Source organism: Henckelia pumila, chromosome 2 (assembly GCF_033568475.1).
Source record: "Henckelia pumila isolate YLH828 chromosome 2, ASM3356847v2, whole genome shotgun sequence".
Classification (NCBI taxonomy): Eukaryota; Viridiplantae; Streptophyta; class Magnoliopsida; order Lamiales; family Gesneriaceae; genus Henckelia; species Henckelia pumila.
In genome coordinates, this window is record NC_133121.1 from 29,723,010 (window position 1) to 29,795,098 (window position 72,089).

A 72,089-nucleotide genomic window follows, 5' to 3' on the forward strand; every position below is an offset into this window, starting at 1 on the left:
GCGTACAGTACGGTCCCTTCATCCATATATCCCGATCGAATCAACAACCATTGGTAAATCGAGAGTCGTTCGAGATTCGATAACTATGCAATACATCTTGAAGATCAAATAGTGACATCGCATGTGCTACTAAGAAACCATTTCTTAAAACACATCATGTACTCTGGCCAGAGATTCGTCACACTAATATCTCCTCAGATCGCATAGGATATCCACACTCGCAAGTATGTGGTGAATCCTTGACAACAAAGCATCGACTCCTATATGTGTTGTAACTGTACCCAATCCCGACACCTGATGACCCCAATAGAGTCGGTAAACGAGACAAAGCACAGTACTAGCATATAGAGTCTCAATGATGTTTCAAGTAGTAAGGACTAATGGTGTACAACCAAAACCGCGGACTTTATCCACTCGATAAGTGATAACCACTTGGAAAGTCCGGATAGGGTAGTTCGATCATTCATCATATGAATATCCGTTTGCATTCTTCGAACATCTCTATGTTCCTTACCAATGAAACGTGGTACTCTGCATCGCAAATGCTAGTCTCAAACTCGAGCGATCCTTATCCTTATTATCGGACGGCTCAATCGACTAGGAACAGTTTAGAATATACAGTGACTATAAGATGTGTTTCATGATAGACATCCCCATGTTCTACCACATCTTACATACACTATAGTATATTCAAGGTCTTTATCAAAACAACAATAGTATATCACAATATAACAATATGAAGAAAGATAAAGTCATTGCCATTAATAAAAGTGTAAATTATATTAAACAAAAGATTGTTTATACAAAGAGTGATCAAAGCCCTTAGCCACAAGTTGGCTCACCGGGCACCCACTCTTTTAATCTCCCACTTGCCCTATAGCCAACTAGTCATACTACGTAGACCCATTGCTTCGCGATGTTTGTCAAATAATGGTCCTGGCAAGGGCTTAGAAAGTGGATCAGCGATATTGTCTGCAGAGGCCACTCTTTCGACAGTGATGTCTCCTCTTTCCACAATCTCCTGGATGATGTGGTATTTCCTCAGTACGTGTTTGGATCTTTGATGAGACCTTTGTTCCTTTGCCTGAGCAACGGCACCCGTGTTGTCACAGTACACCGGGACTGGACCAACAACTTCAGGAATGACGCCCAACTCTTGGACGAAATTCCTCATCCAAACGGCCTCTTTAGCAGCAGCTGATGCTGCAATGTATTCTGCCTCAGTGGTGGAATCCGCTGTGGTGTCCTGCTTGGAACTCTTCCAAGAGACAGCACCTCCATTGAGCATGAACACAAATCCAGAGGTTGACTTCGAGTCATCCACGTCACTTTGGAAGCTAGAGTCGGTATAGCCTTCCAATTTTAGTTCTCTTCCTCCATATACCATGAACATATTCTTAGTCCTTCGTAAGTACTTAAGAATGTCCTTCATGGCTTTCCAATGCATTTGACCGGGATTAGCTTGATATCTGCTCGTGACACTCAGAGCAAATGCTACATCCGGTCTGGTAGATATCATCCCATACATGATACTACCTATGGCTGACGCATATGGTACATGTGTCATTTTCTCTATCTCTTCATCCGTCTTGGGACACATAGACTTGGATAGAGAAACTCCATGACACATGGGTAGATGTCCTCTCTTGGACCCATCCATTGAAAACCGTTTCAATATGGTGTCGATGTAGGTTGATTGAGTGAGTCCTATCATTCTCTTAGATCTATCTCTATAGATCTGTATCCCTAGAATATAGGATGCCTCACCCAAATCCTTTATCGAGAATCTACCTGATAACCATATCTTTGTTGACTGCAACATCCCTACGTCATTCCCAATGAGTAGGATGTCATCAACATAAAGTACTAAGAATGTCACAGCATCCTTAACTACTTTCTTATACATGCATGGTTCCTCCGGGTTCTTGATGAAACCAAAATCCTTTATTGTGTCATCAAATTTCTGGTTCCAACTTCTTGATGCTTGTTTTAGACCATAAATTGATCTCTGAAGCTTGCATACCTTATGCTCGCTTCCCATGGATGTGTACCCCTCAGGCTGCTTCATATAGATTTCTTCCTTAATGTCTCCATTAAGAAAAGCAGTCTTTACATCCATTTGCCATATCTCATAGTCATACCAAGCAGCTATGGCAATAAGGATCCTTATGGACTTGAACATTGCAACTGGTGAAAAGGTTTCATCATAGTCAACTCCTTGTCTTTGAGTATAACCTTTCGCCACCAATCGCGCCTTGTAGGTCAATACCTTACCATCAGGCCCAAGCTTTCTCTTGTAGATCCATTTACACCCTATTGGAACAATTCCATCGGGAGGATCTACTAAAGACCAAACTTGGTTTGTATGCATCGAATCTATTTTCGACTGCATAGCTTCAAGCCATATATTTGAATCCGCATCAGAAATTGCTTCCTTGAAGTTTCTTGGATCACATCCAACATCGGGTTCATCTTGATCCCCTTCAAGAAGAAGACCATATCGAATAGGAGGTCTAGAAGTCCTCTCGGATCTTCTAGGTATAGGCGTGTCTATCAATGGTTCCTGAGGTGTAGGATCGTTATTTTGTATTTCGGGTTCTTCTCGAATTTCTTCGAGTTCCATCATCTCGCCTTTCTTATCCAATAAGAACTCCTTCTCCAAGAAGGTGGCATTCCTTGAAACAAACACCTTTGTTTCAGCAGGATAATAGAAATAATATCCGATTGAATTTTTTGGATACCCTACAAAATAACATAAGGTGGATCGACTATCCAACTTATCTCCCACTGTCTGCTTCACGTAAGCAGGACATCCCCAAATCCTCAAGTACGAATACTTAGGAGCTTTTCCATTCCATAACTCGTATGGTGTTTTGTCCACTGCTTTAGTGTGGACGTTGTTCAACAACAATACCGCCGTTTCAAGCGCATAGCCTCAAAACGAAGGTGGAAGCTCAGTGAAGCTCATCATGGATCGAACCATGTCCAACAAAGTTCGATTACGACGCTCCGATACACCATTCAGCTGTGGTGTCATAGGAGGAGTCCACTGAGAGAAAATCTCATTCTCTTTCAGATAGTCCAAAAACTCGGTACTTAAGTATTCTCCACCTCGATCCGATCGAAGTGCTTTAATACTTTTACCTAGCTTGTTTTCTACTTCAGCCTTGAATTCTTTGAACTTTTCAAATGCTTCAGACTTATATTTCATTAAATATAAATACCCATACCTAGAATAATCATCAGTAAAGGTAATGAAGTAGGTGTGGCCATATTGAGTACCAACTCTAAATGGACCACAAGCATCTGTATGGATCAAATCCAACAGATTTTGACTACGCTCAGGTTTCCCCTTAAAAGGAGATTTAGTCATTTTTCCTTTCAGACAGGATTCACAAGTAGGTAGAGAGTTAATATCAGACATATCAAACATGCCCTCTCCCACTAGCTTGTTCATCCTCCTTGAGGAAATATGACCTAGCCTAGCATGCCAAAGGTTTTCCGGGTTTTGGCTATCGATTTTCCTTTTGTTTGTTGTTGCCGGTTTATCAACATAATTTATTGGAACTTCTTTTAGTTTTAAGTTATATAGATCATTTTCAAGTTGCCCATTTCCAATCAAACATTCATTCTTGTAAATATTGAAAATCCCATTCACAAAATTGCAAGAATAACCATCTCTATCAAGCATAGAAACAGAAATAATGTTTTTAATCAAATCCGGAACAAATAAAACATCTCTCAAAAGTAACTTAAAACCGTTCTGCAAAATTAAATAAATATCTCCCACAGCTTTAGCTTCAACTCTGGAACCATTTCCGAGCCTCAGCTGGGTCTCACCCATTCTAAGCCTGCGACTTCTTGTCATCACCTGCAAATCATTGCAAATGTGAGATCCACATCCGGTATCCAATACCCAAGAATTAGTATTAAGTGAAACATTTATTTCAATATAGAACATACCCTTTGCAGTTCGCAACTGCTCTAGATATTCCTTGCAGTTACGCTTCCAATGACCGGGCTTCTTGCAGTAATGGCAAACATCCTTGGACTTTTCCATGTTTGAAGCCTTTGTCTTGTACTTCTTCTCGGGTTCGATTTTCTTGGGTGGGGCAGAACGTTTCTTACCCTTTGTACTTGGCCCCTTCTTAGCAGAAGAAGAGGAGCCCACCAAGAAAGCCGGTTTATCCTTCTTTAATGTGGATTCATATGTCACAAGCATATTGACCATCTCTTCAAGGGAGGCCTCTATCTTGTTCATATTGAAATTCACCACAAATCCGTCAAACGAAGAAGGAAGAGATAGAAGTAGTAAGTCCACTTTGAGTTCATGCTCCAACACCAAATCAAGGGTTACCAACTTCTGTATGAGCCAAATCACTCGTACCCCATGATCACGGACCGAAGTCCCTTCACGCATGCGACACGTCATTAGCTCCTTTATAGTAGCGAACCTTTCAGCCCTCGATTGAGCCCCAAAAAGTTCCTTGAGTTGTACGTGAATGTCAGCAGCATTCACGGTGTCCTCAAATCGTCTCTGGAGTTCATCAGACATCGAGGCTTGCATATAGCATTTGGCCTTGATATCATGGTCCCACCATGTATCAAGTTTGGCTAACTCTTCCGGACTTATGTCAGCTGGTGCTTCCTTCGGAGGAGATTTTTCTAACACGTAGAGCATCTTCTCCGAAGTCAAGACAATCTTCAACTTACGGAACCATTCCGTATAGTTTGCGCCAGTCAATTTATTTTGTTCGAGGATCGAGAAAAGTGGATTACGCGAATTCATCTTTATGAAATACTGAAAAGAAACAGACAAATATCAGTGATTGTTTAAGTAATTTACTAAGACATAAAATAGGCGAAATTTATTTTATGAATCTCACTCCCACTATTTTAACGATTTCACTACCCTCTAGTGAAAACGGGAAACTGTTTTCCTTAGTGAGAACATGGTGTCCAATTGACAAACTATGGTCCCGAATAATATCAGCCAACCATAATTTTCAAAAGGTAGAGCCCAATTGCTTCCAAAGTAACCTCCACGTTTTTACCTCATGTCCAATAAGGGCCCAATAATATGACGTCGTTTATTGTGACATGTCAAGATGACCTATCAATATTAAGTTGTGATGGACGGTCGCCATGTGGATCCCCCAATAATATGAGCCGATCTCATGGGAGTTCCACCGAACTTACAACATGTGTCGATCCAATGTACAGCTTTCCGACGAACGGGCCCCCCCAATAATATGAGCCGGACCGTATCCGCGGGTAGCATCTCATACATTGATCGTTGATGGAAGGTAGGAACATTTAAACAAATTTAAATTTCCTTTATTTATCTTGATATCAATTTTAAATCATATTTAAAATGAGGGATTTTAATTTTGAAAATTTGTCTCATCATTTTTTAAAATTTTGTATGCTTGCCGGATTCACACAATTTTGTCTAAAACATGCATACAATAATAATATCACATATTATTTAGGATGATCGATTCCATTTCTAATCGACCCGTGGTTGCCAATCACGAGTCTTAGTCCAATCCTAGGTTATATGCAGTATGCAATGCAATCCTATTATATTGTGCTTCCAATTTATATTTTTTCTGTCTTTATTGTCTGCTGGGCCCACCTCCATCTTCAAATCTTCATCTCCCACTAAATCTAATGTATTTACAATAAATAACAATGACAAGTAGGGGATACATTTTTAAGGGGTGGGAACGGGCCATAAACCAAGCCCACTTTTATTACATATGACAATTCATATTGGGTCATAAACCAGACCCATTAATAAATCCAACAACAATAAAAACAAATGTAAATTCCTAACATACACCTACAAAATTGGTCATGGCAATCGATCATCCTTATCCAATAACATTTAATTCAAAATTAATTTATTGGATAACATGCAATGACAATTTAAATTTAAAAGGATAAAATCATATTTCATATATAAAATCTTATTTTACATACAAAATCATATTTTATCTTTTTATCAAATAAAATCATATTTTATCTATAAAATCCAATTTTATACATAAAATCATATTTTACTCAATATATCCATAAGATCATATCTTATCATCAATTGTACCAAAAATAATTAATTTCAAAATTCAATTTAACGGATAAAATATTTAAATTTTCCAAAAATTCAAATTTATCCAAAAATCAATTTTAAAATTTTCGGACTCGAACAATTCGATCCGACGCCTCGTGGACCAATCAAAAACAATTTTCGATCGGACAAAAAATAGAATTTTAACATATTAAAATTTAATTTTAAAATTAAAAAATTAATTTTTCCGCGGGCCGCCTGGGACATTCCCGGGCTGCCCCTAGGGCAGTGCCTAGCGCTGCGCTGGGCAGCGATCCAATCGCTGCCCGGGTTTTGCCCGAAAAAAAAAATTTTTAATTTTTAAAATATTTATTTTGTTTCAAAAACCGAGGCTTAAAAATATTTTGTACAATCGATTAATTTAATCGTTTGATCTGAGCAACCTGGCTCTGATACCACTGTTGGAGAACGGCGATCAGATCAATCAGAATTGATACCCGGTGCAGCGGAAGTTTAAAAATTTTATATGGAACGATTCCATAATGGGTATCAAAACTTTACGATTAAATTGTGTGTGTGTAAAAATTAAATAACAATTATAAATTTTTACCTCCAATCTCGAATCGAGATTATGGACACCAACAGATTACTCTGCTCTTGTTGTATCTCCCAGGAACTGATGGACGAACTGTTCTTCAATCAGGTCCACGAACAGAGATTTAATCCCTCTGATAGATTGCACTAGAAAATCTATCAGAAGTTTCTACGAAGAGAATTAACGAATTTGATCCGTTAAACCAGACTGTAATTCAAAATTCACAGGCTGGATTTTTCCTGAGCAGAGGGGAGGGGGGCGGCCACTGTTAGAGAGAAAACTAGGGTTTTTTCGAAAATTGTGACCTGTTGTGTGTAATTTCTGTACTGCAATAACTTATTTATAATGTAGGCCACTAACAGCTTAGGGCCCATTAGTCATAAGTTCAAGCTCGACAAGCAAAGCCCGCATGTTCAAAAATTAATATAAAATTCATCGTGACTCAGATTGATAAACCGATTTCACCAATGTGCACAGAAACCATTTCTGCACCTTTTAAAGTCAAGATAAATTTTTCTGAATCCGAATTCAGTGATTTCAAAAAATGTCCATCCCTATGTCATTTTAGGAAATCTTACTCCTCTACTCATAATTAAGAAGTCCAACTTCTTTGTTCATTAAATTTAACTCTTTAAATTTAACTATCTCAACGGGGATTAAAAATCCATTACTCTGTGTGACCCTCAATGGTTCAGGGATACAGCTAGCCGTGGGCTCAAAACTCCTTGTGACTCGGAACAACAATTTCCGACTTGCCCATCGAATCATGGTAAGAGCGTCTAGCAACATCGCCCCATGATTCCCTAGGTATCACTGATAGTGCCTACAAGAACCAATAGATTTTGGTTAGCGTACAGTACGGTCCCTTCATCCATATATCCCGATCGAATCAACAATCATTGGTAAATCGAGAGTCGTTCGAGATTCGATAACTATGCAATACATCTTGAAGATCAAATAGTGACATCGCATGTGCTACTAAGAAACCATTTCTTAAAACACATCTTGTACTCTGGCCAGAGATTCGTCACACTAATATCTCCTCAGATCGCATAGGATATCCACACTCGCAAGTATGTGGTGAATCCTTGACAACAAAGCATCGACTCCTATATGTGTTGTAACTGTACCCAATCCCGACACCTGATGACCCCAATAGAGTCGGTAAACGAGTCAAAGCAAAGTACTAGCATATAAAGTCTCAATGATGTTTCAAGTAGTAAGGACTAATGGTGTACAACCAAAATCGCGGACTTTATCCACTCGATAAGTGATAACCACTTGGAAAGTCCGGATAGGATAGTTCGATCATTCATAATATGAATATCCGTTTGCATGCTTCGAACATCTCTATGTTCCTTACCAATGAAACGTGGTACTCTGCATCGCAAATGCTAGTCTCAAACTCGAGCGATACTTATCCTTATTATCGGACGGCTCAATCGACTAGGAACAGTTTAGAATATAAAGTGACTATAAGATGTGTTTCATGATAGACATCCCCATGTTCTACCACATCTTACATACACTATTGTATATTCAAGGTCTTTATCAAAACAACAATAGTATATCACAATATAACAATATGAAGAAAGATAAAGTCATTGTCATTAATAAAAGTGTAAATTATATTAAACAAAAGATTGTTTATACAAAGAGTGATCAAAGCCCTTAGCCACAAGTTGGCTCATCGGGCACCCACTCTTTCAATAATTCCTCAGAAGGAATATACCGGAGATCTTTGCAGGAGATCGTGCGGAATAGTTTGGCCAGTATGCTTGTATTGATGCTTGGACATATTAGAAACTTCATTCTCAAGATCAAGATGTGTACCATGATTCAGACATGTTTAAATATTGTATTTAAGTTTCGTTGTAAACAATATTTCAGTTATAAGTATTGAATCATTGGTGTTAATGATTCCAGGTGATTGTTGTATCAGTAAAATTGTACCTATTTCGATGTGATTGGGTTTTTGTAATTACATGGGACTGTAATAAAGATTGTACGGAACTTGTATCAGTGATATTTGATCTTTGGGATTAGTCCAAGTGTGTAATGTGTAGTGTTCAACTATAGTGGCTGCTAGGAATTGCATGTTTGCAGTTGGTTGAATCTAGGTGTTTTCCTAGGATGACCTAGTTAGTCGTTTGACTATGGTTAGTGCCAGGGATGAGGTGATTCATCAGGGGCATGGGTATTGTTCTAGGTTGTTTTCCTTAGAACAGTTGGTTGTTTTACCTTCTAGGGTTATTTCCATATGTTGATGGGTTTTCATCAGGGTACCAGGTCAAGTAATACCAAGAGTTGTGAATTGTCACCGGGACTAGACGTGAAGAGGCGCGACCCTATGCCAGTGTTACTCTGAGAGTCTTTCGTGCTTCAGAGGTTGCCTGGAAGCATTCGTGCTTCAGAAGCGGCTGTATTGGGGAGGCTACTTCAGTCTAGGGGTTGACAACAGTCACAGCGAGGTATGACCTTGGATTGGACAGATACCAGATTTTGTATCATGTGGGATTAGTTCTCGTCTGACTTGTCAGAGATAACAGTTGGGATTCCATGGGATAGGGTGATCCAGAATTTCGGATCGGGAACCTTGTTTTGAGCTTAGTTTGCCTTGGTGTTCATCTTGGGTGAACAAGGCAGTTTTCTAGTAAGCCCAGAGTGGTGCGGGCTTGTGCCAATATCTACTCTTAGCTATCTTTCGGTTTCCTAGAGATAAGAATGTAGACCAGTGAGATTATTTTTATTCCAATTAGGAGACTTATGGTAACGAGATCAGAGTTGATTGATCAAGCCATGTCAGTTCCAGAGATTGGAAATTTGCAAGTGATTGCATAATTGGTTGATCTTGGCAGGCTAAGAGTGAGCTGCAGTGAATCAACTGGATCGCTAAGTATAGTCAAACATGACTAAGGGATTTCCCAACTGGTCTAAGGAGTTGAAAAATGGATCTAGAGAACTTTAAAATGGCCGGGAGAGTCCAAGATCTCGGAGAGATCGCAACGTCCGAACTATAGGATCGGACGGTCCGAAGAAGTGGAATTCGGAGGCCTTGATCCAGTGCGGAGAGGCAGGGTTCGGACGATCCGAACAGCGATCGAACGATCCGATCTCCATTGGATAAGATAAGATAAGAAACAAAATCTTATTGGCTAGTTGTGGGAATTCGGACGCTCCGAAGTAAGGGTTCGGACGACCCGAACTGGGTCAAGCCAGGTCTCTGTGTAGTGACCCGTGTCGTGATCACCTACTAATCAGAACTTAAGCATGCAATTAGTCAATAAATTAATCTTAATCAGAGTAACTGCGGAATACAACCGGTAAAATAAATTCCAATAATAAAACCCAATTGAAATAATTCAATAACCTAGCTACTACTCCTGTAGCTCTTGCTTGGTCACCACCGAATCCCAAATCCTAGAGGAACTACCTTAAACTGCCCCGTCGAATGGGGTGTCCAAAAAACAGAAAACACTGTACGTGATCTCTAAAGCTCAATACGCCAGTACGGGTAAACATAAACATAAGATGCATGCAATATGAATATGTTTAGGTATTCGTATCTGGCATATACTGTATCAACCTGCTCAGACTGGCGCCGAGGAAATGAGTTGTAGCCTCTGGGAATCAAACCGTTGGACCCAACCACTAACTCTTAACTGGACATGGATCTAGGATATCCCCGAAAACACAAGAGCCTTCATAACCCGTCGATCAGAGTGACTCTCAGTGCCCCAACCGTCCAACAGGGCTGAGCAACCCTACTCAACTGGCTCATCACAAAAGATGTACAGGCACAATATGATATGCAAATTCCGCATAATATATCCATGCAATAACATGCAAATCATGACACATAAATGCAACACATAAGCATGCATATCCACTGGTAATCTCAGTCAGTACGTACGTACCTTACTAAGGCAGTCCTAGAAGCATCCATCTAGGTTTCAAGACTACCATCCAGCACTACGATGCAAAATACTTATGCATCATCTATTATGTTTTAAAAGCCTTAACTAAGCTATTACATACTCCCTAATATTTTTAGGGATCTAAAGTTATACATGCGTCCGTCATCAGCTCGCTGATGGCGACAGCCCCCAAAACTTGGGTACAGCTTTGCTACTATCCCCGTAGCGCTCCGCCACTCCTAGATTTCCAGTAGGACTCTTAGAAACCCCTTAAATGCCTAAAGATGCTAGGAACGAGAGAGTGAGAGAGAAGAGGGAAGTGAGCGAGTGAAAAATGAGTCTCGGCACCCTTTTTTTAGTCATCTCCGATCGCACGATCGGAACCTCCAATCGCACGATCGGAGCTTCCGATCCATGTTTTTGATCTCTCTCAGCCAACCACGTGTCCTCCCTTTTTCAGACAGTCCAATCGGAGCTTCCGATACCATTGACGTCACTGCTTACGTAATATTTCGGACAACTGGCATTTGGTGATGATCGGAGCTTCCGAACTCCCCAGAGCTTCCGAACTGGAAATATAGCTCCGATCTGTTTGGAGCTTCCGATCTAATTTGAAGATCAAAGCTCTTACCGGGCCAATTTCAATCGTTCTGGATTCAATTCTCAATCCTTTAAACTCATTCGAAAATCCCTTAATCATGTTTTATCTCTTTTAAACATGATTGCTTGATTAATTACCAATTAATCGTTAATTCTGGATATTGGTCACTACAATCCAATTGAGTAAAAAGTATTCTATCTTCATACGCCGTTCTAGATGTTGGATCATAATTTTCCTTCAGATGAGCAAGAATTGCTGCAAGTTGCTTTATTCTTATCAAATCAAAGAAATATTGTCTCTGGTCCATAGCAATTGATATGTCAGCTGTTTTGACAACTTTCAAAACAGTCTCTTCCAAAAATATTAAGGTTCTCAGTTCACCTTTATTCTTTAACTTTCTGGAAAAAGTAGTTGTCCTGTATTTGCACCACTCATCAAATACAACATCCGTGGTATTTTCTTGCATATTCCAATACCTCATCCATGGTTAAGTCAATTTGAGTTTAAATGGCATTGGTTGGCTTGTTAGCATCTGAAGAAGAGGCCACTGTCGATTTTTATTTTCCAGCTATCAAATAAATATTAGAATGAGTATATTCAATGATTTGACTAGTAGAAAGACCTCCAATAGGTCTGGAAGGTGGCAAAATGGTAGGAGAAAAAACAGTCTGGAGAGGCGTTTGACTGCTTTTGATGCAATCTTCATCTTATTCAGAGCTTCCTTGTTGATCGGCTACAACTGATTGAATAGGTACAACCAATGGTATTCCTTTCCATTTAGGATCGGATATTTGAGCTTTGAATGCTTTTCATGGAATGCTTCATCAGATGAACTCGAACCAGTTTTATTCATGGTGACTATAGCTTGTGAAATTGGAAGTATGATCAGCTTTGCTGGTGAAGTGGTAGGTCTAGACTTGGAAGTTCTAGCCTTCTTGGTCAAAGGTTTGATAGCTATATCTTCTTGTTGGCTATCATCGTCATCACTTTGATGAACTATCGGCTTTCTCTTTGCCTTGGAGATCTTCTTGACTGCAGTCTTGGTCACTTAAGACAACTTAGAAGTAGTGAGGTCCTCAGCTGATAGCTAAGCAGTTTTAGGAGCAGAATGCTACTCGGAAATTTTTTTTGAACAAAGATCATTGATGTACTGAGCATTAAGAACTATGTACTTGTGAAGAGTAGTTGTCTGTTGCATATTGACGCCTAAGTGCTCTAGCAGCTTGCTGATTTGAATAGCATAGCCAGAAGATTGCTTGGATTCAATCATCATATTGTAGAAAACTTTAAAAAGAGCAGCTGCCCAATTTATTTTAATATCCTTCATAATTGTTGTCATGACTCAAAATTTTTTGACTAGAAAAAGATCCAGCTTTAGCGAGAATACTTTTGTCCACCACATCTGCTAAAAGTTAAAACTCCATTTTTACTTCTCTCTTGAAGAAGATAAACTCACTGCTTGGTCTGAGTTTGAAAACAACGTCTGCATATCTATTCGATCAGGAGCTGAAATGGTGTTGAAATCATGAATTCCTTCAGTTGGTAGGCTGAATGTCTGAGAAAAATAAGCTTCGTTGATTTGACCAGATGTCCTGCAATAGATAGTTGTAGGGCTGGATCCCGACCCTTCTCAAATCCCATCTCATTCTCGTCTCGAAAAAATCCCGACCCCATGTTTTCCCTACCCGAATTGTCGGGATTTTTCCCGTACTGATTAATATCGGGAGACGGATCGGGAATAAATCCTCTTCCCGACGGGATTCCTGACCCGACCCGAAATAATTTTTTAAATAAATTTTATTAGTAATTTTATTATTATATATTGGGGTATATGTTTATTGGGCTTCATCTCATACAAGATTAATTGTTGACTTATTTCACATAATTATGTATAGTTGAAATGATCGAATATTATAACCCCGAAATAATATTTTATTTTTTCTATATATTTTTAAAAAAATTATTAATAATTTGATTAACTCATATTTACAACTATTTAATTATAATAGAATAAGAGATGCAAATTTTCTTCATCTATTTAACACAACTTAATAGTTAACCCGTATTTTGAATGTGATTTGTACCCGAACATTTTATCAATAATAATTATCTAGGTGCACAGTTGATGTTCTTCTTTGACAAAAATGTGAAAATACAAGATTTTCATATTTTAATCACAAATTTTGATGTTAAATTGGGTTGTACATTAAAATATTCCGTGAAATTTTTTTTTGATTTTAGTTCTTGCGTATAATATTTTGAGTTTTATAATCATAAAATTTAATAATAAACATATAGAATGATCTTTGAATACACTAATATGTTTCTAGTTGAAAGTATGGTTCTGATAAGTTTTTAAATAGTTTTTTAAAAAAACATATTAAAAAAATTGTAACAATTTTTTTTAGTTTTCTTTAAAAATCTTGAACTATTATCTTTAATATTTCAATATTATATGTTTCTAATTGAAAATTTCTTTTTTCTTTAGATAATAAAATTCTAAATAGTATTTTTTTTAAAAACAACTAAAAACTTTTTGGACAAAATTTTGAACATGAAAAATTATCGGGATATTCTCTCCCTACCCGACGGGATCCTGAACATTCGGGTCCCGACAACTATCGTGCACGGGATCGGGAGAAAAAATAGTTTTTTGATTTTTATCGGGATGGGAATTGGGTAGAGGGGTTATGGGACGGGTCCCTACCCAATTTCACCCTTAGATAGTTGTACAGTTCCATCTTCAGTTGTAGTACACTTCCGATATAAAGAGATAAGATCCTTTTCAAAGACGTCCAGAGATTTTTCTGTGTGGAACCATAGTCTAGAGTTTTCAATTTTGTGGAAGACTGAGGAGATTCCCCCATCATTCATCTCATATAAGGACTCGAAATCTAGAGTCATTGCATTAATAATGTATGTTGTAGGTGAGCTAGCCATTGAAATGGTTGATTCTGCAAAATTAAGGAGATTTAGGGTTTTGCGATTTCTCTGAGAAAGAAAAGAGTGAACAATGAAAATCAAATAATGTGATAAAACTGAATATATCAAGTTAGCAGTACATATGTACGATGAACCGATTCAAATTCTCTGACATGACACGTGGCAGTCATTCATTGGAAAAAATATTTTTAAAAACGACAAAATAGTGTGAAGCGAGATTAAAACAAATAAAAATTTAAATTTGAAAATTTTCAATTGGTTCATCTTTTTTTATATGGAATAATAAAAATAAGTCGCTAAATGACCAACGTAAATGATAAGATCAGTTGGTCCAAAAACTCAGTTGACTAACTTCAGTTTACCAACTAGACTAAGTCAGTTGACCAATCTAGTTTCGAAACATTAATTGAGTCTCCTTAGTTTGAGGGCAATTGACTACTGGATTATCAGTTGATCTTTCAACAACTCAAAATTCCCCCTGAATGAATGCTTTAAGATAAATTAGCAAGCCCTAAAATATTTTTAAAGTTAAAAAACTTAGTCTCCGGGAGGGGTTTAGTGAAGATGTCAGCTGCTTGTTGTTCAGTTGATATGTATTCCGGTCGGATGTCTTTCTTCAATGCATGATCACGAATGAAGTGATTTCTGACATTAGTATGCTTCGTTCTTGATTGAAGAATGAGATTGTATGTAATCGCTATTGTGCTAGTGTTGTCATAGCAGATCGGTGACTCCTTAGCCTCGATCCCATAATCTCTATATTGTTGTTGCAACCAGAGCAGTTGGGCACATCAACTTCCTGCAGCTAGGTATTCTTATTCATTTGTGGAAGTGGCAATGGACATTTGTTTCTTGCTAAACCAAGAGATCAGTATGTCTCCAAGAAACTGACATGATCCACTTGTACTTTTTCTGTCCAGTTTACACCCTGCATAATATGCATCTGAATAGCCAAATAAATTGAAATAAATATCCTTAGCATACCATAACCCAACATTACTTCAAAATACGCTTGGCAGCTAAGTAATGAGACTGTTTGGGGTCAGACTGAAATCTAGCACATAGACAAACTGCAAATACAATATTGGGTCTACTAGCAGTTAAGTAAAGTAGTGAACCTTTTAGACTTCTATACATGGTTGTCTCAACTGGAATTCCCCCTTAATCTTTGTCAACATTAATTGATGAGCTCATAGGGGTAGTAGCAGTTAAGAAGTTTTCCATGCCAAACTTCTTGAGAAGTTCTTTGGTGTATTTGGTTTGAATAATAAATGTCTCATTCTCCAAATGTTTAACTTGCAATCCGAGAAAGAACATAAGTTCACCCATCATGTTCATCTCGAATTTTTCGTGCATTAACTTAGATTGCACAGTTTGGGGTTAGTTGACCCAAATATGATATCATCAACATAAATTTGAACAAGAAGCATGTGATCATCTTTCGTGAATTTAAATAGTGTTTTATCTATTGTGCCTATGGTGAAATCATGTTAAAGCATAAATTTGGTTAAAGTGTCATACCAAGCTCTCGGATCCTGTTTCAGTCCGTAAAGAGCTTTGTTTAAATGAAAGACATGGTTGGGAAACTGATAATTAACAAAACCAGGAGGCTACTCGACATAGACTTATTCTTGGAGATTTCCATTGAGATAGACACTCTTGACATCCATTTGATATACTTTAAAATTGTTGAAGGATGCATAGGAACATTCTAATAGCTTCCAGTCTGGGTACTGGAGCATAAGTCTCGTCATAATCAATTCTTTCTTCTTGCCCATATCCTTGAGCAACCAGTCTTTCTTTGTTTCTCACCACAGTTTCATATTCATTGAGCTTATTTCTGTATACCCATCAAGTACCTATGACAGATTGATGAGAGGGTCTTGGAACTAAGTTCCAGACTGAATTGCGAGTAAAATGGTTAAGCTCATCTTGTATAGCTTCAACCCAGATACTATCAGTTAGTGCTTCATCAATTTTATTGGGTTCCAGGTTAGAAACAAAAGTTGAGTTCAAAAATAAATTAAGAATTTGTCCTCTAGTTCATACTGGATCAGAGGTGTTACCTATCACCAAGTGTGGTGGATGATTTCTGTTCCATCTATAATCTCGTGTATCTAGATTTGCTTGTGGAACAGAATCAGGTGGAGTATCATTGATGTGAATGAGCTCAGCTGAATGTCTATCAATTGGATTATCTTTAGTTGCAGTTTCCTCAACTGCTTGATCACCTGAATGATCCTCGACTACATGGTCAACTGGATCATCACCCTCAACTAGTGGATCTACCAAATCCGATTCTGGAGATTGAAGTATTCTTCTGATCATAAAAGTGCCATCCTCACTATCATCCTCCAGAATTATTTCTTGAAAGCGATTTGTCATTTGAGTGACGTTATTTGGATTCTCAGAGGAAATCATACTGGCAATAGCCTTGAAATTAAGGTGATTCATTTGCTTGTGCCATAACCAGTTCCGGTTGAGATTAGAAGCTACGAGGCAAACTAGTTTGAATAGTTGAACATTACAATAAAATTTTTTAGTGTTTCCACACCTGTTTCTTGTCAAAATAATATTTCCAGAAAGATCTTTGACAAGACATGGGTGTTTCTTGAACTCAACTGAATGTTCATAGTCACAAAGTTGACTGATACTAATCAAATTAAATATTAGATTATCAACTAACAATAAATCATCAACAATAATGTTATTGTGGATAATCTTACCTTTACCCACGATTATTCCCTGTGAATTGTCACCAAAGGTGATCTTGGGTTTAGTGCATTGAATTAGTTCAGATAGTAGTTGAGCATCTCCTGTCATATGTCTTGAGCATTTACTGTCTAGATACCAAACTATCTTCTGCAAATCTTCAACTCATGTTACCTGCATTCACAGAGTTGAATGATTTTGGTACTCATATCTATTTGGGTCCACGAGGGATTAATCCTTTAGGCATCCAGATTTGGATCAGTTTTACCAACTTACCAGTCTTTGTGTTTCTAAAGGTTTGAGTAGATGCGGGTGTTCATGATCGTGGTTTGTGACAAGAAGTTGATACCAAATGTTGTTTACATTTTCCCACATCGTTTAATTGCATGTATCGTTTCTGAACAGGTTTTCTGTTATAGCTTTGTTTCTGATTTCCTTTCATAGAATTTCTCTGTGCCCCACTGAACCGATTAGGGATCCAGTTTGGCTTGGCTCTAGAATTCTCAGGAACAAAACCAATACCAAACTTCTTCCCATTCATCTTCTCAACTGGCATTTTAAATTGAAGGACTTGTTTTTCATGGATATATCCATGTTCATGTCCCATACTGGACTTTACGAAGTGTATATACTTACCTTTGCACATGTCCAGTTTTGGGAGAGTACTAGACTCACCGATGAAATCATTTTTGCCAAACCCTAGACCACTCTTGTCTCCTGCAGATTTTTTCAAATCTTGCAATTCGGTTAGCAAGCTTGAAGACTTGTTCCTTGATCTTACTAAATCATTTAACTTTTGATTTTCACCGATAAGCTTCAATAAATTTGTCTTCGCTTGCTCATTCTCAATTCTTATCTTGGCAATCTCTGCTTCAAGACTTATTCTCTCAACCGACTGTTCCCAATTGGGTTCATTTGAGGAGTCTTGCGGATCATTTTTCTTTGCCTTAATTTCCTCGAATGATATAGATAGTTTCTGGTACTCATTTTCCATTTCATGAAGAGAAAGTATTAAATTATCCCGTGTAAATTCTTCAGAATTGAAATCAAATGTCTGTTCACTAGTGGACTCCATTTATTGTTCATTCGCCATTAGACAGGTAATTTCTTCCTCATCACTTGAGTTAGAGGAGCAGTCTGACTCGTACGAGTCATTATCAGTTTCCGCTCATTTAGCCTTGCTCTCCTCAGCAACTAAGGCTTCATGTTTCTTCTTAGATGATCTTCTATAATCTATGGAACTCCTCCTCTTCTCGTATGGCTTCTTTCCCTTGTCAGTTGGCCTTCTATCATCTTTCTTGGGCTTTGGACTGTCTGTTATGAAGTGTCCATTCTTCCCACAATTAAAGCACGTCTTGGACTCATCAACTGAGTCCTTCTTCTGGTAGTTTCTCCTGTGGGACCCTCCTTGGTTATTTCTCAAGAACCTTCCAAACTTCCTCACAAACAGTGACATGGCATCACTGATCAACTACTCTGTTGTCCTTTCAACAAAAACTGATGGTTCCAATTTGATAATCGCCAGAGCTTTGGTCAACTACGGAGTAGATTGATCTTCCTCCCTTGCCTTTCTCAAACTCATATGCCTTCAAATCAGCAAAACAATCGTGAAGTTCAAGTTTGTTTAAATATTTTGATTCTCTCGTTTCCATAGTCTGGACGACCCACTCCTTGGGAAGTCCTCTAGTCACTTTCAAGATAACTTCTCGGTTTGAAAGTTTTACCGAGTGCGTCGAGCTCTATGATGATGCTGCTAACTCTTTCATAAAATTCTGACATTGATTCACCAGGCTTCATCCTGATATTTTCAAACTTCTGTGTTGCCACAGACAGTTTGTTCTCTTTAGTTTGCTCATTTCCTTCACATAGCTGAATAAGTTTTTCCCAAATTTCTTTTCCTGTTTTGCACATTTTGATTTTGCTGAATGTTTTCTTATCAAGGGTCTTGTACAAGATGTCTTTAGCCACATTGTCTAGATTGGCTTTCTTCTTGTCCTCCGTAGTCCATTCACTTATGGGTTTCTCAACTATTTGTGGAGCTCCTTCTGTCACAGCAACTGCAATATTGGCCTTCGTGATGATAATGGGACCATCAGTGATGACATACCACATGTCATCATCCAAGGTTGATAGAAGTGCCTGGATTCTTATTTTCCAATCATCGAAATCCTCTTTGGAGAACATAGAATCTTACTGAATGATGACATTTTTGATATAGTGTTTAGAGACAAGAATGATCCTGCTCTCTAATACCACTTTATAGGATCAGTTTGGGTGTAGAGGGGGTGAATACACCACAAAATTTCTTAACACTTAAAATTTAGAACTCAATCGGGTTGGCAATTAACTTCATTCCTTCTTGGTTGTCGATATAAGTTTACAAACAAATGAAATGTGCGGAAGATGCCAACAAACAGATTCTGAATACTAAGTAAGAAAAATGAATGTGAGACTGAAAATACTAAGTAAACTGAAATGAAGAACACGCTCGGATGTTTCTGGATGTTCGGAGAATTAAACACTCCTACGTCACCCTTTCTTCCCAGGAGGAAGGTTTATACTAGAAGACTTTGAATTTTAAAACTTTTGCAAAATCTCATTCCAAGACAAGGACTTACCACACAGCCTATCTTAGAACTCCTAGCGAAAACAACAACAAAGACAGTCCTAGACTGAATTTAATACAAAGTGATTACAACTCGATTACAAGTGCACAAATTGATCCTTCAATGATCAGATGATATCTGCGAATGTGTGCTTCGAGTTATTGATCAGTTTAGCTTGATGAACTTTGAAAGCTTTTTGGTAGACTGCTCAAAAATTGTGAGTTCGTGTGTAAGACTTGCTAGAGCTTCCAAAACCGATCGAGATGCCTATTTATAGGCTAGGGTGTCAGCAGTCCCAATTTTAAATATTATCCGATATCTTAAAATTCTTCTCGTTGCACTGTTTGTATTGCAATATCATCATTATCTGCCGCAATAGTACAATCTGAGTGCGCGGAGGTTGTTGTAGAGTGTCAGTGTATGGAAGGATTTATCCGCTGAGGTGGACTGACTTACAACTGAATATTTTTGGAATGTTTGTAAACTGTCTGCGCAAAATTCAGTTAACTAACGAGAGCAGTTTTGTGGCAAATAGGTAGACTGACTTCAAGTCAGAAATTAGTTCAGAAATATAAGCAGTTCAGCAACTTGAGCAGTTTAGTGCGGCCAACTGCTTAACTAATCAATCTGGGTAAGTAAACTGTTTCACTTCATAGAAGTTCGGGTGCGAGAGAAGTTTACTTAACCGATTCAGTTCAGTGATATAGTTTTGATATGCGTTTGACTTAATTTCGCAAAAACACCGAAACTTAAATTCCTCAACAAAATAAAATCTCATTAGATGACACTGAACGAAATAAAGACAGACTCGTTGCTAAAAAGTTCACTCAGGAAAAATAATTAAATGCATGAAAATATTTTCTTTTTGTATTTAAAAAAATTCTCTTCATATGGTCATTACATTAGTAGCCCATGTGATTCAGATTTGCATTAGATAGATGTGAAAACAATATTGTTCAGTGGTGATTTAGAGAAAGAAGGTTGTATGAAATAATTTTAAAGATTAGTCGTATTTAAGATTTCACAATTTTGTCTCTTCATTGACTTTTGTTGAGAACATGATGAACTATTATGCATACCAAAAAGTTAGTGAGAGCAAATGTTATTGGAAAACTATCGGAGAGATCTTAATTGTTGACCAATAGAAAGCTGCAAATATTTATGAGGTACTCTCATGGTATTAAAGATTACATGATTATGTATAGAGAAATTGACAAATTGGAAGTGATTTATTACTTTCACTATTGAGTCTGAGCTCGTTTATTATTTTAAAGCACATTTATATGGTGTATATTGAGGAGATTAATTTTAGGCTTAGAATTGTGGATTTTATGTCTAAGCTATTAAGATTATATTGTGACAATTCAATTATAGTCTTGTGATTGAAGCGGTGATAGAATTAAGTATATCAACATAAAGTATTTATAGCCTTTGGAGAACATGTTGAGCAAAATAAAGTGGCCATAGAACACTTTAATTAACACTGAATTGATTATCCTTTTAACCTAAAGGCATGAAAATTAAAATGTTCAAGGACCATGTGGTTATATTCTAACATACAAGTGACCAAGTTCATTCATTTTTTAAAACTTGTGCAATGTTGTCACGCCTTAACCAGGTGATCAGAAACCAGGAAACAATAAATAACAATGAGTGGATCAGTAAAAGAGAATCAAGTTTGATAACAGATAAATATTGGCTCTATTTTTTTGGAGATATATACCATGGGTAGAAGAGAAAACAGGAACAGGGAATTTGAAGACTTCCAAATCTATTGGATACAACTTAATGGATTTTACGTGGCAAGTAATAAAATTGTATTGAGGCAATATAAATTGTCATAGAGAAGCTAATTGAGAGGCATCCTTCTATTTTCTCATAGTTAAAATTGTTTCTAGTGTTGACTGCCTTGGATTTAGGTTTAAAAACCAAACCACGTAAAACCCCTTGCATCATTTTAATTCCCTTTCATTTTTTTATGAATCTTGATTAAGTTATTTGATAGTAATCCAAATGTTGATTCAAAATAGTTATGTTTTTATAAAGTGTTAACAAACTAGCTAAGTTGTTAAACTATGCTGCCCACCAACTGTGTTCACTATTGAGGTGACACTCGCCTCTTAGATGTGATGAATTATAGGTCTAATAGTTGAGTGACACCTCAATGGTTGACACGAAATTTGGCACAGTGGGAGGACAACATATCAAAACTTTATATATATATATGAGTTTCGCTATGCTGCCCACCAACTATGCCCAACTCTGTGCCCACCATATACAAGTCAACTCACCTATTGTACGGATCAACTCATGACTTGTACATGGTGGGCACGGAGGTGGGCATGGTTGGTGGGCAGCATAACAAAACTATATATATATATATATATATATATATAACAGAGTATTGATATCATGGGCAACAACTGACGTATTGGCACCTACATGGGCTACAACTAACGTGGCACCTTGTACATCCAATCAGTAATTGTCACGTCAGCTGTTGCCCATGATATCAAAACTCATATATAACAAGTAAAGAGCACTTCATAAAAATTACTTTAGTTCTTGTCAGTGTTCTAAATGGCGGTCAAGGCGGCCGCCTAGGCGGTAGACGGCCCTTGACCGCCCCGCCTTTGTCTAAGGTGGTCTCAATAGGCGGTCTGAGGCCATCCGGTAGGCGAGGAGGCGGTATAGGTGGCTGAAGTGGTGAATGATTTTAAAATACAAGTCAACTATCAAACTCAAATAATTTTTAAAACAAGTCAAATTCAATCAAATTTAAAAACCATAAATATAATAAAAATAACTCTCACTCTCTTTTTTATTTACTTTTGGTTTCATGTGTCATCCACCATCAGCCACCACTTGCCTCAAACCGCCACCAACCCCCCGCTGCCGCCATCAGCAACCACCTTAATTATCTTGTTAGTTTGCATTTATATATTTATTTGCACTTTTTTTAGATTGTATTATATTAAATCTTGTTATTTACAACATTGGTTCTTTTTTAATAACTTTTGATCAATAATAAAATAATACAGATGTGAGGAATATAATGAGAAAACGTAAATACATAATAAAAAAACACAAGAACATGAATCTTTGTTTATGGAAGTTTGAATCCAGCTGATTCTACATCTCTTCTTCATCCTTAAACTTAATAAAGATATCACTAGCACACGTCCACATCACACAACAAGACATTTTACAACTTTACTCTTTCAATTAATGTCCATTTCACTCAGTAGGACAAATTACAATAAAATATCTAGAAACGAAAGCTAACATCCAGATCACATAGTACTAGGGGTGGGCAATCGGGTCGGGTTTTTCGGGTCCCGAACCGACCCGAAACCGATCGGGTGGATAAAACGGGTAGTTCGGGTTTTTAGTCGGGTTCGGGTAATAACCGAACCCGATATATATTTAGTCGGTTCGGTTTCGGGTAGTTTAACACTACCCGTACTATCCGATCGGGTACCCGACTATTTATATATATTTTAAAAAAATGATATGGGCTTTTATTATTTGGTTTTATTTGGCCCATTATCCGATTATTTTTGGAGGGTGTCTGTAACCTAGTAGCAAAAGTGAGAAGAGACTCTCTTCAAGAGAGCCGCCGCCGCCAGCCTGCCCTCGTTCTTCCATGGGATCTTGAGATTGTTCACTCATCGATTCAATTATTCAAAGCAACATGAAGGTAGGTAAATGAGTAATCAAGAAAATGAAAGAACTAGCTGTCATTACATATTCCTACTGGCCTGCAACATCTTTTCTGTTTTTTTATATATTGGAACTGGATTTGGGTGGTTTAGAATGGGTCAAAGCTCTTAAATTAAGAGCTCATCTTTTCTGTTTTCTTTAATTTTTATGTACTGCCCATCCATTATGCTAATTAAGTGCTCATATTTTTTTTTAGAAATAATTTTATATCATATACCTAGGATTTGTGTGTTTTAAATCATTTAACTAGTTGCATCTAAGAATTAAAGGTTTGCCGACTGAAACATGTTAAATTTCCAATTTCTACACCTTACACTAATTTCAGGTTTCACAATTGATCATAATTGATAAGAAAGATGATTTTTTCAGTTTCTCATTAATCTCATTCGGAATTTTCATTTTCTTCCACTGATTTGGTTTGCAGGCAGCAGGTATCTTGAAAGAATCGGAAGATATTGAAGATCAGAAGCCTCTCTATATTGTTGTAGGAATTTGAATAAATATGAATTATTCACAGAAAGACTGATGCTTTTGATTTCTGTTGTGTCATTTTATTATTTCTTTGTTTAGTTTGTTATTGTAAACATTGAAAAATAATATTTTGATAACATTTGAGTTTCTTTCTTATTACATTAATCTGTAGGTTGTATCTATTTTTTCATTTTTTTTTGAAGCGGAAAACCGAAACCGAACCAAATCGAACCCGATTTAATCGGGTAACTGACTAGTCGGGTACCCGACCATCTCGGTTCGGTTTCGGGTAGTGTAAAACACTACCCGACTAATCGGGTACCCGACCCGAATAACCCGAAACCCGAAAAACCCGACCCGTGCCCACCCCTACATAGTACGACGGTTTACAACAAGCTTACTAGGCGTATAGATCATTAAGCAAGATGATTTACAATTAGTCAAAGACAACACAAATTGCTACACATAATGATGGAATAATTTTTCTGGCTTGCATCTCAAACTAATTCACAAAGGAAAATCTTTAGTGTATTGTTATCAAATCGGCTCGATGAACACTTTCTGAAGGCTTTTGAAATTAGCTTTTAATGTTCTTTTATCACATAATCTTTGATAAATCTAATAACTTCATAAATGATTCAATGATGTGTATTTATAGCCTTGGGTCCCAACTATAATAAACTTTCTCTATATTCAAATCCATTATAGATTATTAATTGTATTTTCATGATATTAACCGCAAGAATGTCATTTCATGTGCATTAATTCCTCGTACTATTTTGGTTAATGAGATCCTACTTATGTTCATTAATTCCTCATACTATTTCGGTGAATGAGTCATACTTGGTACCATTTGGTACGAGTATTATTAATCTATGTATAGTTTATTTTGTCCACTCACGCGTTCTTCTCGTCATAGTATTTATTCATATATTAATTATTAATTTTACATCAATCAAATCATTAATTATTTAACTTACATCAATCAAATCATTGAATTTAAATTAATATAGTACCTCTTATAAATAATAGTATTAATATTTTATTTATTGTTAAAAGGACAAAATGGTAATTTATAATTTTTATATTAAATTTAATCAATCAAATTAAATGAACTATAATCTATATATCAATCAGATCAAATATTATATTAACTATAATTTTTTTATTTATTTTTCATTATATTATCTATGTATTATTTATCTCATCACTCGAACCAAACGGGGGTATTGCACAAATCGTAGATCTAATGATCTATATTTTAAAATATAAGCATAATTAATGTTGGAGAGCTGACATGGCAAATCATTGAACCATTATGTTGGATTGGCGTTGCTAAGTTGCTTCAAGTAACCATTATTAAATTGAGTCATGGGGCTACTCGTATTTGTAGCTTGGGCCAGTTCTTTTCTTAGCTCAGTGGCCAAGGGCTAAGCTTATAACTAAGGCCCAAAAAATCTATAAATAAGTAAATGAAATACCAACCCGAAAAATATCCGTTGGGAAGTTCTCAGCTTCTGTTATATGTCTCGAGGGATTTGGTTCGAAAAAAAGGAACAGACACTTTAAAACTGATCGAGATCAAAGATTAGAAAGCTGTGATTGAAGCCGAGAGATGTAGATCATTCCAATTTTCAAGTTTGGATTAGTCAACTTGAGAGTTAATTAGTTTCTCAAGTAATGGGTTAGTGGGCAATTGGACTAGGTAGTTATGTAACTTCTAGGTAGTTTATCTCTTGTTGTTCCACAAATATTGTGTTTTGATAGTTTGTACGTATATAGCACATTCAGAGAGAGTTGAGTGAATTTTATCACTTGTATAACTCTTGTATTTGAATGAATGAATTTGGTTCTGGAGAATTTCTTTTTGTCTCTTTTATAAGCTTTCTTATATTTACATTTCACACACATATTTCCCAACTTATACAGCATTCCCTTAACCATTTTCGCTGTCAAAATCTCAAAAAACTGGTATCCGAGACAGGTTAAGGGTGCAAGTATGACGTCCACAAAATTCGATCTGGAGAAATTCAATGGAAAAAACGATTTTGGATTATGGAGGATTAAAATGTGAGCGTTGCTGGTTCACCAAGACCTAGATCTTGCATTGAAGGAGCATAAAGAATTACCAGTAAGTTTATCGGCCCAAGAAAAGGCCGATTTACTTCACAAGGCTCACAGCGTATTGATCTTAAACTTGTCTTACTCATTTTTTAGGATAGTGGATGTGATACCCGTGACCAAATTCATGGTATAATAAAGAAAATATATTTAAATATATAAAAACTAAGATTTCTAATTTCAATTGTTTTGGCTAAATCTCGGTTCTCATATTATACTTATTATTTTACATGTAAAGAAAACTTATTATTTTTATTGACTAGTATTATTTTCAAAATAATGATTTATCTTAATTGTCATGTTGAGGTGGAATTATTAATGTTTAAAATTTTAAGAGTGACATTTTATCTAATTATTTTATATAATTATTGTTTGATTATTAATTAGGCTTAATGCCTCAATTGATTGTCTTTTAAAATTCTCAACCATGAAAACACATGTTCAAGTATATATCTTTATCCATTATAAAGTTCATAAAATCCATTTTTGTGTCCAAATTGTCAATATAGATAATTTATTTGTTATGTGTTAAAAATTATTGACTAGTCTTTAAATCAACCATTATACCATACTTACTATTTGTCATAAACCACCATGACTTATCAAATTTCTACCCACTAACCCATGTTTTCCCTCTCAATTTACTACCCACTAAACCAAATTCAATTCCTTACATTTAATGTAACCCTTTGAGTTTCTTGAAATTTTAGTATAAATATACTACACTAGTCACATTCTCATTTCAATCCATAATATTCATAAAAAGAAAGAGAGATAAATTATATGGAAGACATGCATATTTCTTCTAAGAGTTAAGTTCTTGTGGCATCAAAGAGTTGGGCTTGGCAAAGAGTAGATGAAGCTTTTAGAAGAATTTTATATCAGTTATCGATTCAACAAGATTTTCCGAGTAAGTGGGCTTCTACCTTTCTTTTGTGTAATATAAGTTTCTACACTTATATTTATTTTTGTGTGTGAGTTAAGTTTTATAAAATAAATACTTATACTTTTGAAAATTCGATCGGCATGATAATATTCGTTTCACTTTGATATATATATTATTTGTTGGCTATTCATGATATTATTTGAAGCATGTTGGAATTATTTGGAAATATTTGAGATGCACTATTAAGAGTCGATTTAGAAATGGTAAAGGAATTTTCGACGATTTGATTTGATTTGATTTGATATGGCCCTGATGCGGTGGGTTATAATAACCGTTCTTTTGGCCTCGCCCCTTAGAGGAGTAACATATAGGGGACTGATCAGTAGAACCATGGAAAATGAGATAATTAACAGTGCAATATTTACTTCGTATTTGTTCGAATTCAGCATGCTTATTTTGTTTCGAGATTATAAAATATACATGAGTACATGTAAATATATTTTGGTATTTATCGTGCTCGATCGGCCTCCACTTGCTGAGTGTTTCGCAAAACACTCACCCCCTTACTTTGATCCCCAGATAAGAATGAAGATGAGTTAGATGACGAAGAACATAATAAGTTCTGAGGTTGGTGAGGATGAATCAGTTCAAGTTGAAGAAATATTTTTACTTTAAATTTCAGTTTCGCTTCCGCATTATTGCACTTGTGTTTTGTTCTCTGTAAAAACAGTGATTGTTCATGAAATAGACTGGTTTTTGGCAAGACTTGTACTATGAGGCTTGTTGTTTCAATGTTAAATTGTTAAACAATGCCGATATCAACTAGGCCCGGTTTCGGGGCGTGACAGAAGTGGTATCAAAGCCAAACCAGGTTCATGATCTTGATGGGAAATTAGGATGAAGAATGAGAATGATTCACTTGGGGTTTAGTTAGTAAAATTTGGAATGATGAGGAATCACTTGGAGACTAGTAAGTAAGATTGAGAATGGGAAAGAACCACTTGGGAACTAATATTATTTTTATATGGCTAGTAGAATTTTTGAGAATGATTAAGTTGGACTCATGTGGAGACTATATTTAAGTACATGGCCGATAGAAATATTTAAGTTATGATTTCGGATTTATACAAAATTATTTGGGAGCTAGTACTCAATATAATATAGAAAATTTTAAGTCATGATAGTCGAATTTTAAGTTAGTTGGGAAATGTTGGGTTTTAAATTATTTGATTGAGTTATAGGTTGATTCGAAGGATTTTATTACTGTTAACTTTTTGGAAAAAAAAAACAAAAAAAAAAAGATCGTATTTTCTCAACTTTTGTCAATTCATTGGGGCTTCAATCAAGTGATTATATATATATATTTTGTTCGTGAACCTTTGTATAACTTATTAGTAAAGAAAATATATTTTTTAAAATATATATATTAAATTTGTGTTCATTTTTTTCGACTTATTAAAGATTTACTCTAATTTGATTTTGAATCAATCTTAGACGTCACCTTATAATAAATACATATTTAGAGATTCTATTTGGTTGAATCCATAAATAAACTTTTCATGTCTCTTAGATCTTTTACATTTAATTTTACTATATGTATATATTTTAAAATTATATAGTAAATTTATATATATTTTTGGATCAAAATTAGATGGATCTTGAATATAAAATTTTTATTTTCTCCTCTACTATCATTTTTGTTACTGAAATAGATTTTTTTTCATCTCTCTCAATATATTTTAAAATTATATAGTAAATTTATATATATTTTTGGATCAAAATTAGATGGATCTTGAATATAAAATTTTTATTTTCTCCTCTACTATCATTTATGTTACTGAAATAGATTTTTTTTTCATCTCTCTCAATTTGATAACTAGGTAAAATAGATTTTCTTTATTTAAATCGAAGTTTGAGATTTTATAAAATTAATTATTTTTATATCTATCTTTTATTTTTTTTACCACAACAAAAATATATATGATTTCAAGTTTCAAGGACTAAACTTTTTTTTTTAGGAAGGAAGAATGTGATATTTGATAAGTTTGTTTAGTATGCATTAGTTTATAGTTTTTCATGTTTAGTTTGCATGCATTTAAGTGATTTTTTGTTAGTTTTATTATCTTATTTTGTTATGTGTTTGATTTGGACTCACTTGGTTTAATTTTGTAGGAATTGAATGAAATATTGGGATTTCTGTGCGTCAATGCGGCGCGCGCGCGAGAAGGAGGCTCGCGCGTGCGCCGAAGGAAGCGACAGAGGGTTCCGGGGAAAGGCGCGCGCGGGCGAGCTCATGTCTCGCGCGCGCGCCGAAGAAAGTTCCAGAGAATGTTAGAGAAGGAGCGCGCGCGCGAGGCATCTCACGCACGCGCGCGAGAAGTTTGAAAATCTCTGTTTTATTAAGTGGCGCGCGCGCGAGACTGTTTAGGCGCGCGCGCGTGTCCGTAACCTAGTTTCTGATTATAAAAATTATTTTGAAGAATTTGGTTGGAGGCGGTCATATATATAGAATTTGGAGGCTTTTATTAGGGACTTTTGGATCTTTTGAAGTACGGAGAAAGCTTGCGGCGGCTTGGAAGCAAAAGTTCTTCAGTTTTTCCGCTATTCTAGTATTTTGTTTCTTTATGTTTTTAAAACTTGGTATTGAATCATGTTAATTAGTGAGTAGTTTCTTTTCTCGATCAAGGCCACGTGATTGGGTCAGACAGTTTATGTAAAAAACTTGGTTTATTTATTTGAGATCTTCAGACTTATTTGATTTTTATTGATTATCAAATTTATCTTTGTCTTACAAATTTCTTGGCCAGTTATTTGTTTACTTGTTAATCGATTCCAAATCGACAGAGGAAGATTCGAATTCTATCACTTTGATTTTCAACATAGTGTAAAACTGACTAGAAATAGAATTCGATTTCATTATGCGGTTTAGGGTTTAACTGAATTTTCACAGTGATTATGTATTTAAATTTTGATTAGAATTACGAAAGATTAGTTCATCAAGATTTGAATAGGTTTGACTGTTCTAGAAATAGTCCTTCAAACAAATTAGGAAAATTCCCGTGAATTAAGATTAAGTCTGATATCTTAGATTGATTGCTTGTTGCATGAATTGTCTGGTACCTACGTGTGTCCTTGATCGAGCTTTTCCAAAATAAAAAGTAATTCAAAATTTCCAGCTGCAGTTTAATTTGCGTTTTAATTAATTTGATATTATTGCAATTTTATTATTTTTGTTTAAAATCTGAAATCGTCTTTATTCATTAGTCTAGATTAAGTAGAGATAAATAGGTTTTGGTAATCATATTTTTACAGTCCCTGTGGGTTCGACATCTGGACATTAGTCCACTTTATTATAATTTGACCTGGTGCGCTTGCCAGTAGAATTTATTCATACCGAAAAAGCCGGTCAAGTTTTTGGCGCCGTTGCCGGGGACTGTTTTTGATATCAAAATTTTTATTTCACTTGAGATTAGACATTACTTTCTTTATTAAAATTCTGATTTTAATTTCTTGGTGATCTTCAGGTACCTTCTGTTGTGTATGCATAAGACTCGATTAAGAACATTACTACCACTTGATTTGGAGATCGAGCGCACACTTAGCAGGATCCGAAAAGCTAAGAAATCTTTCAATCTTGAATTAGAATCAGAATCTGAATCTGAAGTAGAGATGGCAGACAACCGTACTGTATGGGATATTATCCGTCCGCCAACTGAAGGTTATGGATCTAGCATAGTTCGCCCCGCTGTTGAGGCGAACAATTTCGAGCTGAAGCCCTCTACGATTCAGCTAATACAATTGCAAGCTAGATTCGGAGGTTCATCTGTAGAAGACCCTTACGCTCATCTGGAGCGGTTTCTGTCGATCTGCAACACGTTCAAGGTGAATGGGGTATCATCTGATGGAGTGAGACTGCGATTATTCCCATTCTCTCTACAAGGAGAAGCGGCTGAATGGCTAGATGATCTGCCTGCTGGGTCTATTTCTACATGGGATCAACTTGTTCAAACCTTTTTGAATAAATATTTTCCACCCACAAAGATGACAAAGCTGTTTTCTGATATCATATCATTCAGGCAGAAAGAAGCAGAATCGTTAAATGCTGCTTGGACTCGATTCAAAAAGATGTTGATGATGTGTCCTCAACATAATCTCACACAAAGACAGCAGACTCAGACTTTCTACAATGGGGCTGATCAATCTGTTCGATCCATGTTAGATGCGGCTGCCAACGGAAGCCTATTCAGAAAGACACCAGCAGAGGCATGGGAAATTATAGGAAATATGGCTGAGAGTAACATTGGATGGCCAGATGCTAAAAAAGAGAGGAAAGCTGGAGATCTTGAAGTCGATGCACTAACATCACTTAATGCCAAGATCGATGCACTTACCCATCAGATGGCAGTTATGCAGACATCTTCAGCCAATCAAGTGCAAGTTCAACAACCTGAAGAACAACAAGTATTTGAAGTTGATGCAGCGAACTTTATGGGAAATCAAGGGAGACAGCAGTACAATCCGTACAGCAACACGTACAATCCTGGCTGGAAAAACCATCCAAACTTCGCTTGGAAAGCTGCAGATCCTACAGCTAACACATCAAAGCCACCAGAGAAAAAGCCCTCTTTTGAAGAAATTATGATGAAATATGTAGCGGGTACTGAGACCCGTCTACAGAATCAAGAGGCAATGTTACAGAAATTAGAGACACAGATGAGTCAGATAGCCACACAACTATCAACTAGGCCAACAGGATCGTTACCTAGTAATACTGAGAGGAATCCAAAGGATGTCAATGCTATTCTGGCGGTAACTAGATCACAAGCAGATACTGATGCACAGAATACTGAGGATGAAGAAGCAAGTGACCTAGTCAAGGAAAAAGATTCGGATGAAGCACCAAAGCAAGCAGACTCCACGCTTACAGGCAAGAAAGGTAAGTCCTCTCCCTCATCTATTATTGAGAATATTGACTTGAGTAAACTACCCTTTCCCCAGAGAGCAAAGCAACTACAATTGGACAATCAATTTGCAAAATTCCTAGAGATTTTCAAAAAACTTCATATTAATATTCCCTTTGCAGACGCTTTAGCTCAAATGCCTAGTTATGCAAAATTTTTAAAAGAGATTTTGTCTAACAAGAGAAAACTTGTGGATTTTGAAACTGTTAAGTTGTCGGAGGAGTGTTCTGCCATTTTACAAAATAAACTCCCTCCGAAACTTAAGGATCCCGGTAGCTTTTCAATTCCATGCACTATTGGAAAATCATTTTTTAATAAGGCTTTATGTGATCTAGGTGCAAGTATTAATCTTATGCCTTATTCATGTTTTGAAAAGCTAGGAATTGGTGAAGTTAAGCCAACTACTATTTCCCTACAATTGGCTGATAGATCTATAAAATATCCAAGGGGAATTGTAGAGGACGTGTTGGTAAAAGTTGATAAGTTTATATTTCCAGTAGATTTTGTTGTGCTTGATATGGAAGAGGATCGTGAGATACCTCTTATTTTGGGTAGACCGTTTTTAGCCACTGGAAAGGCTTTGATTGATGTGCATAAGGGAGAATTGATACTGCGTATTAATGATGAGAAAATAATTTTTAATGTTTTTCATGGCATTCGATATCCTGCAGACAATTCTGATTGTTTCAGAATTGATGTTACTGATAAGTTGGTTGAGAGTTCGATGCAGGAACAGCTATCGGTGGATCCATTAGAAATATGTTTGACAGGTACAATTGATGAAGAACATGTTAGTGAGGAAGTTCATGAAGTAGCACGGTATTTGGACTGGAGTCTACCCTTCGACAGACTCATCAATACCAAGATGGGAGAGCTCAACCATACTCCAAAACCGCTGAAGCCATCCATCGAGGAGCCCCCCACTCTTGAACTTAAACCACTTCCATCTCATTTGAAGTATTTGTACTTATTAAAAAACGATAAACTGCCAATAATTTGTTCTTCTTCTTTGACAGGTTGCGAGGAGGAAAAGTTGTTGCGTGTGATCCGAGAACACATAGGATCCATAGGTTGGAGTTTGGCCGATCTAAAGGGAATTAGTCCAACAATGTGCATGCACAAAATCTTGTTGGAGGCAGAGCATAAGACATCGACTCAACCACAAAGGCGACTTAACCCAGCAATGCAAGAGGTAGTGAAAAAGGAGGTAATCAAGCTCCTTGATGCAGGTATTATCTACCCTATATCTGATAGTGAATGGGTGAGTCCAACTCAAGTAGTGCCGAAAAAAGGAGGGATGACTGTAATTAAAAATTCCAACGATGAATTGATCCCTACAAGAACTGTTACGGGGTGGCGGGTTTGCATAGACTATAGGAAATTGAATGATGCCACCCGTAAGGATCACTTCCCCCTTCCCTTTATTGATCAGATGGTTGAGCGACTTGCAGGGCATGCATTTTTTTATTGTTTTTTAGATGGTTATTCCGGATATATGCAAATTCCTATAGCACCTGAGGACCAACACAAAACCACTTTTACTTGTCCCTATGGTACTTTTGCATATAAACGGATGCCATTTGGGTTGTGTAATGCCCCTGCCACTTTTCAGCGATGTATGATGGCTATTTTTCACGATATGGTTGAAAAGTTCATAGAAGTATTTATGGATGATTTCTCTGTGGTAGGATCATCTTTTGATGCATGCTTGTTAAATCTGAAAAAAGTGTTGCAGAGATGTGAGGAGAGTAATTTGGTTTTGAATTGGGAAAAATGTCACTTCATGGTGAAAGAGGGCATTGTTTTAGGCCATAAGGTGTCTGATTTAGGTGTGGAAGTAGACAGAGCAAAACTTGAAGTAATTGAAAAACTTCCACCGCCCGCAAATTTGAAGGGCATTAGGAGTTTTCTTGGGCATGCTGGTTTCTATAGGAGATTTATTAAAGATTTTTCTTCTATTGCTAAACCTCTGACTAATCTGTTAATCAAAGAGGTGCCTTTTAATTTTTCCGATGAGTGCTTGCAGGCTTTTAAAATTTTGAAGGAGAAATTAACAACTGCACCGGTGATAGTAGCACCTGATTGGAATCTGCCGTTTGAGTTGATGTGTGACGCTAGTGACACCGCATTGGGAGCTGTGCTTGGACAAAAGAGGGACAAGGCACTTCATGTGATTTACTACGCCAGTATCACCCTGTCAGCAGCCCAACTGAATTACGCGACTACTGAAAAAGAGCTTCTCGCAGTCGTATTCGCTTTGGATAAGTTCAGATCTTATTTGGTGGGGAGCAAAGTCATAGTTCACACGGATCACTCGGCCTTGAAGTATTTGATGAGCAAAAAGGATGCTAAACCCAGGTTAATTCGTTGGGTTCTACTTTTTCAAGAATTTGATTTACAAATTGTTGACAGGAAAGGAGCTGAAAATCAAGTTGCGGACCACCTTTCTCGTTTGGAAAATCAAGGCGTTGAAATGCAGGTGATCCATGACGATTTTCCAGATGAGCAGTTATTTGAAGTGTCCAACCTACCATGGTATGCAGATATAGTAAACTATCTGTCAAGTAAGTTTCTGCCCGCGCATTTAACTTATCAACAGAAGAAGAAATTCTTCTCTGAGTTGAAATATTTTTTGTGGGAGGACCCGTTTTTGTTTAAGATTTGTGCAGATGGTATTATTCGTAGGTGTATTCCAGCAAATGAGGTAAGATCTATACTTTCACACTGTCACACAGGTCCGACTGGAGGTCACTTCGGTGCGGGTCGCACCGCCGCCAAAGTACTTCAGTCGGGATTTTATTGGCCTTCATTATTTAAGGATGCTTTTACCTATGTGATTAATTGTGATGCTTGTCAGAAGGTTGGTAATATCTCTAGGAGACATGAGATGCCACTCAAGAATATTCTTGTTTGTGAAGTTTTTGATGTGTGGGGTATAGATTTCATGGGACCGTTCCCTGTGTTTGAAGGGAACAAGTATATTTTGGTTGCGGTCGATTATGTGTCTAAGTGGGTTGAAGCACTAGCTTGTAGGACGAATGACTCTAAGGTGGTTATAAAATTTTTAAAAAAATTTATATTTTCTAGATATGGTACCCCTAGAGCCATAATCAGTGATGGAGGAACCCACTTTTGCAACCAGCAATTTGATAAGCTTTTGACAAAATATGGGGTTACTCACAAGGTGGCAACACCTTATCACCTCCAGACTAGTGGGCAAGTTGAAATTTCTAATAGGGAATTGAAAATAATTTTGGAGAAAACTGTGAATGCGAATAGGAAAGAGTGGTCAAATAAATTAGATGACGCATTATGGGCCTATCGAACTGCTTTTAAAACACCTATAGGAACTTCTTCATTTAGGTTGTTATATGGTAAAGCATGTCATCTTCCTGTTGAACTTGAACATAGAGCACTATGGGCTACTAAATTTCTGAATTTTGATGTGCAGGCCACAGGTGACGAACGGTTACTACAATTGAATGAACTTGAAGAGCTTAGGTTGGAGGCCTATGAAAATGCCAGAATCTACAAAGAAAAGACCAAGAAGTGGCATGATCAGCGCATTGTTCCACGTGAATTCGAGGTAGGCCAAAATGTTTTATTATATAACTCCCGCTTAAAGCTCTACCAGGAAAGCTTCGTTCGAGATGGTCTGGACCGTTTACTATCAAGCAAGTGATGCCGTATGGTACGGTATAAATTTTTAGTCCGGCCACAGGAGCATTTAAAGTTAACGGCCAAAGGATAAAAATTTATCGAGGTGGTATCGTGGAGCAGACACAGACCTCCGTCGACTTGCAAGATCCGACAAATTAAAGAGGGAGGTAGAGTCGGGCTATAGACTATAAATTTAGCGCTGGCTGGGAGGCAACCCAGTGTTTTATTTTCTTTTATTTATTTTTTTGTTTGTTTTGTTTTGTTTTTTTTTTTTTTCTAAGTTGTGTTTTGTTCTTGCGAGGAATTGAGTTTCGGCATTTTTGTACTGCGCACGCGCGAGCTTCTTCTCTCGCGCGCACGCAGGCTTGCGCTCCAGAGAACACTAAAGGAATAGCGCGCGCGCGCGACTCTTTCTCGCGCGCGCGCCAGTCAAGCGGACAGAGACTTTTATTAATACTCGCGCGCGCGCGAGGAACCTCACGCGCGCGCGCGAGAAGCGCAGATGAATGCAAAACGAGGCTTCTTCACCTTTCTCCCACTTTCTTTTCTAATTTTCTTCTTCCCCTCTCCTATAAACCCTAAATCCCCAAATATTTGCTCTCAAATTTCTCCATTAATTCTTGACATTATTGATCTTACATTGCAGATTTGTGGAGTTTATTATCGCGCTCAACTCTAGGCCCGGAAATCTCTAAGGGAATTCCTTATTTGTGTATTCCTCTTCGCAGCGCCACCGCTCGCCGCCACTGCTCCGGCCGACCACCGCCATGCCTGCCAAAAGATTCCGTTCCTCCGGTCCTATCGTCCCTAGCTCCTCATCCTCCGCTCCATTATCCAACAAATTCGTCTCGGTGGAAGCCCAAGAAAGGTACGAACGTGATAGACTAAATCGCGATCCTATTGCTGAGAGGGGTATAACTTTGGATTGTAATGAATTTGTTGCCTTGGGGATTATCAAGAGGAAATGGACCCTGTTTTGCAAAGAACCCGAACCAGCCATTATTCCGGTGGTTCGGGAATTTTATGCGAATGCCCCTGTCCGGGATGATTCGAAAGCTGTTGTTAGGGGGAGAATTGTATCGTTTGATGCCGAATCATTGAATAGGTTGTTTGATACCCCCGTAGTCGATGATAGTCAATTTCGAAGTTTTAAGACAAATCCGGACTATCCTTTGATGTTGAGAGAGATGTATTATGCGGGTGTTCGTTGGCACGACCCACTCCGATTCACTCATTTCCCGGAGCGGTTTCTAAAAATTGAACAGGCGTTGTGGTATGCATTTATTGCCCGACGCCTTTTACCAGTGCTTCACACCGTTGACGTGCAAGCCGATAGGGCTATTCTTGTTTATGCTATTACGAAAAGGTGGCCGGTCAGTATTCAATGCGGAATCCGATGGTGGGCCTCTACTTCCCACACACCATCACAGCCTTGTGTCGACAGGCGGGCGTTCCGATTAGTCCCGATGAGGAGTGGCTCCCGGCATTCAAAACCGTCGATGAGAAGCTTGCTACTTCAAAGCAAGCAAAGCGCAATTTGGAATTCTATGGTAGTCAGCCACATGTCGGGAGTTCTTCTAGCAGCCGCCCACCGCCTCAGCTCCCTCCTCCTCGTCGCACCGCGCAAGACATGGCTATTGAGAGCTCGGCTTTTGATCACTATGCCATGGGTTATTTTCAGGCTTCTTCCACTCATCTACATAATGTGGAAGACATTATGCGCAGCATGGCGACACAATTGGGACTTGATTCATCGGGTTTTCGTGCGGCACCGCAATATCCACCTCCATTCCCGTTTCAGTCTTCCGTCCCTCCCCAGTATGCTCCACCAGCTACACAGGACGCTTATGTTCCACAGCCTCCTCCAGAACACGAGGAGAATCCCGATGCTTTTGAACAACAATAGACCAGGGGAGTCCCTTTCGCTTTGTTTATTCTATTTTGCATTGCATTTGTTCGTTGTTTATTAGTTGTTTTTGTGTATCTCTGAAGCATTGAGGGCAATGCTTTGGATCAGTTTGGGGGGTAGATTAGTTTTGTTTGTGATGGTGTTTGCTGTTTGCATTCATTTGGTTTTGTTTTTGTGCATATAGTTCGTATTCATGTATTTCATTATGTTTTGTGTTTATGTTGTCTTGCATGAGTTGGATGATCATAATAGTCAATGACGATGAAGTTTATTTGAAAAATGAATTGTTGAAAAAATTTTTGCTCTTGACTTGACATGAGAAACTGTAGGTTGAACCGTGAATATTTATAAGCACTTGTGTTAGACCAGTGGAGTGTAGCGAAAGATTTGATGAAGTTTCTGTCTGTTTGACCATTGCACGGCAATAGGTGGTTTGTGGATCTTGATTGTGTTCTATGAATTCTGATGAGACTCTAGTTACACTTATGATCTTGGGCGCACCTTGAAAAAATTTTATTTTACAATTCCATCCGGGCCTTTAAAGGAGTAAAATCCTATAAAAATTAAATTTAAGGCTAAGTATGCGGATTAAATGGGATTGATGCTCCATCCGGGCTATAGACGAGGGGATTAGAAAGAAAAAATAGAATGATTTTTCATATCCTATCCAGTTGTAGCTAAGTCAGCGGGTAATTATTGGGGCTAAAGAAATACCGGGTGCAATATCCGGAGGTGTGTAATTTATTATCTCAAGGGAGGTGAGTTTAGTCTAGAGGTCGTTGGAAGAAATGAGCACTTGAAGAGTGAAACTTGCACTAAATTGTCATAGGTTGCTAAGCAGATTTGAGATGGAATTCGATCTAAGTTGCATGAAACTGGAATGACATTTCACACACACACGTTCACGTTAAACCGAAGGTGTATTATGGAAAGTTGAGAACATGTTTGTGTTTTGGTTGTGTGATTGAACTTCTCGGAGGCTTTGCACATTTATGAATCGTCTTTACTCATGTTTTTGGTTTGCATTTTGTTTTTGCATGTCTTGCTCGAGGGCGAGCAAGGTTTAAGTATGGGGGTGTTGATAAGTTTGTTTAGTATGCATTAGTTTATAGTTTTTCATGTTTAGTTTGCATGCATTTAAGTGATTTTTTGTTAGTTTTATTATCTTATTTTGTTATGTGTTTGATTTGGACTCACTTGGTTTAATTTTGTAGGAATTGAATGAAATATTGGGATTTCTGTGCGTCAATGCGGCGCGCGCGCGAGAAGGAGGCTCGCGCGTGCGCCGAAGGAAGCGACAGAGGGTTCCAGGGAAAGGCGCGCGCGGGCGAGCTCATGTCTCGCGCGCGCGCCGAAGAAAGTTCCAGAGAATGTTAGAGAAGGAGCGCGCGCGCGAGGCATCTCACGCACGCGCGCGAGAACTTTGAAAATCTCTGTTTTATTAAGTGGCGCGCGCGCGAGACTGTTTAGGCGCGCGCGCGCGTGTCCGTAACCTAGTTTCTGATTATAAAAATTATTTTGAAGAATTTGGTTGGAGGCGGTCATATATATAGAATTTGGAGGCTTTTATTAGGGACTTTTGGATCTTTTGAAGTACGGAGAAAGCTTGCGGCGACTTGGAAGCAAAAGTTCTTCAGTTTTTCCGCTATTCTAGTATTTTGTTTCTTTATGTTTTTAAAACTTGGTATTGAATCATGTTAATTAGTGAGTAGTTTCTTTTCTCGATCAAGGCCACGTGATTGGGTCAGACAGTTTATGTAAAAAACTTGGTTTATTTATTTGAGATCTTCAGACTTATTTGATTTTTATTGATTATCAAATTTATCTTTGTCTTACAAATTTCTTGGCCAATTATTTGTTTACTTGTTAATCGATTCCAAATCGACAGAGGAAGATTCGAATTCTATCACTTTGATTTTCAACATAGTGTAAAACTGACTAGAAATAGAATTCGGTTTCATTATGCGGTTTAGGGTTTAACTGAATTTTCACAGTGATTATGTATTTAAATTTTGATTAGAATTACGAAAGATTAGTTTATCAATATTCGTGACCAAATTCACGATATAATAAATAAAAATATATTTATAAATTTCTTGTACCTACTAAATAAATAAAAATTAAAGATTTTTAATTCCAATTTTTGACTAAATCTCGGTTCTCATATTATATATATATATATATATATATATAATAATAATAATAATAATAATAATAATAATAATAATAATAATAATAATAATAATAATAATAATAATAATAATAATAAGGCTTTTCAAATAAATTTTACATTTAAAGGAAGTTATTATTTTCTGATTAGTATTATTTTAAAAATAATAATAATTATTCTCTTTCGTATATTCTGATGAGTTAAGTCTATTTGGATCATCAATCCTCATTTATTTTTTTTAAAAAAATAAAAATGTCTTAACTTCCTCAAAATTAAATCTATCAAGTTATTGAAGTTTTATTTCATGTTTAATTTTGATTCCTAATCTTTTGTTCCAAATTTTTTTTTTAACTGCTTTAAAAAAAAAAACGACATTGTACATGTTCCTAGTTATAATGCATTAATTTTTTTTTCTCATGTTAGATAAAGAAAAAAAAATTATTTTGTTAAATTTTTTCTCTAGAATTTTAATTTTTAAATTCCCTTCTCGATAAATATTTTCTTAGCTCATTAAGTTTTCATATATTGAGATAATTTTCTACCATCAACACAAAACAAATCTTGAAATTTTTTTTTCCAAATTTTGTTTGTTTACAAAAATCAAAATATAAATTTCAAGTTTCGAGGACGAAACTTTTTTTTAGGAGGGAAGAATGTGATACCCGTGACCAAATTCATGGTATAATAAAGAAAATATATTTAAATATATTTTTGTACCTACTAGTGAAATAAAAACTAAGACTTCTAATTTCAATTGTTTTGGCTAAATCTCGGTTCTCATATTATACTTATTATTTTACATGTAAAGAAAACTTATTATTTTTATTGACTAGTATTATTTTCAAAATAATGATTTATCTTAATTGTCATGTTGAGGTGGAATTATTAATGTTTAAAATTTTAAGAGTGACATTTTATCTAATTATTTTATATAATTATTGTTTAATTATTAATTAGACTTAATGCCTCAATTGATTGTCTTTTAAAATTCTCAACCATGAAAACACATGTTCAAGTATATATCTTTATCCATTATAAAGTTCATAAAATCCATTTTTGTGTCCAAATTGTCAATATAGATAATTTATTTGTTATGTGTTAAAAATTATTGACTAGTATTTAAATCAACCATTATACCATACTTACTATTTGTCATAAACCACCATGACTTATCAAATTCCTACCCACTAACCCATGTTTTCCCTCTCAATTTACTACCCACTAAACCAATTCAATTCCATACATTTAATGTGACCCTTTGAGTTGCTTGAAATTTTAGTATAAATATACTACACTAGTCACATTCTCATTTCAATCCATAATATTCATAAAAAGAAAGAGTGATAAATTATATGGAAGACATGCATATTTCTTCTCAGAGTTAAGTTCTTGTGGCATCAAAGAGTTGGGCTTGGCAAAGAGTAGATGAAGCTTTTAGAAGAATTTTATATCAGTTATCGATTCAACAAGATTTTCCGAGTAAGTGGGCTTCTACCTTTCTTTGTGTAATATAAGTTTCTACACTTATATTTATTTTTGTGTGTGAGTTAAGTTTTATAAAATAAATACTTATACTTTTGAAAATTCAATCGGCATGATAATATTCGTTTCACTTTGATATATATATTATTTGTTGGCTATTCGTGATATTATTTGAAGCATGTTAGAATTATTTGGAAATATTTGAGATGCACTGTTAAGAGTCGATTTAGAAATGGTAAAGGAATTTCCGACGATTTGATTTGATTTGATTTGATATGGCCCTGATGCGGTGGGTTATAATAACCGTTCCTTTGGCCTCGCCCCTTAGAGGAGTAACATATAGGGGACTGATCAGTAGAACCACGGAAAATGAGATAATTAACAGTGCAATATTTACTTCGTATTTGTTCGAATTCAGCATGCTTATTTTGTTTCGAGATTATAAAATATACATGAGTACATGTAAATATATTTTGGTGTTTATCGTGCTCGATCGGCCCCCACTTGCTGAGTGTTTCCCAAAACACTCACCCCCTTACTTTGCTCCCCAGATAAGAATGAAGATGAGTTAGATGACGAAGAACATAATAAGTTCTGAGGTTGGTGAGGATGGATCAGTTCAAGTTGAAAAAATATTTTTACTTTAAATTTCAGTTTCGCTTTCGCATTGTTGCACTTGTGTTTTGTTCTCTGTAAAAACAGTGATTGTTTATGAAATAGACTGATTTTTGGCAAGACTTGTACTATGAGGCTTGTTGTTTCAATGTTAAATTTTTAAACAATGTCGATATCAACTAGGCCCGGTTTCGGGGCGTGACAGTGGCCAAAGAAGATACAGCGACTGGAGCGTGGAGTAAACTAGAGTCTTTGTACATGAAAAAAACTTTAGTGTTGGGGATCGGTTACCTCGTGCCCGAAAACGCAGCGGAAGTTTAAAATTTTTAACATAAACAACAAGCACTTGTGTAGCATTCAAACATCAAACATCCATAGGGTGTTCAAGAAGTTTTACCTATCAATCTCAAAGATTGATTTATGGCTCCAACCAAGTTGTGAACAACTTAGCTCTTGAAATGGTAGACACTATCTACAAGCTTCCAAGAGCACACCTTGCTCAAATGGATTCAAGCCTTCAAGAATACACCTTCTTTGAAATAGCTCCTCCTTCGAATGAGGTTCACGACTAGACAACCTAGATCCACTCTAAATATGCACTAGAATATTTAGAGCATTTTTCATTGAGATATTTCTTGTCTTTTCTCCAAAATCAAAAGACAAAAACTTGGAGAATTCTTGAAGTGAATAGGACGGTCACTTCTTCAAAATGGAGGAGGAATATTGATTATATTATTGTGATGGTCTAAGATAATTATACAATTAATTCATGCATAGAAAATTGTATCCAATCTTTTAACCTTTCATATTCCCTCTCACATATATAATATATATATATGTCAAACATATATATATATACATGTCCCTTGAACTTAATATTTGATTAATTACTAAACTCAAACTCATTTAAATTTAATCAATTAATTAAATCCAACTTGAACTCATTCAAGCCCACTAGTAGAATAATTATTCAACACTATTTTATTTTGAGTTCTACTAGACTCAATATTGTTTAATTAATCCAACACTTGAATTATTTTAATTATTTGGACTCTACAAGATCCACTAGTTTTTAATTAATTCAACGCTTGAATTAATTTAATTAAGTTCATAATAATAATTTTGAAAATCACCATTTTCAAAAACTAATTATTTATTCAAGTCAACTTTTAATCTTGAAACACATTCACAAATTAAAAGTTACTTTCACTTTATTCTCCATTAAAAGTCAAACTTCTAATTTAATTCACTTATAAACTCTTTTATAAGTTGTTCAACACATTGAACTAATTTTAATCTCAATGGGATCTAGAAAGCTAGTACTTGTGTGACCCTCAATGGTTCATTGATAGAACTAGCAGTGGGTTCACATCTCCATGTGATTCGTGATCAACAAGACCCTTATGTGAGCATACCTTATATAGCTCCATTCTTATTAATCAACCCCTTGATAATAAGAACGTCATAAAACTCAAGTGTGTTAGTACCCAACCAATCATGTTAAACATCTAGCAGCATCGCTTACATGACTCCCTAGGTATCAAATGATAGTACCTGCAAGAACCAATCAATTATGGTTAGCATACAGTACGGTCCCTTCAACTCATATATCCCGATCGATTCGACAACCATTGGTATATCGAGAGTTGTCAATGAATCGATAACTATGTGTCATGTCGTAGTTGCATCGAAGGTGTAATTCAAGAAACCCTTTCTTAATTACCACCTACTCTGATCAGAGATTTCAAGCTACATATGCATGAGAACACATAGGATATCCATACCCGTAGGTAAGCGATGAATCTCCGACTACAATGCATCGACTCCTATATGTTTCGTCACAACACCCAACATTTCCACCTGATGACCCTAGTTGAGTCGGTAAACAAGTCAAAGTGAAGCACTAGCATATAGAGTCTCCATGTTGTCCGGGTCATAAGGACTAATGGTGTACAACCATAAACTAGGAATATTCCACTCGATAAGTAAGAACCACTTGGAAAGTTCTTTAGGGAGGGTTGTTCAGTGCACTCTACAAGGAGCAACTATTTGCTTACTTAGAAATCACCATGTTTCCTACCAATGAAACGTGGTACTCACATCGCAAATACTAGTCTCAAGATCGAGCGGTCTTTATCCTTCTTTGTGGCGGCTGAATCGACTAGGAACAGTTTAAAATATACATTATTCCAAATATGAGTTTCATGATAGTCATCGCATGACCATCTCATATTCTTTCTATTATTTGTATATTCAAGGGCTTTATCTATGCAACTAGCATAGGTATACAGATAAAGGTGTGCCAAATTAAATAATGTCAAATATTATTAAAATAAAGATTGTCATACAAGAGTTCTCTCAAGTACCATCGGCCAACACTTGGCTCGACGGGCACCTACTCTAACAATCTCCCACTTGCACTAATGCCAACTAACCATATGCTTTAAACCCATTGATTCGCGATGCTATTTGAACAATGGTCCTGTTAAAGGATTATCTAGTGGATCAGTAACATTATATGCGGAGGCAACTCTGCAAAATGACACCTCTCATCTTTCCACAATCTTCCGGATGATGTGGTATTTTCTCAGTACACATTTGGATTTCTGATGAGAACTGGAGCAACTCCATTAGAAATAACGCCCAACTCTTGGACGAAATTCCTTATCCAAACACCCTCTTTTGCTGCATCTAATGCAACAATGTATTCGACCTCAGTGGTGGAATCCGCATTTCAGTATTGCTTGGAACTCTTCCAATAGACAACAATACCATTGATCATGAATACAAACCCAGAGGTTGACTTCTAATCATCGATATTTCTTTGGAAGCCAGAGTCGGTATAGCCTTCCAATTTTAGTTCTACACCCCCATAAACCAAGAACATATTCTTAGTCCTTCTCAAATACTTGAGGATGTCTTTCACAGCTTTCCAGTGTGGAAGACCAGGGTTCGATTGATCTCTACTTGCAACACTCGATGCAAATTCCACGTCAGGACCTGTAGATATCATCACATACATGATACTACCAATAGCAGATGCATATGGAATGTGTGTCATCGTCTTTATCTTTGCATCATTCTTGGGAGACATGGACTTGGATAGAGACACGACATGACACATTGGTAGATGTCATCTCTTAGACTCTTCCATCGAGAACCTATTCTCGATGGTATCAATGTATGCAGACTGGGTGAGACCAAGCAATTCTTTTGATCTATCCCGATAGATTTCTATTCCCAATACAAAGGATGCTTCACCCAATTTCTTCATCGAGAACTTACTCTCTAGCCATACTTTAGTTGATTGCAACATTCCTACATCATTCCCAATGAGTAGAATGTCATCAACATAAAGTACCAGGAATGTCACGGCACTCCCACTAACCTTCTTATACACACATGGTTCCTCAGGATTTTTAATAAAACCAAACTCTTTGATTGTACCATCAAATCTGAGGTTCCAACTCCTAGATGCCTGTTTTAGACCATAAATAGATCTCTGAATTTTGCATACTTTATGCTCACTTTCGATAGGTGTGAACCTTTCAGGTTGAGACATGTAAATCTTTTCCTTAATATCCCCATTAAGAAAAGCTGTCTTCACATCCATCTGTCATATTTCATAGTCATATCATGTAGCTATGGCAAGCATTATCCTTATAGACTTGAACATTGCGACTGGAGAAAAAGTTTTCTCAAAGTCAACTCCTTGACTTTGAGTATACCTTTTTGCTACCAATCTCGCCTTGAAGGTCACCACCTTCCCATACGCTCCAAGTTTCTTCTTGTAAATCCATTTACACCCTCTAGGAACAATTCCCTCGGGTGGATCCACAAGATTCGACACTTGGTTCGAATGCATGGAATTCATCTTAGATTCCATAGCTTCAAGTCACTTGGATGAATCGGCATCAGACAACACTTCCTTGAACGTCCTTGGATCACATCCATGGTCAGGCTCATTGTAGTGACCCTTATCGAGATCACCTACTAAACAGAACTTAGGCATGCAATTAACTTAATCAAACAGTAAACCAGAATTAAGCTGCGGAAACAATAAACATTATACAATCCCAAGGAAAGGAATCTGTAAATACCAAAATAGTTATACAACCAAATCGAACGTTGTATCAACCCAATACAAACAAGAATAAAACCCTTGGCGAAGCTCCAGCTAGCCAACCACTGCCTAGCCCCTCTTGGATCCACCCGCCTCATCCAATCGCAAACCTACCCCATGGAATAGGGTGTTCAGAAACACAGAGTACAAGACGTGAGTATAAAACACCCAGCACGAGAATATGAGTATACATGAATGCAAGTGTACCACCTACTGACTAGAGGTCAAGAATCAGATAACAAAGACAGACCGGGCCCTGGTATGTAGCACGCTGTGCCGTCGCTTCAGGAGGTGGCTCACATACCGAAATACAAGTGGATACGCCGGACCCAATTCGATGAAAGTCCATCCACTAACAGGATAGGGTAAAACCCTACTAACAAACATCTCAAAATAGATAGCTCAAGATGCAAATGTATGCATCATAAAATCATGTCATATAAATCATGCAGTCACATAATACATGCATACTCAGTCAAGATATCTCGAACAGTACTTTCGTACCTCAAATAAAAGGCAAGCTCTACCAGCTCTAAGTCCACGCCTATAATCCGCTCTACAAAGCCAAATGATACTAATATCATTATAATGCTCTAAAAGCCTTAACTAAGCCATTACATACTCCTAATTATTTTTAGGAAGCAAAAACTATACCTTCGTCCGTCGTCAGCCCTTTGCTGTCTCTTGCCTCAAAACTAGGCCACAACTCCGCTATGACGCCTGGACCTCTAAGCAACTTCCAGATTCCCAACGGGACGCCTAGAAAGCCCTAGATCTAAGCTGGAAGACCAAGGAATCGAGAGAAGATAGGTGAAAGGTGCATCTGAAAATGAATCTCGGCACCCCTATTTATAGACGGAGTTTGGGCCGTCCGAACCCCACTTCGGAGCCTCCGAACCCTTCGGACCATCCGAACTCAACTTTGGAGCATCCGAAGTCCCATCAACACGTCAGCTGTGACGTCATCTTGCTGACGTAAGCAATGACGTAATACTGGACTCCGATCAGACCGTCCGAACCTGCCGACGGAGCGTCCGAACATGTTCGGAGCCTTCGATCCTGGCTTCGGATCATCCGATCTCGTTTGGAGCCTCCGATCCTCCATTTCATAGCGTCCGAACTCAAGTTAAGCAAATGCGATTAGTTCCTTAATCTCTTTAATTGGTTACGGGCTACTACATTCTCCCCCACTTAAGATATTTCATCCTCGAAATCGAATCTTAATTACTGAAAACTGAACAACATGCAGAAACATCTTTAATTCATAAGCAAAATTTACAGAGTTCATAACTAAATACAACTAGAAAATGAAATCAAAATAAGTCAGGATGTTCTGTACGCATCCTGCTTTCGAGCTCCCAAGTGGCTTCTTCAGTTCCTCGACGCTGCCACTAAATTAAAACCCAAAGAATGACTTTATTCTGCAAGACCTTATCCTTATGATATAGGATACGAATAGGTCTTTCAACATAGGTCAAATCCTTATCCACCTGATGTAGTGACCCGCACCGTGATCACCTACTAATCAGAACTTAAGCATGCAATTAATTAATAAAATAATCTTAAGTCAGAGTAACTGCGGAATTAAAGTAAGTCAAATACCAGGTAAGCAAAACCTAGTGGTCAACCCCGCTATCCAGCCTTGGTCACCACCTAACCTCCCTATCTCCGGGAGAACTACCTGTATCTGCCCCATGGAATAGGGCATCCAGCCAACAGAAAATAACCGAAAGTGAGCCTAACATGCTCAGTACGAGAGTATGAGTATACGGTGTTATGTGTGCATGTATGCAAGTGAACTGGGTACCAAGACTCTCAGGTCAAGAAACAAGCTCATAGACCGGGCCCAAGGTATATAGCACGTTGCGCCGTCGCATCAGGAGGTGGCTCATATATCCAGTGGATAATGGTGACCTGATACTTATTACATGTGTCCAACCATAAAGGTGACCTGACACAAGACTTACGTATCCAACCATCCACAAACTCGTAGGGTGAGCGCCCTACTACAGGATACCTCTAAGGTAAAAGCTCAATATGCTCATGTATGCAACATACAGTCATGACATGCTGTATATAAAGGCATATAAAACATGCAATCACATAATCCATGCAAACACATAATACATGCATACTCAATCTGGATATCTCGAATAATACTTCCGTACCTTTCTAAGGCAGATCCTAGAAGCTTCCATCTAGGTCCAAGCCTACCATGCAACACTACAACATAAATAACCATGCATTACCTAGCATGCCAAACATCACCTACTAGGCTCTAAAAGCCTTAATTAAACTATAGCCTTCTCCCTATTTACTATAGGGAACCAAAGCCATACCTTCGTCCGTCGTCAGCCCGCTGATGTCGCATGCCCTAGAGTCTGGGCATAGCCTAGCTATGACTCCTGGACGCCTCGCCAGAGCTCCGCCGCCTGGCTGCTACTGCGGACACTGTCCGCTATAAAAAAATACTATTTCCTACTCCAACTCTTAAAGAAAGAGTCCCGAAGCCCTTAAAATAGAGCCATTACCGGGAGAGGAGAGGAAATTTGCATTTCAAAATGAGGGATTCGGACCCCTATTTATAGGCCACGATCGGAAGCTCCGATCTCCTGATCGGAAGCTCCGATCGGTGCATGTTTGCCACGTTTTGGATGGCCGAGATCGGAAGCTCTGATCGCAGGATCAGAAGCTCCGATCTCCTGCATCTGGCCACGTGTTTCAATCTCCTTGACACCTGTTTCTAGTTGAGATCGGAAGCTCCGATCTCGGATCGGAAGCTCCGATCTGCCCGGAAGCTCCGAACTGTTTCTCATGCTTCCGAACTGGTTTTGGTCCTCCGGGACCCCCGGGACCTACCCCACCATTTTCGGACGTTCCGAATCTGATTTTCCACTTATTTTAACCAAATAAGGACTCCTTAAATATGTTTTGAAACTTTTAAAATTATATATCATTTTCTAGCATGTTTAAAATCACTTAATCTTGTAAAATGGAACCGGGCTACTACATTCTCCCCCTACTTAAGATATTTCGTCCTTGAACAATCTTAAGTACTGAATGCAGTAAAATATTTAATAAACATCTTTTATTCAAACTGATTCAATTTTACAAATTACAACCTGAAAATACAACAATTCAAAATAGCTCTGGATAATTTGTACGCATACGACTCTCAAGTTCCCAAGTGGCCTCCTCAGTGCCTCGGCGCTGCCACTGAACTAGAACAAGAGGAATGGTCTTGTTACGTAATATCTTATCCTTATGACCTATGATACGCAAAGGTCTCTCCACGTATGTCAAATCCGAATTCAACTGTACCTCAGACGGCTGTAAGATATGAGACTAATCTGCCACATACCGTCGTAACAGTGAAACGTGGAACACATCATGGATTTTTGACAAATACGGTGGTAACACCAACCTGTAAGCCAGATCTCCAACACTTTCCAGAATTTCAAATGGACCAATGAACCTAGGAGATAGCTTACCTTTGTGACCGAATCTCAAAATCTTGCGAAATGGTGAGACTTTCAGGAATACTTTCTCACCCACCTCAAACTGTAAAGGTCTGCGCTTGACATTCGCATAACTAGCTTGTCGATCCTGTGCAACCTTAATTCTCTTCTTGATCTGTCCAACAATATCAACAACCTGCTGGACTAACTCTGGTCCCTCAACCTGTCGCTCCCCCACTTCCTCCCAGAACAGTGGAGTACGACATCGTCGCCCGTACAATGCCTCAAATGGTGCCATCCCAATACTGCAATGGTAACTGTTGTTGTACGTGAACTCAATCAATGGCAACTGATCTTGCCATGCTGGACCAAAATCCATAGAACATGCTCACAACATGTCTTCAAGAGTACGAATCGTGCGCTCTGACTGCTCGTCAGTCTCTGGGTGATATGTTGTACTCAAATTAAGAGTAGTACCCATAACGCGCTGAAGACTCCCCCAGAACCTGGAAGTAAACCTGGGATCTCGATCGCTAACTATGCTCACAGGCACTCCGTGCAATCGAACAATATCCTGGATGTACAATCGTGCCATCCTATCAAAACTAAAGTCTCGGTTATAAGGAATGAAATGTTCTGACTTGGTGAGTCGGTCCACCACAACCCAGATAGCATCACAATTCCTCGAGCTCACCGGTAAATGGGTCACGAAGTACATCATGATCAACTCTCATTTCCACTAAGGAATGAATAAACTGTGAAGCAATCCTCCAAGTTGTCAGTGTTCTTCCTTGACCTATTGATACATCAAACATATAGAAGTATACTAATACACATTTTTCTTCATTCCTTTCCATCAGAAAGAACCTCAGACGCAAATTTTTCTACACCGAAAAGATTCGCATACTTTATGACTAACACTTGTCACAACACCTGTGACAACGTCGTTGTCCACAATTCTTGATTTCTTGAACCTCTCAGGTTCTCTTCTTGGAAAACATCAATACAATTATTCTGTTGATTAACAAATCGATTAGTGCTGGATGAACAAAACTGTTTCATCCCTCTTAGGCAAAGTCCTAAAACCAATACAACCTAGCAAAAACCCATGAATCGATCTCATCGAATCAGACTTATCAATGCATCCATTAGACATCCTGAAAAATCAGTGACAACAATCTCGCTGGATCTGATAACCTTAGATCTCAGCTGCTGTCCTTTTTCCATGTCTAAACACTTGATGTTATCCTGTTAGTATTCATTAAAATTCAAACGCTTGCTAGATCAATTTCTGATACTGAAGTCCCAGAATTACTGCAAATCATTCCTGAGAACTGAATATCTGAGTACTCTACTCATCTTTTCAGTCTATCAAAAAGTGAATAATTCTAATCATTCTTTATGCAAAAGAATATTTAGCTCCCCCATCACGGGTTATAACATCTGTATCAACCTCAGACAAATAATTGCAAATAGTCACTGGGCACAAAACTTGCACCAGTTTAACTGACCATTTCAAAACATACATGAACACCTAAGTGTTCATCTTTCCACTATCCAAGTGAATTCTTATATTGTCGCATCCACGCTGTGACTTAGCAGGCTCATGACATCTGTCAATAGAATCGAATATCCTTTCAAAGTTAACAAACTGACACCAAATTATACTTTAACGTAACTGTCGCAATGATCATAGTTCACGTCTCCCAGTATAAGTCATCCAAGTGTCCTCATCTTTGCTTGATAACCCATTAATAAAATTCCAATTCTTACAGGAAAACTTACCTAAGTAGATTCATCACTTAGAATTTCCTGTTCATCTTGTAATCAAGATCCTGATCACTAATTATACCTCTGATATAATCAGACAATACTAGTAAAACCTCCTGGTTCTCCCCCAGTATCACATGCGAGGACTATCCGTTCAGAATATTCACTTGTCAAGGAATCCTTTCCAAGACTATTTTGTCCACGGAAACCAAAGTTTGTATCTCTGATAAAGTCAGACAATAACTCACCACAATCCCTTTGGCACTAATCCAGCACCAAATGCAATTCCAGAAGACTCAAATAAATCCTAAATATTTTCCTGATAGTTATACCCATTGCTATGGCTGTACATACAACGAGACTGAGGTAAGCCTTCCTATAATGCCAAACTGGAACAAAAGAATCCTTCCAGAGTATGCCGGCATAAGGTCGCACTTACTATACCATCTCGGAACCCGACACTCAAGAGAATCCTGGCATAACTCATCCCTGAGTCTCTGATATTATGAAATATTCTTATCTGGACCAAAATCACTGGTCAAGGAAAATTATCTGTAGAGGCACAACTCAAATCCCGAGTTTGCAAACATCTGATAATTAAATCCTATTGAATATCAATCCAACTAATCTTTGAAATCATAAATGTAGATCAAAACTTATCTACTCAGAACAATTACTTGTCAAGGAAAAATCTATTCCAAGACTGTTCTGACAACGGAACATCTGTATCTCAAACAGAGGATAACTAAACCTTGATACCATACCTGGTATCTGTCCTATCCAAATTCATACCCTGCTGTGACAGTGCCAAATTTCCAGACTGAGTAGCCTTCCCTATATAGTCTATGGAGCACAAAGGCCTCCAAAACAACCTCTGAAGTAAGAAAACTTCCAGAGTAATACCGACTAAGGGTCGTGCTTCCTCACATCTAGTACTGGTCACAATCCACAACTCTTGGTATTACTTAGTCTGTCATCCTGATGAAAATCCATTACCACTAGGTAACAACCTAAAAAGATCAAAACAGCCAACTGTTCTAAATAAATCCGTCTAGAACAAACATTCATGCATCCTGATGAATCACATCATCTCTTGAAAACACTTGATTTACTAGAATATTCTAGGTAAAACATCTAGAACAATTCATTGAAAACATGCAAAATCCCAAGTACTGATTAAAACAATGATCAGTCTTTTATTCAAAATAACCAAGTTAATCTCAAAGATTACAATACTTGAACCACAAATCCAGGTTCTAATACAATCTTTATTACAATCCCATGTAATACATAACTTAATCAAAAGATTACACTGAAAGATGTACAATACAACAATAACTGAGTACATCAAATTCTGAAATCTTTAATACATCTGATTACAACTGAAATACTGTTTACAAGAGAATACAGTATTTAAACTCCTGCGGAAGTCTTTCATTCCGTCTACTGATCTTGAACATGAAGTTTTCCTCAGGTCAGCAGACCTTCTTCATCGCAAGATCTCAAAGATAAAATCTTGTTAATATACCGGATCCTTCCAATATTGTTGGGTTCCTAATCTGGTAGATTAGACAAGATTCTTCTGACAATCTCTCCAACTACTAGTGAAGAGTCTTCCGGGGTGGCTTCCTTGGTCGACTCAGAATGGATGACTACATGTCACACAATCCTTTCAACCTGGAGAAGCACCTGGCGTTGAAACTGGATCTTCTCTACCAGCTCCATCCTGCTGGGATCCACATAATACGAACTTCTGCTGCCAACCTTGGCAATGAAGATCTTGGAAAAGCCTAAACATCTTGCTATTCCAATCCCTGATAATGCTATCGTTATTGAATCCAACTTGTAATCCTACAAAGGATAACCCAAAATCAATACTATGTCCCAAATAATCTTATTGCATGCTCTAAATACCATAAATGTAGTGACCCGCACCGTGATCACCTACTAATCAGAACTTAAGCATGCAGTTAATTAATAAAATAATCTTAAGTCAGAGTAACTGCGGAATTAAAGGAAGTCAAATACCAGGTAAGCAAAACCTAGTGGTCAACCCGCTATCCAGCCTTGGTCACCACCTAACCTCCCTATCTCCGGGAGAACTACCTGCATCTGCCCCATGGAATAGGGCATCCAGCCAACAGAAAATAACCGGAAGTGAGCCTAACATGCTCAGTACAAGAGTATGAGTATAAGGTGTTATGTGTGCATGTATGCAAGTGAACTGGGTACCAAGACTCTCAGGTCAAGAAACAAGCTCATAGACCGGGCCCAAGGTATATAGCACGCTGCGCCGTCGCATCAGGAGGTGGCTCATATACCCAGTGGATTATGGTGACCTGATACTTAGTACATGTGTCCAACCATAAAGGTGACCTGACACAAGACTTACGTATCCAACCATCCACAAACTCGTAGGGTGAGCACCCTACTACAGGATACCTCTAAGGTAAAAGCTCAATATGCTCATGTATGCAACATACAGTCATGACATGCTGTATATAAAGGCATATAAAACATGCAATCACATAATCCATGCAAACACATAATACATGCATACTCAATCTGGATATCTCGAATAATACTTCCGTACCTTTCTAAGGCAGATCCTAGAAGCTTCCATCTAGGTCCAAGCCTACCATGCAACACTACAACATAAATAACCATGCATTACCTAGCATGCCAAACATCACCTACTAGGCTCTAAAAGCCTTAATTAAACTATAGCCTTCTCCCTATTTACTATAGGGAACCAAAGCCAAACCTTCGTCCGTCGTCAGCCCGCTGATGTCGCATGCCCCAGAGTCTGGGCATAGCCTAGCTATGACTCTTGGATGCCTCGCCAGAGCTCCGCCGCCTGGCTGATACTGCGGACACTTTCCGTTATAAAAAATACTATTTCCTACACCAACTCTTAAAGAAATAGTCCCGAAGCCCTTAAAATAGAGTCATTACCGGGAGAGGAGAGGAAATTTGCATTTCAAAATGAGGGATTCGGACCCCTATTTATAGACCACGATCGGAAGCTCCGATATCCTGATCGGAAGCTCCGATCGGTGAATGTTTGCCACGTTTTGGACGGCCGAGATCGGAAGCTCTGATCGCAGGATTGGAAGCTCCGATCTCCTGCATCTGGCCACGTGTTTCAATCTCCTTGACACCTTTTTCTGGTTGAGATCGGAAGCTCCGATCTGCCCGGAAGCTCCGAACTGTTTCTCATGCTTCCGAACTGGTTTTGGTCCTCCGGGACCCCCGAGACCTACCCCACTATTTTTGGACGTTCCGGATCTGATTTTCCAATTATTTTAACCAAATAAGGACTCCTTAAACATATTTTGACACTTTTAAAATTATATGTCATTTTCTAACATGTTTAAAATCACTTAATCTTGTAAAATGGAACCGGGCTACTACACCTGAACTTCAGCCGGCTGTAGAATATGAGACTGATCCGCCAAATACCGTCGCAACAGAGATACGTGGAACACGTCGTGAATACTGGACAGATACGGTGGCAAGTCTAACCGATACGCCAAATCGCCAATGCTCTCCAAGATTTCAAATGGACCGATAAATCTGGGAGACAACTTGCCTTTGAGGCCAAATCTGAGAATCCTGCGGAAAGGTGAAACTCTCAAAAATACCTTCTCCCCAACATCAAACTGCAAAAGCCTACGCTTAGTATTAGCATAGCTGGCCTGACGATCCTGTGCAGTCTTAATCCATTTTTTGATCTAATCAACAATATTTGTTGCCTGATGGATTAACTCCGGTCCTTCAGCCTGTCTCTCCCCCACTTCATCCCAGAAAAGTGGAGTACAAAAACTTCGTCCGTACAATGCCTCAAAAGGTGTCATCCCAATGCTATGATGGTAGCTGTTGTTGTACGCGAACTCAATCAATGGCAAGTGATCCTGCCAGGCTGAACCAAAACCCATAACGCACGCTCGAAGCATATCCTCCAAAATATGGATAGTGCGCTCTGACTGACCATCTGTCTCCGGATGATAGGAAGTACTCAAACTGAGAGTAGTGTCCATCGCACGCTGAACACTCCGCCAGAATCTAGAAGTAAACCTGGGGTCTCAATCGCTGACAATTCTCACAGGCACTCCATGAAGTCAAACGATCTCTTGAATGTACAACCGAGCCATACGATCCACATTGTAATCTCGGCTATAGGAAATGAAATGAGCTGACTTGGTGAGTCGGTCCACCATAACCCAGATAGCATCACAATTCCTCGAGGATACCGGAAAATGGGTCACAAAATCCATCGTGATAAACTCCCATTTCCACTCAGGAATAGGCAGACTGTGAAGCAAACCTCCAGGTCGTCGGTGCTCTGCCTTGACCTGCTGACAGACCAAGCATTTCGAAACATACTGATAGACACTACGTTTCATTTCCTTCCACCAAAACCGAGTACGTAGATCTTTGTACATCTTGTTACTCCCTGGATGAATACTCAACTTAGTGCGATGTGCTTGAGACAAAATCTCCTCTCGCAACTCCTCATCCTCCGGAATAACAAGCCTACCAGACAAACACAGAAAACCATCTGACTGATAGTGAAATCCAGACATGCAACCCTCGTTATCTAGACGAGCTAAATGCTGGGTCTTCAAATCAGACATTTGAGCATCTCGAATCCGCGAATACAAAGCTGGCTCAGATAGTATCGCAAACATCTGGATACTCTGCATACCTTTCTTGTTCTTGAAGGTATACCCTGAAGAACAACAATCTCCAATCGTATTAGACATCGAACAAGTCTGAAGTGAGGATAGTCGTACCTTGCGACTCAAGGCATCAGCAGTGAGATTAGCAGCTCCCGAATGGTACTTAATCTCGCAATCATAGTCCTTAAGCAAGTCCATCCAACGCCTCTGCCTCATGTTCAGCTCAGCCTGAGTGAACAAGTACTTGAGACTCTTGTGGTCGGTGAATATCTCAAATTTCTTGCCATACAGATAATGACGTCAGATCTTTAAAGCGAACACAATGGCTACCAATTCCAAATCATGAACTGGATAATTGTCTTCGTGCAACTTCAACTGTCTAGAAGCATATGCGATCACATGCCCATTTTGAGTCAGGACACAACCTAACCCCTGAAGATAAGCATCTCTGTAGACCACATATCCTCCAGATTTTGACGGTAATGCCAACACCGGCGCAGAAGTCAACCTCCGTCGAAGCTCATAGAAATTCTCCTCACACTCGGAGGACCACTCAAAATAAAAACCCTTGCGGGTAAGCTGCGTCAACAGTCGGGCTAGCTGAGAGAAGTTCATAATGAAGCGAAGATAATATCCTGCTAGACCCAGAAAACTACGGATCTCAACAACCGTCATCGGACGCTGTGAGACCTCGGTTCTAAACAACTAATCTCGGACTAAACAACAATTAAGCTTACAAGATCCAAGAAAGAAAGCAACGCAAGAAAAAAAAAATTTAAAAAGGGGGTGCGCTCGGTCTGATAAAAATAGCAGACCGTGCGCCTCCAGTCCAAGCATCCCACTGTTCTGCTCAACAGGGGAAGTGCTCGGTCTGCTAAAAACAGCAGACCGTGCGCGGCCAACAACAGCAACTTTCTGGTTTGCTAAAAACGGGGGCGCTCGGTCTGCTAAAAACAGCAGACCGTTCGCACCCTGCTCCAGAACAAAAAATACCAGAAATCAACTATCCAACTCAATCCAAAAGCTATTCAATGCATTCAAAACCATAAACATGCATTACAATCACCGACCCTTCGAATAATACATGGAGTTCTAGAGTTATACAAGTTGCTCAGAAGGTAGAACATGCGACAACAACCTTCAACCGGAAAACTCGCATAATCAAAACATCATAACAACGAAGTTCAATATCTAAACATGTTCCAACATCACTAGGTAGACATGTTGGCACGACTTCTAAACCGAGTCTCACTTCTATCCCTTGATCCCGAAGCTAATCATGCCTCTTCTGACTTGGTCCTGCCCCACCTATTGCCAAGTACACATACAAAACAAAGCAACAGCCGGATAAACCGATGAGAATGGTATTCCCAGTAAAAGCAACATAACAAGTAATACATGCAATATCTCAACAACATGCTTACAAGACAACATAATCAGTTCAAGATAGTAATATGCATGTCTTTAAAATAGGGATACCAATTTTGATAAACAAGGGATTGCTGCTGTACTTTTGGGATCCCGAGGATAAGATCACGTGATGACTCACCGACTCTCCCAATCGAGGTGGTGCCACGCATCTCACTCCCCTAGACTTTGGTGCAACTATAAGGAGTATGCTGACACTAGGTGAACCTCTACACCCAGGTCACTCACCATATAGCTCCCAAAACATCTAAACAAAAAGGGTTGTTCTGCCCGCTGAAATCAAAGTTGGCTCAAGATGAATGCATAACAAAACATAAAACATAAGCCACATAATAAAAGTTCATTCAATCAACAAAATACAAGTTCCACATGCTATAACAAGTATTGATGCAATATGTAATTTTAAGGGAAACTCGAGAACCAGCTGTCCCGAGTATGCTAACCCTTCTAACGATGACTGTTTTTACCTTTCAATGCAGTAGATCCAACTCTGGATAAGCTACAACAAAAGATTGTATCAAAAACTATACAACCTAAACAACAACAACGGCTCAAGGAAATATATTTACTGTTCTTCGTCCAATCTCTTGACGATCAAATGCTGTTAACATAAGGCTCGACAAACTCCAATGAATCTGTACGAACACAAGATATTATCATCAACAACTATCACTCACAATCCAAAGTTCAACAACTCAAAAATGGTTCAAAATCCCAAAAACTCAAACCGACGGCATAACGGCTATAACTGAACAAACCGGAAACGCAGACAGCAGTTCAACAACGATACTAATTCATAACAATGCTAAGACAACAACAAAAAGGCAAACCCATCAAATCTCAGAACTAGATTTTCGAAAATAGGCTTTCAAAAATCATAACAAATCCAAACGTTGCTCTATTTCAAAACCGACAGATAATAAACGATCAGAACTCTGCCAAGAACAACATACTCGAATCTCGAACGATTCTAACAACATCCAAAAACTAGAATGTATCTGATCGTAGAAAAACTTACGGTACAGCGGAGCTCTTGTTGCTGTGATCGCTAATCAGCCTTCAGAAATAAATTCTAACGGCCAGATCGAGCTCGGACTAAAATCTGGGAGCTTGAAAGCTCAAAGGGGAGACTACAATGGTGGGAGACGGCTTGGAGAGGATGAGAGTAAAGACTTTTCCAACTCAAAATAAGTGCAGATAATATATTAAACTCCAATTTTTCACTTTAGTCCCTAAAATTTCCAAAATTTGCAAAATAAACCCCGATCAATAAAAAGTCGGCTCTTTAACTTTGGAAACTTTGATTATCTCAAATAAGCTCAATTAAGATAAAAATGGGGCGTTACAATTCTCCCCCACTAAGAAGAGTTTTCGTCCTCGAAATCAATAAGAATCACAACTCATAAGATAGAATAAAGAACTAAAGACAGTAAGAAGAACTCACGTCATCCGAATAACTCAGGAAAACGCTGTCTCATGCCAGAATCTGTCTCCCAAGTTGCTTCTTCGATGCCGTGATGGCTCCACTGCACTTTCACCAACGGAATTAACTTGGTTCTGAGTTGCTTCTCCTTCCGATAGAGGATCTGAATCGGTCGCTCAAAATAACTCAGAGTCTCGTCTAACTCGGCTTCGTCAGGCTGAAGAATATGAGAAGGATCTGGATGATACTTCCGCAGCATAGAGACGTGAAAAACGTCGTGAATACCAGATAAAGACGGAGGAAGTGCAAGTATGTAGGCAAGATCACCTATCTTCCCGAGAATCTCGTACGGACCGATGAATCTCGGAGATAACTTCTCTCTCTTCCCAAATCAGACAGTACCTCTGAAAGGAGAAATCTTAAGGAATACACGGTCTCCCTGCTCAAAATTCAGAGTACTACGTCTGACATTGGCATATTTCGCCTGTCTATCCTGAGCTGACTTCATCCTCAACTGAATGATCTTAACTTGCTCCGCCATATCTCTAAGAATATCCAGTCCCAAATCCGGTGACTCGGACAAATCGTCCCAAAACAATGGAGATCGGCATTTCTTACCGTACAAAGCCTCAAAAGGCGCCATACTGATACTCGCTTGGAAGCTGTTGTTGTAAGAAAACTCGACAAGAGGCAAAGAATCTTGCCAGCTAGTGCCAAAGTCCGGCACTACCGCTCGCAGCATATCATCTAACGTCTGGATAGTCCGCTCTGACTGTCTGTCGGTCTGAGGATGATAAGCTGTATTCAGATGCAATCGAGTACCAAGTGTCTCCTGCAGACTATGCCAAAAGTGCGAAGTGAATCTAGGGTCTCGGTCTGAAACGATCGACTTTGGCACCCCATGCAATCTCACAACATTCCTAACATACAACTCAGGCATCTGATCGTGACGATACGTCATCCTGTATGGAATAAAACAAGCAAACTTCATCAATCAGTCGATCACTACCCAAATAGCATCGCATCCTTGAATGGATCGTGGTAGTTTCGTGATGAAATCCATAGAAATGTGATCCCATTTCCATTCAGGAACAGATAGACTGTGCAACAGACCACCCGGTCTCTTTCTTTCTGCTTTCACTTGCTGACAGTTCAAATATCGAGATACAAACCTCGCAACATCTCTCTTCATTCTCTTCCACCAGAACTGGTTCTTCAGATCGTTATACATCTTACAGCCTCCAGGGTGAACACTGAACCGACTGCAATGAGCCTCTCGGAGAATACGCTGTCTCAACTCTGAAATATCAGGCACAACAATATGGTTATTGACAAACAAAAAGTCATCTCTAACCTGGAATTCAGACTGATGCCCAGATCTGACTTTCTCTACTGAAACTTGAATGCTCGGATCAGACTTCTGTGCTTCTCTGATCGCAATAAATAACTCCGGCTCGGCTTGAATAGCAAACACTATGATAGTCTCCCTATCTGTTTCAAACTCCAAACCAGAAGTGCAACAATCATCGATCAACTGAGAAACACCAATAGTAGAAAGAGATAAAGAACATAGCTTTCGGCTCAAGGCATCTGCAACTGCATTCGACTTTCCCAGATAATACATGATTTCACAGTTGAAATACTTCAACAGATCTAACCATCTTCTCTGTCTCAAATTCAGCTCTGCCTGAGAAAACAAATACTTAAGGCTCTTATGGTCAGAAAAGATCTCAAAAGACTCACCATAAAGATAGTGACGCCAGATCTTCAGAGTAAATACAATAGCAGGTAGTTCAAGATCATGAACCGGATAACGAGTCTCGTGCGGCTTCAGCTGCCTCGATGCATATGCTATCACATGCTTATGCTGCATAAGAACACATCCCAAGCTTGGTTAGAAGCATCGCAATACATGGTAAAACCTCCAGTACCTTTCGGAATAGAAAGAATCGGAGCACTGGTCAGTCTCCTCTTCAGATCAACAAAGCTAGTCTCGCAATCTGCAGTCCAGATAAAAGGCGCATTCTTCTGAGTCAGCTAGGTAATCGGCTTGGCAATACAAGAAAAACCCTCGATGAATCGGCGATAATAGCTAGCTAAACCCATAATGCTTCGGATCTCGGGTACTGATGTCAGTCTAGGCCAATTCATAACCGCTTCAATCTTGCTGGGATCTACAGAAATCCCATCTCCAGAAATAATGTAACCGAGAAAGACAACTCGATCCAACCAAAATTCACACTTAGACAACTTGGCAAACAACTGCTCAACTCGCAAAATCTTCAAGAGGATCCTCAAGTGCTCTGCATGGTTAGTACGGTTCTTCGAGTAGATAAGAATATCATCGATGAAGATAATGACACACTCATCTAAATAACGCTGAAAGATACGGTTCATTAAACCCATAAAAACTGCTGGAGCGTTATTCAAACCGAACGGCATGACTATAAACTCTAAATGACCATACCTCGTTCTGAATGCGGTTTTAGGAACATCTTCCTCTCGCACTCTCAGCTGATGATAACCTGACCTCAGATCAAACTTCGAATAGACAGAAGAACCCTGCAGCTGATAAAAAAGGTCATCTATTCGGGGCAAAGGATACATGTTCTTGACTGTAGCCTGATTCAATTGACGGTAATCAATACAGAGCCGCATAGAACCATCCTTTTTTTGAACAAATAGAACAGGAGCACCCCAAGGCGATACACTAGGTCTGATGTATCCCTTGGCAATCAAATTCTCAAGCTTCTCCTTCAACTCTTTTAGTTCAATAGGTGCCATACGATAAGGAGCTTTGGAAATAGGTTGAGTAACTAACACCAAATCGATGCTGAATTCGATCTCTCGAATAGGTGGCAATCCAAGAACATCTTCCGGAAACACATCAGCAAATTCTCTAACCACTGGTATATCAACCAAATCAGGGCTAGATTTCAGTACATCAAAAATCCCTCTGCACCTTTCTGTAACAAATGAGTCATAGATAACACTGAAATCAAAGGAATTCTAGATCGAGAACCCTTACCAAAGAATTTGCACTCGTCTGCCATTTCAGGTCTGAATCTTACCACCTTCAGAAAACAATCGACTGTTGCCCTGTACTTGGTTAAAGCATCTATACCGACAGTACAGTCAAAATATGATAGCCCAAGTACAATACAGTCGAACTCTAACAAATTTCCCTCAAAACAGAGTTCAGAGTTCCTGACTAATCGGACAGAAACAATTCCTCCACCCAAAGGTGAAGTAACAGCTACTACAGTAGGCAATAACTCAGTAGGCAAAGCATGAAATAACACAAATTTCTCAAAGATAAAGGAATGGGAAGCACCTGTATCTATCAAAACATGAGCAGAATAACCGAAAATCGAACAGTTACCTGCTATAACATCGTCAGGTGCTGCCTGAGCCTGATCCTCTGTCAAGTCAAAGACTCGTGCCTGCTGTCTTGGAGGCTGGTTCGCACTAGGGTTACCTCTCTGTCTATTCTACTGCTGAGGCTGGAAGGAGTGAACTGCAAAAGACTGTCTCTCAGGCTGAGCTATAGGTCTAGATGAACTCCCACTCTGAGCTCGATCTCTACTACGCTGAGGGCACACCTTGGAAAAGTGTCTCGGTTGCTGAAAGGTGTTGCAGTTCCCAAATACTCCCACACACTGATCTCGTGAGTGTCTACCTCCACACTTGCTGCAATACAAGGATAATGATCCAGAACTCTGTCCTGAACCGAACTGCTTGGAACCACTGGAACTAGAAGAACTGTTCCCCTGCCTCTTGAATTGTTTCCCTCTTGCTTTGTACTGATCCTTTCTGTTTCCCCCACTGCTTCCACCTTCATACCTCTGCTATTGGTTCTGATACTGAGGTGTCTGATTCTGATACTGATACGGTTAATTCTAAGATTGTCTCTGCTGCTGAGGTACCATCTGATTCCCTCTCTATCTCCACAAACCTGCTTCAGCTCCCTTTGCGTGATTCATGGAATCCTCAAAGTTATCAGGTCTAGCTGTGTTTACCAACGTGAAGATGTCGGGATTCGAGCCGTTGATGAACTGATCGGCTTTGGCTTCTTCACTGTCGGCAATGTGCGGTGCAAAACGCAACAAGCTGTCAAACTTGGCTATGCACTCCTCAATGTTCAGATTCCCTTGCCATAGATTGGCAAACTCGGCTCCCTTGTCCTTTCGGTACGAAACAGGGAAAAAACGCTTATAAAATTCAGATTTGAAAAGAGTCCAATTAACAACTGTACCTCGGTTCTCCATGGATCTCTTGGTCGTGATCCATCAGTTCTTAGCAACACCACGAAGCTGATGAATGACTAACCTGGTTCGGCGGACATCTGTGTAATCAAGGGAATCGAACAGCTGATCAATGTCATCCAACCAACTCTCACATTCAACTGGATTTTTTGAACCCAACAACAACGGTGGATTAAACGACTAGAACCTCTTTAGCAAGGTTTCCATTGGAGTCGTTGTAGCATCCATCTGAACAGTTTCAGTACTAGCTTGTTCGGTCGTAGGAATAACTGGCGTTGGGTTTTTGTTTATAACTCGACGAGGACCCATCTGATAACCAAAGGTTAGGACACAAGATATCTCAATCGCTACAATTTGGTGCCCTTACAACCGCTTGGAATACCGGATACCAGTCGATAACAGAAGCAGTTATATCTCAAGTAGTTCATGCTTTATAAATTAAATCACAAAATCATGTAATTCAATTAATTCTCAAATAATAAAGCATGCTCGCATGGAATTAAATAACAAATAAATAACTCAAACACATGCGAGGAGCCAATACAAGCGGACTCGAACTACCCCGCTCGCTCTAGTTCAACCAAGAATCTTAACTCTCTGATACCACTTAATGTGAAATTTCTAAACAACTAATCTCGGACTAAACAACAATTAAACATACAAGAACCAAGACAAAAAGCAACGCAAGAAAAACAAAATTTTAAAAGGGGGTGCGCTCGGTCTGCTAAAAACAGCAGACCGTGCGCCTCCAGTCCAAGCATCCCACTGTTCTGCTCAACAGGGAAAGCGCTCGGTCTGCTAAAAACAGCAGACCGTGCGCGGCCAACAACAGCAACTTTTTGGTTTGCTAAAAATGGGGGCGCTCGGTCTGCTAAAAACAGCAGACCCTTTGCACCCTGCTCCAGAACAAAAAAAAAAAACCAGAAATCAACTATCCAACTCAATCCAAAAGCCATTCAATGCATTCAAAACCATAAACATGCATTACAATCACCGACCCTCCGAATAATACATGGAGTTCTAGAGTTATACAAGTTGCTCGGAAGGTAGAACATGCGACAATAACCTTCAACCGGAAAACTCGCATAATCAAAACATCATAACAACGAAGTTCAATATCTAAACATGTTCCAACATCACTAGGTAGACATGCTGACACGACTTCTAAACCGAGTCTCACTTATATCCCTTGATCCAAAAGCTAACCATGCCTCTTCTGACTTCGTCCTGCCCCACCTGTTGCCAAGTACACATACAAAACAAAGCAACATCCGGATAAACCGGTGAGAATGGTATTCCAAGTAAAAGCAACATAACAAGTAATACATGCAATATCTCAACAACATGCTTACAAGACAACATAATCAGTTCAAGATAGTAATATGCATGTCTTTAAAATAGGGATACCAATTCTGATAAACAAGGGATTGTTGCTGTACTTTTGGGATCTCGAGGATAAGATCACGTGATGACTCACCGACTCTTCCAATCAAGGTGGTGCCACACATCTCACTCCCCTAGACTTTGGTGCAACTATAAGGAGTATGCTGACACTAGGTGAACCTCTACACCCAGGCCACTCACCGTATAGCTCCCAAAATGTCTAAACAAAAAGGGTTGTTCTGCCCGCTGAAATCAAAGTTGGCTCAAGATGAATGCATAACAAAACATAAAACATAAGCCACATAATAAGAGTTCATTCAATCAACAAAATACAAGTTCCACATGCTAGAACAAGTATTGATTCAATATGTGATTTTAAGGGAAACTCGAGAACCAGCTGTCCCAAGTATGCTATCCCGCTAACGATGACTGCTTTTACCTTTCAATGCAGTAGATCCAACTCTGGATAAGCTACAACAAAAGATTGTATCAAAAACTATACACCCTAAACAACAACAACGGCTCAAGGAGATCTCTTTACCGTTCTTCGTCCAATCTCTTGACGATCAAGGCTCGACAAACTCCAACGAATCTGTACGAAGACAAGAGATGATCAACAACAACGATCACTCACAAGCCAAAGTTCAACAACTCAAAAACGGTTCGAAATCCCAAAAACTCAAACCGGCGGCATAACGGCTATAACTGAACAAACAAAAAACGCAGACAGCAGTTCAAAAACGATACTAACTCATAACAATGCTAAGAAAACAACAACAAGGCAAACCCATAAAATCTCAAAACTAGATTTTCGAAAATAGGCTTCCAAAAATCATAACAAATCCGAACGTCGCTCTATTTCAAAAATGACAGATAATAAATGATCAAAACTCGGCCAAGAACAACATACTCGGATCTCGAATGATTCTAACAACATCCAAAAACTAGAATGTATCTGATCATAGAAAAACTTACGGTATAGCGGAGCTCTCGTTGCTGTGATCGCTAATCTGCCTTCAGAAATAAATTCTAACGGCCGGATCGAGCTCGAACTGAAATTTGGGAGCTTGAAAGCTCAAAGAGGCGACTAAAATGGTGAGAGACGGCTTGGAGAGGATGAGAGGATGAGAGTGAAGACTTTTCCAACTCAAAATAAGTGTAGATAATATATTAAACTCCAATTTTGCACTTTAGTCCCTGAAATTTCCAAAATTTTCAAAACAAACCCCGATCAAAGTCGGCTCTTTAACTCTGGAAACTTTGATTATCTAAAATAAGCTCAATTAATATAAAAACGGGGCGTTACAGATGCGACCAATTAAGCACAGCTTCAATCTTGCTCGGATCGACAGAAATCCCCTCCCTGGATATAATATGGCCAAGAAAGACCACTCGATCCATCCAAAACTCACACTTGCTCAGTTTGGCGTACAACTGCTCATCCCAAAGAGTCAGCAGTACCAACGGCAAGTGAGAAACATGCTCATCCGTATTACGCGAATACACTAGAATGTCATCAATGAAAACCACGACAAACTTGTCCAAATACTCCCTGAAGACACGGTTCATCAGATCTATAAAAATATTCGGCACATTAGTCAATCCAAAAAGCATCACTAGGAACTCGTAATTCCCATAGCGAGTACAGAATGCAGTTTTGGCTACGTCCTGATCTCGGACTCTCATCTGATGATACCCAGATCTCAAGTCAATCTTGGATTAAACCGAAGTACCCTGCAGCTGATCAAACAAGTCATCTATATGAGGCAAAGGATACTTGTTCTTCACAGTAACCCGATTCAGCTGCCGATAGTCAATGCAGAGCCGCATAGACTCATCCTTCTTCTTCACAAAAAGAACAGGAGCTTCCCAAGGAGATACACTAGGACGAATGTACACCTTGTACAAAAGATCATGTAACTGATTCTTTAACTCTCGCATCTCTGACGGAGCCAGACGATACGGTGCCCGAGAAATAGGAGAAGTACCTGGCATTAAATCTATGCCAAACTCAACTTACCTAGCAGGAGGAAAACCCGGAATTTCATCTGGAAATACATCTGGGAATTCATCCACAACAGGAATACTCTCTATCCCAACACTCTCAGCGGACAAATCAACTGCATAGATAAGGTAACCTTCCCCGCCAGACTCTAGAGCTCGACAGGCTCTCAAAGAGGATACCAATGGCATCGGGGGTCGCGCTCCCTCACCATAGAAAAACCAGCTATCACACCCATCCGGATTAATAAAATCAAAGTCATCCATCGCCAGAACCATGAGATACGCTATCAGAATGTTCCCCTCGAACTCTAAATGGAAACCCATCACTAGACTCTTAGCCAAAGCAGATTGACCCGTCGGAGTAGAAACAGAAACTACTACGTCTAGTGCAATGCATGGTAACTTATGCCTCTTAAAAAAACGTGCATAAATGAAGGAATGAGATGCACCAGTGTCAATAAGTACAAGAGCAGGTATTTCATATAACAAAAATGTACTTGTGATGACCTTCTCATTCTCCTCCACTGCCTGATCGTGCCTCAAGGCAAACACCTTGCCAGAAGCCCGTGGCTACAAGTGAGAACTCCCAGCAGACTATCCCTGCGACCTCTGCTGAACGGTGGCCTGAGAACCCGATCCTCAACCAGAACCGCCTCCCCCAGATAGTGGACAATCCCTCCGGAGATGACCAACCTCTCCACAACGGAAACATGCCCCTGAAGATTTACGGCATCTGTCGGTCGGATGGTTCTTCCCACAATGGTCGCACTTCTCCTTCTTCCCTAAATGAACAAAACCACCAGAACCAGAAGAAGAAGTATATTCGGACTTCTTGAAAGACTGCACACGGGGACCCAAAGAACTCGCAAGTCTAGACTGAGGGAAAGACCTATTTCGCCGAATGCTATCCTCAGCCTGGTGACAACGGCTCACCAAACCCTCGTAGGACATATCATCACCGATCACCACATGGTCATGGATCTCCGGGTTAAGACCATGAAGGAACGGATTGTATTTCATCTCAGAGCTGTCAGCAATCTCGGGGCAATAGGATAACATATCGAAGAACTTCTGCTGATACTCCTCGATAGACATGGCTCCCTGACGCAAGCTCAGTAACTCAACCGCCTTCATCTGACGGAGTGCAGGAGGAAAATACAGCTTCTGAAAAGCTATGCGGAACTCGGCCCAGGTGGCAACTCCTCTTGTCATAACAAATGGTGCAGAAGTAAACCTCCACCACCTACGGGCTCGCCCATCCAGAAGATAACCAAGCGTCTCCATCTTCTGATCCTCAGTATAGTGAAATGTCTGAAAAGTCGTCTTCATGCGATCTAACCAGTTCTCCGCATCCTCCGGAGACTCGCCTCCAACCAAGGTCTTAGGACCCATCTGTAAGAATTGGCGCACACTGAAACGCTGATCATCATGATGACGATGATGGCGTTCCCGACGACGCTCCCGGTCAGCATCGCCCCAACGTCCACCTATACTGTCATGGCTACTCTGATCATCGCGATCCGCCATCTACAAATTTACCTCGTGGTTATCTTATGCAGAATCTAAATCCCAAGAATAATATGCATGCTTTGATACCATAAATTTATTGACCCTTACCGTGATCACCTACTAAATAGAACTTAGGCATGCAATTAACTTAATCAAACAGTAAACCAAAATTAAGCTGCGGAAACAATAAACATTATACAATTCCAAGGAAAGGAATCTGTAAATACCCAAATAGTTTTACAACCAAATCGAATGTTGTATCAACCCAATACAAACAAGAATAAAACCCTAGGCGAAGCTCCAGCTGGCCAACCACTATCTAGCCCCTCTTGGATCCACCCGCCTCATCCAATCGCAAACATGCCCCATGGAATAGGGTGTCCAGAAACAGCGAGTACGAGACGTGAGCATAAAACGCCCAGCACAAGAGTATGAGTATACATGAATGCAAGTATACCGCCTACTGACTAGAGGTCAAGAATCAGATAACAAAGACAAACCGGGCCCTGGTATGTAGCACGTTGTGCCGTCTCTCAGGAGGTGGCGCACATACCGAAATACCAGTGGATACGCCGAACCCAATTCGATGGAAGTCCATCCACTAACAGGATAGGGTAAAACCCTACTAACAGACATCTCAAAAGAGATAGCTCAAGATGCAAATGTATGCAGCATAAAATCATGTCATATAAATCATGCAGTCACATAATACATACATACTCAGTCAGGGTATCTCGAACAGTACTTTTGTACCTCAAATACAAGGCAAGCTCTACCAGCTCTAAGTCCACGCCTATAATTTGCTCTACAAAGCCAAATAATACTAATATCATTGCAGTGCTCTAAAAGCCTTAACTAATTCATTGCATACTCCTAATTATTTTTAGGAATTCAAAGCTATACCTTCGTCCATCTTCAGCCCTTTGCTGTCGCTTGCCTCAAAACTAGGCCACAGCTCCGCTACGATGCCTGGACCGCTAAGCCACTTTTGGATTCCCAACGGGACGCCTAGAAATCCCTAGATCTAAGATGGAAGACCAAGGAATCGAGAGAAGAGAGGTGAAAGGTGCATCTGAAAATGAATCTCGGCACCCCTATTTATAGACGGAGTTCGGGCCGTCTGAACCCCACTTCGGAGCCTCCGAACCCTTCAGACCATCCAAACTCAACTTCGGAGCATCCGAAGTCCCATCAACACGTCAATCATGACGTCATCTTGCTGACGTAAGCAATGACTTAATACTGGACTCCGATCGGACCGTCCGAACCTGCCGACAAAGCGTCTGAACATGTTCGGAGCCTCCAATCCTAGCTTCGGATCGTCCAATCCTGTTCCAAGCCTCCGATCCTCCATTTCGGAGCGTCCGAACTCGAGTTAAGCAAATGCGATTAGTTCCTTAATCTCTTTAATTGGTTACGGGCTACTACACTCATCTTGGCCCTCTTCAAGAAGCAGACCATACCTCATAGGTGGTCTCGAGATCCTCTCGGATCTTCTAGGAGCTTGTATCTCCTCTCTTGGTTGTTCGGGTATGGGCTCTACAATCGGGGGTGTTTCTCGAACCTCTTAAAGTTCTATCATCTCCCATTTTCTATCCAATAGAAATTCCTTCTCCAAGAAGGTTGCATTCCTAGAAACAAACACCTTTGTTTTTTTTGGATGATAGAAATAATATCCAACCGAATTCCTTGGATATCCCACGAAGTAGCATAAAATGGATTGAGGATCCAATTTATCTTCCACTGTCTGCTTCACATAAGCAGGATACCCCCATATTCTAAATAAGAATACTTAGGAGGCTTTCCCATCCATATCTCATATGGTGTCTTATCAACTGCCTTTGAATGGACATTGTTCAACAAGAGTGCCGCTGTTTCAAGCGCGTATCCCCAAAAGGATGGCGGCAACTCTGTGAACCCCATCATAGACCAAACCATGTCCATCAAAGTCCGGTTACGACGTTCTGAAACACCATTTAACAGAGGTGTAGTAGGTGGAGTCCACTGTGAGAGAATCCCATTCTCCCTAAGATACTTTTGGAATTCTGCACTCAAGTACTCACCACCTCGATCCGATCAAAGTGTCTTGATGCTTCGTCCCAATTGGTTCTCCACTTCATTTTTGAATTCTTTGAACTTTTCAAAAGCTTCATATTTGTATTTCATCAAATACACATACCCATACCTTGAGAAATCATCGGTAAAGGTGATGAAGTAAGAATGTCCATGCTTAGTGGTGATGCTAAGTGGACCACACACATCTGTATGAATCAAATCCAACAGTCCATGGGCTCGCTCCACATGGCCCTTAAAGGGAATTTTGGTCATCTTTCCTTTTAGACAGGGTTCACAAGTACTAAGAGAATTAATATCAGACATATCAAACATGTCTTCTCCCACTAGATTGTTTATCCTTCTTAAAGATATATGACCTAATCGAGCATGCCACAAGTGTGCCAGATTAAGAGTATCTTGTTTTCTCTTGGATGTTGTTGATATCTCTTGGACATTATACATTGGAATATCTTTCAATTTTAAATTATATAGATCGTTTTCCAATTCTCATGTACTAATTAAACATTCATTCTTGTAAATATTGCAAACACATTTGCCAAATAAACAAGAATATCCATCTTTATCAATCATAGAAATGGAAACAATGTTTTTCACCCAATCTGGTGCAAACAAAATATCTCTCAAAAATAATTTAAATTCATTTTTCAACAATAAGAAAACATCTCCCACAGCTTTGGCAGCAACTCTTGCCCCATTTCCCATCCTCAAGAAGGTCTCACCTTCCCTGTGTCTCCTACTTCTTTCCATCAACTACAAATCATTACAGAGATGTGAGCCACAGCTGGTATCCAATACCCAAGAAGAAAAGTTAATTGAAATGTTCATTTCAATGTAGAACATATCCTTTCCAGAACCATTCTGGTCAAGATATTCCTTGCAATTACGCATGCAATGTCCATGCCAAAGTGGATATGTTTTCTCACCAAAGAGCTCTTTGAGATGCAAATGAATGTCAGCAGCATTCTTGGCATCCTCAAAACGCCTCTGCAGCTCATCAGGCGTAGAAGCCAGTATATAACACTTGGTGTAATGAAAATTCCTCGCAAGCGTACGAGTGTCAAGTTTTAATATAGTGATTAAATCAGATATCGATCCCACAGGGAGTAAAATGAAAATCTTAGTGCTTGTAATTAAAATAGTCCAAACTTTATCTAAAAAATTAATAATCAAGAATTTTGCAATAAAAATAAATAATCAATGAAGTTTCGATAGCACACACACAACTTTCAGGAATAATCAATCAGAGAATAATGGTCTAGAGGTATATATTTCACCTGGTTTCAACAACAATCAATCCTAATTAATTAATCTTCATGAATTTCAAAGAATTAATAGCCAAGAACACTTACGTGTATTATTCCCTCTCCCGAGTGTCGAATAAAATATATCAACTACCATTCAATTCCAATATCCCTATTAAGAATTTACTTGCAGTGATCAATTCAAAACAATGTTCTCTTTAAAAGCTCTGTTAAAATTATAAGCTCTCCCGAGTCAGATAAACAATTAACAGTGTATTTTCCAATGGTCCTATTCAAAATCTCCTCTCCGGAGTGCCAGATTTCAAATAAATATTACAAATCAATTATTGATCAGATAATTGAAAAGACAATCAATTCTAGAAAAAACAATTAATCTAGAAGAAACCAAATTCAATAAAATCAAGAATTCATGGAAGTGTCTACACCAGGTTCCATCCGACCTCTAGACTCTAAAAATTTAGTTCATAATAAAATTCTGAATAAAACAATAATTCATAAATTCAAACATATTCAGAATAAAATAAAAGATAAAAGAAACAAATCAGTCGTCGACGTCGTGTCCGGTCTATCAAACTCCGTATTCGTTCTTCACGATGAAGCTCCAGAAAATCCTTCCCGAAAGTTCACGATCAAATCTCTGATTCCTCTGTAATTGTTGTGGCGGCTCCTCCTTAATCAGATGAAAAATTTCCTTTTATATCGTCTCACAAAGCCCACTCAAAAGCCCAAGAAATTATAAAAATTTTCTTCCGAATAAAAATTTCCAAGTTCAGAATTTAGCGACAAGCGCCCGCTCCAGAAATCACGTGCGCGCGTATAGGCCTCTGTTCTCAAGTTTCTCGCCTTCCCAAGAACTTGAGCGATAGCTCTTCTTTGAGCGCTAACAAAGAGCGCTGAACTTAGGCCCAATAATATGGCCCAACACTATTCCTCTTCTTTGTCTGTACGTTTCTTTTCTTTTCTTCTTTCTCTTCTAAACTTCTTATTTTTCTCCTCGAAATTCCTTAATTCACAAAATCTCGATAATTTCCTACAATCACAAAAACAAAACAATACCCACATAAATCTGCTCGAAACAAATATTTAACAATTAAAATCATATATAAATTAAGTGTACAAAATACACTTATCAAATACTCCCAAACTTAGACTTTTGCTAGTCCCGAGCAAAACTATTAAATTCCAAAAACTCATTCTATCAAACCAACAAAAATAGTCAAGAAATATTATGGAACAATGGCCTCAACAATGATTTCAAAAATAT

The 72,089-nt window shown here is 38.6% G+C and overlaps 1 protein-coding gene across 1 annotated transcript; it reads right to left on the minus strand.

Moving 5' to 3' along the window:
- Positions 1–18,521: 18,521 nt before the first annotated feature.
- Positions 18,522–19,022, minus strand: LOC140877446 (uncharacterized). The gene has a single exon (XM_073280983.1). The coding sequence runs from the start codon at positions 19,020–19,022 to the stop codon at positions 18,522–18,524; it is 501 nt and encodes a 166-aa protein (XP_073137084.1).
- Between the last annotated feature and the right edge of the window lie 53,067 nt (positions 19,023–72,089).

Coding starts and splice junctions, on each gene's coding strand:
- LOC140877446 (XM_073280983.1), bottom strand. CDS start 19,022: ATGTTCTCCAAAGAGGATTTCGATGATTGGAAAATAAGAATCCAGGCA.